Raw genomic sequence first — 60,948 nt, 5'->3', positions numbered from 1 at the left:
GCCCGGTGGCTTCAGTGCTGGAGTTCCATCAAGACCGCTTCCCCATCCCCATCCACACTTAAGGTTTAAGTGGAAACCATTCCTGCCTCCCAAGCACCACTGAGCGAGGGATCTTGGGGAGACAAAATGGCTTGGTGATTGTTTTCACCTTTTTAACCAAACTGAGTTCTCTCCAGTCTAAAATAATGTGGGAACCAGACATTATCCAAACACAGCTCCCACACAGCTAGTGGTGCTCGCCGTGCAGGCTGTGCTTTTGCTGTATAATCATTAACTGATTAAATATCATCCAGCTCTTAAGCCCTGTTCACACCACCAGTGACTTTATTGTGGCAGCAGCTTCCAATCACAAAGTGACCTCATCTCATTCATTTTCAATGACTTCGGGTGGCATGAGTGAAGATGTTTTCCCAGAAAACATTCATTTTAGTGGAAAATAATTTTTTTCACTGTCAAAATGGGTTGATACAGTATATACTGATGCCTACTAGCAACTTCACTGTATTGCTACAAACGGCCTGCAGCAACAAAGTCCACTGAGAATTGTGTTGCTATATAATATTAAAAATTCACTTTATATGAAAAGTACTTTATGTTCAGCAGAAACAGTGTAAATCCACAGTACACTGGAGTGTTTACCAGCTAGCTCTTGTGTTTCATTAAGTATTCATGCCTCATGAATCCAGACATTAACCTTTAAAGCAGGATGGCCACAACAATCCTTTACGCCTGTCAGGGTGATGTGCTTTCGCCCACTACTCACGTATCAATATTCCACTTCAAAGGTCAAAAGGCTCATTTACAAAATTTTTCTGACAACACCCACAACAAAATAACCTTCAATATTATATGACTGTTTAAAGCTAATAACTTAAAAAATTACTTGAGTGTACAAACCACTGTATGAGAAACAAAGCAATAAGTCTGTGAAAACCCTTTAGGATCAATAATTTATAACTAAACATAATACTATTGTAATACTACTTTTACTCAAGAGTCCAGACTGATTTAAACTCAAATTAAATCATCAAGATATAAACAGAACATACACAAACTACTGATTCCTTTGAAAAAAAAAAAAAAAAAAAAAGTTTATTATTTACTTACCTGTGTCACTCTTGGTCTTGATAGATTTTCAGAGTGAAAATGAGGTTGAAAAAATGTTCCCAATCTTTCTCTAAGACAAATGATTGATTTACAATGTCTTGTTTATGAATGAAAAGAATGACACTAATTCTTAGTCACAAAATTACAGTAATGCTAATGTAACATATACTGTACATTTAAGGTGCACAGTAAAGAAGCAGCTCTCCAGCAAAGCTCATGTTCAGTCCCTCTTCTCCTTTTGCATAATGAGCTTTATAATGTGGATAATGATGTGAAACCGCTTAACTCAGCAGAAGCAGCGCAGAGGAACAATAGGAGATCAATTGGCTGAGAAACATGAACACAAAGCGGATATGCTGTACGATCTGGTTTTTAAATGGACAGACAGATTTACTTCCTAACAACAGAATTAGTTCAGTTGTAACAGTTTGACACATAATATCTGAAAAGTTCTTACATCTTTTTATATATATTTTATGATGATATGCTGATATTTTTTGCTGCTTTTTATGTCCATCCATAATCTTTGATCATAGAAACTTACATATATTTTAGCATTTGAATTCATTTAAGATTATTGGTTTTCACATAAGGATTTTCTCAAAATTGCATCATTTATTGTATAAGATAGATGTACAATAACTGATTGTATAATAACTTTTTATGACTTAAAAGCAAGAATAAAGGAAATAATGTTTAAAAAAGAAATAATTTAAACCATAGACAGATACATTTCAAGTATGCATTTAAATGTTTTTATTATAAATAATTTCAATGCCACTGAATTTTTAAAAGCCACAAAGCAAAAACAAAATGTAAGTTGTTCATTGCAGCACACAAGAAAAAAACAACAAAGACATAGATGTCACATGGTAACCAGTACCGTAATATCATAGAGCAATTTTCGGTAGAAAACAAAATAATGAAACAGTTCACATCCATTAAAAAATACTGAAGTAAGGTACAATATTTCTCCTTGTATAAATCAGAGAACTCGATTTGTCTTGCACTTTCCCCAGTGAGGAAATTTAAAGCACATTTGTGGCACTTTCTGTACATTATTATTATTGTCTTGTTTATGAATATTATAACCACTGCAATGTGAACTAGCTTGTTTCTATTTAATGACATACAAAGAACACCAATTTACTTAGTTCTTAGGACCTTATTAAACACATGGCAGAAAATGCTCCTTAAGATTTGAGCGGAACGCAAGATGGAAAACAAATGACCGCATAAGCTCCAAAGTGACCTTCTTTTCAGACTTGGAAGATGCCGCAACATTTTAGATGGCAAGGACAAACTTTTGAAAGTTGCACTAAAGGAGTTGGATTGTACTCATTTGATATGACATACATTCACGCAGAACCACTAAAAATATTCACACATACAGTGAATGTGTTGCTGTTTGCACTTTTGTAGATCTGAGGTAAACTCCAGTGATTGCTGGGGACAGATCGGAACATCAGGAGGAAGTCCTGTTATAACCGACACCTAAATGTTTGGACAACCACAATTGTGCCAACTGCATTGTGGATGCGTAAGCGCTTGCTTTGGACCCCACACACATTTTGTATTGCTTGGGCTCTAAATGTGTGTCACAGAGGACAGGATGAAAAATATGCACAATACCTGCTTCTTGAGAGCGAAACACTTTCAAGCCAGAATTGATGACTTTAGTGAACAAATCAACATCCTCTAAACCCCAGCCTTGTATTGAGGTGTCAAACCCCCCAGCTCTAAGCAAGTCACTTTTGAATATGCAGCTGATACCAAATCCATAATCTCGCCAGAATCCACTCTTCTTGGTAAAGACAAAGTTGCTGTCTTCAGGAGGGTCACCAGCATAGACAATTTTGGGATCATACTGACTGAAGACGACAGGGAAATACACCTGACGTCCTTCAATGGTGTTGTCACGACACCTCTGGAGGGCATCAGTATTGAAGACCAGGTCCACGTCACAGAAAAACAGCAGTGAGTTGTTCCTCAGCTGAGAGGAGCCCATCTCAAGGGCCAGTCCTCGAGAGAAGTCTCCTGTCATAGGTATGATAGACAGGTCTGCTTTAGGATATCTGTTGTGATATTCCTTTATCAGCTCTAGGTGTCTCTCCTTATCCTGGTTTGTATCATTGTCAACCAGGATTATGGTCAGTTTCACGTTCTGGTTGGGGATCAGGCAGATTCTCTCAAAGTTTTCCATGTAACGTACAAAGATTTCATAGCGACCGGTGAGCGGTACGAGGAAGTGGACTTTTGTCTGACTCTGGACTTTTGTGGACTCTGAGATCTGGAAGGAAGAGAAGATCTTGAGCGAGTTGGAGAGGAAAGACAGTGAACGAGAGTCACCATTGATGGTGCCTTCTAGTTCGGCAACATCCAGTTCCTCTGCCTCGCTGAAGAATGGCCGACTGAAAGACTGCTGAAGGTAAGCGTGTCTCCGTACTGGCACTGTCACTTTCCTACCCTTATGCTTCTTGTAGAGCAGCAGAAGGTCCAGGATGTATTCGGCACCGTGAAGTGGATCCACCCTTCTATAGCCGTACTGGATTTCCTTGAAGTCTATGACACGGCCTCGAGTTTTGGAGTTCTCATTGATCATTTCCATCACTTGAAGCACTGTGTCTTCCAGTGCTGAGCGGACCAGGTTTCCAAGGCCCTGACGAGGCATCTGCTTCTTACTGGTAGAAAACAGGTGCCTACCGGTAACAAAATCCCACTCGATGACGTCTTCCCGCTCTGCGGGCCGGTAGCGTGTGTAGGAAGGTGGCGCCCCCAGTAGCTGGTCCTCCCACTGCACCGCAGTGTTGCTGAGACGGCTCATGGTGACACCTTCACGGTGCAGCTGAATAGTGCGGTACCGCAGCTGAGAGATCTTGCGACTGAGCAGGTAGCTGTGCAGCCGGTACTGATAAGCTGGATGCTTGTTGGGGTGCAACGTGATGGCATTGTGGATCTTGCTACTGTGAAGATCCTGGATGAAACCTTTCTTGTTGTGTTCATAGTTCTCATAGAACAACTGCTGCATCTGCAGAGAGATAGAAGAAAACAACAACAACAGGCAATTTGAGTATTTTAGTGACTTGATAATTAACACTCAGTTTCAAATGGAAATTACATTTTTTCAAAAGAATGTGGACACCCAAACACAGTCACCCATATGTGCTTGTTTATCATGACAAAAAGCATAAATCCCTATCTACAACAGCTTTCACTCTTCTGGGAAGGCCTTCCACTAGATCAGGGTTTCTCAAATCCGGCCCTGGAGGGCCACTGCCTTGGAGAGTTTAGCTCCAACCCTAATCAAAGACATCTGTACAAGCCAATCAAGGTCTTCAGAGTTACAGGTAGGTGAGTTTGATCAGGATTTGAGCTAAACTCTACATGGCAGTGGCCCTCCAGGGCCAGATTTGAGGAACCCTGCACTAGATGTTCATCATGAATACAAGGAACTGCTCCTATTCAGAGAAAAAAGTACCAGTGAGGTCAGACAATGATGTTGGGTAATATGGTCTGGCTCACTGTTGGTGTTCCAGTTGATGCTGAAGGTGTTCAGTGGGGTTTATGCAGGTCAGTCAAGTTCTTCCACACCAGAAACTATTTTTATATGAACCTCGTTTTGTGCACAGTGTTAGTGTTTCCCAATCATGTTCTTCTTGTCCTTTATCTGTCATCATTCATTTCAGGTATTGGAGTTTCTAACAATCTAAAAATGAGTTGATGTGTGCTTGATTAGAAAGAGTTTAAAAATGTGTACTGTTGGTGTGATTCCAGGAACAGGGCTGGGAGCCACTGATTTAGCAGACACTTTTATTCAAAACTTATAAATGTGTAATATAACAAGTAATTCACCGCAGAGCCAACAATATTCATAGTATACTATGCTAGGTTAATTAAAAAAGCTAGATTAGGAAACAAGCTAGAGCAGATGTGAAATGCAGACTTTTTTGTAGAAAGTGTTTATAGGTTGTGAAGTGGAAAGTGTTTGCAGTAGAGCTGCTTTTTGAATGTTATGATGGTCTCAGTTCATTCCACCAGCGAGGAGCTGAGAGGGTGAAGGTTTTGGAAAGCAAATTTGTAGCTCACTGTGAAGGACTCTGGGACTCTGTTCAAGTCACTCGTTTAGTGACTGTCACTGGTGGGAGGGAGCATACACTTGTAAGAGTGGACTGAGGTAAAAGAGTGCCGTTCCAGTAAATTTGATTCTGGGGCTGCTGGGATCAGTTACTGTCATGCTGGAACAGAAAACTGCAAAAAAGACTGACTTATCTAAAATGCCACTGTAGGAAGTAGCATTAAAAACGACTGGAAAAGCCAATTATGTTCAGAAGAAGTCTAGGGTGTCCACTTACTTATGACCATACATTGTGTCTCGAACATAATGCTCACTGTCAGCTTTGTGTTTTTTTAATAAGACAGTGGTAGATCCTTGCATAGGTGATGTACAGAGTCTAGGGCAGCAGCTCTTGGACACTTGGGCTTCACTTCTCTAATGCTCTGAGAAGCTCCCTGTGCTTTTTTTCTCCCCTGCCTTTTCTCACTTCTGCTGCTCATGTCTGATCTCACCTAGGGCATGTGAGTCAGAGCCGCCACTGGTATGAGATATGTACTGGAAAGCAAGACATGACTGTGTTCTAGCCAAATTCATTGAATGGAAATTTTGACCAGCCCTGTCTAGTCCAATGTGAAATATTAGTGGCTAGACAAAGACCATGTTAACTCCGGATATTATTTGATAGAGAGTGGATAGGCCTGAGAGAGAGGCCATCAAATCTGAGCACAGCTGTGCAAATTGAACATCTGTACAGCATCAGTTTTTAGCAGCTTTTATCAGCTCTACAGCTTTAATGCAAGTGCTCTCACCCTCACACAGGCAAACCTGCAAGAGGTCCCTCCAAGTGTGCCATATTTTGTATTTGAGAATTCTGTTAACCCACATATATATATGCAGCAAGGCCAGTAAGCAGCTTTCTCCATACCTTTTTGTTACTTCAGTTCCTTAAAAAACCTGTAAGAATACCACCTATGCATTTACATGACCACATAAGCCTTGTTCTCTGGTAGAAGTCCAGGTGTGTTAAACACTACTAAAATCCTTCAAATGGAGTAAGGATGGCATTAGTGTTTACGTGATGTTTCGAACGTTGCTTTCTGCAAAAATCCTGCAAAAAATTATTTTCATAAATGCACGTAAAAAGGATAAATTTAAATAATCCTACAAGGCATATTTTTGAAAGTAGCATGTCTTTCGGCATAGTAGATGATCCTATAGACATATACATGACGTAAATATTTATTGCTTACCGAAAACAGATTTTGAAAACAGATTTTTTAATGGCTCAATAATATATTTCTAACAACAACAAAAAAAGAAAGATAGTACATCCTATATATTGTACTTAAACTCAGCTTAAGTACACTTTTTTTCAAGGGCCTAGCCTCTTTATCACTTTTTTATTGCAATGTAATCCCCAACAGAGTGATCAAGCAGGTCCTGACTGTACATTTTTCCAATTAATACACAGCTACCTGCCAAAGAAATAAATATATGGACATGAGTTGAGTTGGGTTTGTTTTACTATGTTATTATTAGTAGTAGTAGTATTATTACAGCTACAGTATGTAGGCAACAGCCATTTATACGGTTTATTGTCATTATGGACAAATGTACAGAGAAGCCACTACTGACCAATAAAATCAAGTATTGCAGAGAGATTTAATCTGTAAAATTACAACTGAACAATATTGTGTGAAAGCTTTGAGGTAGTTTGTGATGTTGTTTAAGACCTGTCTGTCTTTGAGTCATTTTCTTTCTCTCATCCAGCAATCCTGTTTACAACAGAACAGTTGAGTCACCCTTAGATGTGAACAGCTGATGAAGTCATAACTCCTCAAGATGCCTTTCATTTTGTGCTTACAATTTATGGAGAAATTATTCTTCTTCCCCTCTAGCATGCATTATGATTATTAGTTTTATCCCATGCGTTAGACTCAATGACTCACCATGTGACGTCTCAAACAGCAAGTATTCTATTGCAAGTGTTCTTTGCGTGTGATGTGCTTGTTGACACTCTGGGTCAAATATTAAAATGTTTATTCTGACCTGTCCTGTACTCATACATTTTGTTCTGAAAGCTTCTTCCAGCACGTCACTAATGATGTTGTGTTGCTGTTTGAGTGACTGACTAACACTGGACCGTGGTGTAATTCCCCTGTTTTTACACCAGAACTCCAGACGTGAGCAATCACAATCTTCCTCATTCCTCCAACGAGATGAAGCGAGTTCCCTGCAGTGTTTAGGCACTTCTACATCACTTACAGAGCTAATCGGGGATCCCCTAACGACCCTTAGCCCCCTAAGAGCCTATGATGTTTTGATTATCAAGAGTGAATTACACTAAATTGCTTGCAAAAAGCTCAGAGAGTGATCTTGTTAATGAAGGAAAGCTGAAAGCATTCTCAAGCTAAAGCTCTAATTTCTAGCAGTTAATAGCAGTTTCATAATGTGATAAATGCTGATGTCTGCAACTTAATTCACAAGACTTTCTGGTCATTTGTCTGCTGACAGGACGTAAATGGAAAGTTGGCTCTGGGCTTTAGTGGTCCTTTTATAAATGCTACAGTCATGCAGTCGTCAGCGGTCGGCCGATGTTTTGCATCCAGTATAAAGCAGCTAGTGTCTCCAGAGCAAAACTCTAATTCTGATTCATCTCTGAAAAGCACAAATTTATATTTAGTATGTATTTAAATAAAGCAAAACAAGCATAAGTGACCCTGGATCAGTGGTGGGACACAGTAAACCCTCTCTGCTGCATTAAACCTGCCATGAAACATGTACAATTTTTTTCAGGATTTCAGGAATCAGTAACTTGCGAAGAAAGTGTAAAACTCTAGCAGTTCAAAAAGCTTACGCTACGTCCTACGCCTTCCCTTTTCAACTTTTGGAACTGACGTGATGCCAGTTCCGTTTTTTTTTTCGTAATTTGAATACGGAAGGCGAGGGAAGCTAGATATTTTACTTCATAACTTGTTAAATATGGATTTTGTTTTTTTACACAAACACATCGCTTTGCTTCAGAAGGCCTTTATTAACCCACCGGAGCCGTGTGGAATATGTTTATGATGGATGGAGACACTTTCTTCAGCTCATACTCGTTTGGTAACTGCCATTATAAAGCTCCGATGTGTCAGGATATTTATTAATATTTCTCAGATTGTGTTCATCAGAAAGAAGAAAGTCATATACACCTAGGATGGCTTGAGGGTGTGTAAAGCTTGGGGTAATTTTTATTTGAAAGTGAGCTAATCCTTTAAAGCATGTTAGACCTGCACTTAAGTAAAGCAGAGCAGTTCCTGTATTTCACAGCTCAATTTCAATCTCAAGCCCATTTCCAATAAAACTATAAAATAAATGAGAGGAAAGTGATTCCATGACTCTATAATGAAGCTTTGTTTTTAATGTTCTACTTCAAGGCACATTAAAGGGGACCTATTATGCAAAATTCACTTTTACATGGTATTTGAACATAAACGTGTGTTGGCAGTGTGTGTACACAACCACCCTATAATGGTAAAAATCCACCCACTCCTCTTTTTTTAATCCCCATAAATCAAAGGCAGTGTCTCAGAACAAGTCGTTTGCAGATTGTAGCTTTTGTGATGTCACAAATGATTAGGCCCCACCCATGACTGCTGTTGGACTCTGCCCTATTAACATAGACCCCGCCCTGAGTGAGCTGTACACAGTCCACCATGTTTATCTCCTCGCCAGAGCATTTAACAGCAGCATTCAAGTAAGAAATTTATTCTTATTAAAGGTATTAAATTATTCAATCAAGAGCAGTGAGCGATTTTCTGTTTTTCTTTTGTTGTTCGATTCATATTAACAGCATACTTAGCAGCATTTTAATACACAGATCTAATAAATACATGCTGTTCACAGACAGTTATGAACTTTGTGTGTTTTTGTTTTCAAACTGATGTTTTGTTAGTTTTTGGCAGCGTATCAGAGGCACAAGCTATACAGGCTCCACTCTCTTCTGGAAAATGGGGTGGGAACAGCAGCTCATTTGCATTTAAAGATACATGCACGAAAACAGCATGTTTTTCCTTCCACTCAAAAATGGGCATTTACAACATGTTATAATAAATTATCTGTGGGGTATTTTGAGCTGATACTTCACAGACACATTCTGGGGACACCTGAGACTTAAATTACATCTTGTAAAAAGGGGCATAATAGGTCCCCTTTAAAGCACTGAGAATAGCAACGGCTCCAGCAGCATCTTTACACACACACACGCAAATCAATAATCTACATTCAAGTCCATGATTCTTGTGGGTTATCTGAGATTGTGATTTGGCTTAAACCCCTGTGCACCATTAATATGTCTGTGCATTGATGTCTTGATGCAACTTCTGTGAAGAGTATTCTTTATATCACTCAAGTCATTGTTTAACGGTGTCATAAGCTTTGTTCTACATATTTACATTCAATGCAAGGGGCCTCCCACCATACGGTGCATGCCCTTCCCTTACGCCAGTGCATGTCAGGGTAAGAGGTGAGATGATGTCCACAAGTACAGTTTTCAGATCACATTTTGACCACTTAGTCTGGCACAACTGGCACAAAGCAAAACTAGATTGCAACATTAGACTGCTTCCACTAAAATCAATGAAGCAGCCAGTGAGGTGATGCTATATCTTTACATATACCACATGTGAATTTACTGCTATGAATTTTACCAGTCAAAAGTTTGGAATAATTAAGATTTTAAGATTTTATGTTTTTGAAAGGTATCTCTTTTGCTCACTAAGGCTGCATTTATTTGATCAAACATACAATAAAAAAAGTAATATTGTGAAAAATTACTACAATTTTAAATAACTGTTTACAATTTTAATATATTGTAAAATGTAATTTATTCCTGTGATCAAAGCTGAATTTTCAGCATCATTACTCCATTCTTCAGTGTCATGTGATCCTTCAAAAATCATTCTAATATGATGATTTAGTGCATAGTTATTACCAATTATTATTGATGCACAATTATTAATAATGGTTCTTATTGTTGCTGCTTCATATTTTTGTGGAAACTGTGATACGTTTTTTTCAGAATTCTTTGATGAATAGAAAGCTCAATAGAACAGCATTTTTTTTAAAAATATAAATCTTTGTAACATTATAAATGTTTTTATTGTCACTTTTAACTTAACTCAAAGGAAAAATTTATTTCTCAGTGGGTGCTTTTCCTAAGCTCATGAGACTTAGTTGTGTTTCTCATATAGGTATCATCTTTGTCTTCTGGAGCTAGTTGCATAAACTTAGCACAGTTGCATATTAACTTAAGAACTAGTTTGACTAAGTAGCAGTTAACCAAAGGGCAATCAGTCTTACTTTTCCAATTCAAATTAAACAGATATACCTTTATATGTAACTGACTTACCAGGCTTGTTATTACCAGGCTTGAAGAAGAAAAAAACATGTTAAATTTTACATTTTACTAATAAATACTGAAACTATCATTTAAATAGCATTATTCATTTCAGAATATAAAGGGTTACTTTAAATTTATCTTCATTGTATATGCAGTGCATATTCCATACAATGGATCAGAAGTGTAAGATGTTTAGTCTAAGATAAATACTTTCTTTTTAAAAAATGTAATACTAGTGCTTCATAGTTGTTGCATAACTTTTTCTTTTTTTCATTTAACATTGCAAAGTTTGTCTTGTACAACCCATTTTCACATCCTGCACCACGTTGTTTAAATAGCAAATGCATTTGCGCCCATTTGTGCACCCATGGGCGTGCTGTCTGAAAAGGAGGTGTGTTCAGGCGCATTGCTGGCGCCATTGACCAACTGAAACCTGGTCTAAAGTCAATGGCACAATATTTATTTTGTTATTTAAAGAGCGCGTTAGTAATATGCGCCTATATGCGGGTGCATTATTGTGACAAAAATGCTTTGGTGGAATCCGGCTTTTCCTGTAGATGCTCTGCTCACGCACGAGCAGATCCGTTTCCTCGCTAGAGAAGTGTTCAGGTTTTCCGCTTGCAAATTCCGCCATGTAAATAGCGAATCCGCCATGGCGCGAGCACAATTGGCTTTTAAAGGGAATGGGAGATGAGACTCTGGTTTATTGCACGTTACGCCCAAAACACACCCATTACTCATTAAGAGAATAGGGCCAACCCTTTTAGAGCATGCGCCGGGCATGGCGACCATTTTTCCCGTCGTTAAACTAGCAAAAGTGGATTCTAAGTGCACTTGCTGTGCAAATTCTGATGTAGTGAACATTAAATCCACGTGACCATCGTAATCGGCTGTTTCTGCTGATGGTGCTGTAACAGAAATCTTTATGTTTGACTCTGTTATGATGTATTAATTCTGGATGTACTGGCCCTCTTCGTATATGTGTGTGTGCAATGCATTTTCCCCTCGGGGCTTGCCGTGGATAGGGTCATGCGCATAGGTTTTTCGGGCATGTCCTTTCACATGTGTGTGAAAAAGTTATTGAGATCTCTTCTGAAACTTTAGAGGAGACAAATGTGAGACCAAAAGAGTCTCTAGCTAACGAGAAAAATCTGAGCACAGTGTGTGATGTTGTTGAGATCTCTTCTAAAACTTTAAAGAAGACCAATGTGAGAGTGTTAGAGTTTTTGTCTCAGGAAACAAGTGTGAGAAGCAGGAGACAAGCAGAAGTCTCCATTTGATGTTAAAGTAACCTCATTTGTGTCTATGAGAAACATTTGAGATGTTAAAGAGATCTCACTTTTGATTTTTCTTTCCTATGGGAATGTGTCCTTGATGAATAAAAGTATTAATTTATTTTCTATTTAAAAAAATATTACTTGACCTCTTTCAAAAACAATACAAAATCTTAATTATTCCAAACGGTAGTGTATCTATAACTTTTTATTGTTCCATCATAAGTAGCTTGTGACACCAAATTATAAAATATTAAATAATTATAAGAAAATATGTTCTCAAAACTCAGACTTATAATGAAAAGCTATGGCATGTGACACGTCATGTTTATCTGGAAGCTGGTGTAGAAACAGTCAGTTATATCATCTTTCAGCTCTCAGGACAGGTGTACTGTGGGCTGGTTTACAGATCACAGACTCCAGAAGCTTTTCAGTCAGATCAACTGCTCTTCCTCAGGGTTTCCTACATCCTTCGCCCATACCTGCTATACTGGAGACTGTAGTGGGAACATTGATTTATTTAAGGTAATGGGTAAGGGGTGAGTAGTCAAATGTGGCTTGTCTGTTGTTGAGTCTCTGAAGTGTTTTGTAGCTGTTGGTGCAACAAAGCACAGGCTTATTTTCACCACATTAACTCCAATCTGGGGAATCTCATTTGATCCTCCCTTGAGCTATGAGGCAATAACAGCATAAAGACTTCTGCAATTTCACTCACAGTCGGGGTGTTCTGTGTTTAGACGCTGTTATTCATTTGCATGAGGAGATGAGAATGTGAGTTAGGGCTGCACAATTATGACAAAAATCATAACTATTATTAATTATGATTATCACAATTTACATTGAATGATGTATTGAATAGCTTTATACCATTGTTTGAAGCAACTTCATTAGTTTACGTTCTAATTATCGGGTCCTGTCTAATATGTTATTAGATAGAACTGTTAAACAAAGAAAGTAGACAGTATATGAAAAAGTATTAGCATTTGCTGTGTGGTTGATGTCCAATGTCGCTAGCTTAGCAGAAATAAATAATCATGTTTTGTTTGGTCTGCTCAAAGTCGAGCTGGATTTTCGCCTTAGCATAAGGATGAGAGGTCCTATCATTGTTTTTCATGTTTGTAGAGTTAGTTAGTTTGTGGAGTAAATATATAGGCTGTGTACACGCTTTTTAAAAATGGCGGGTACTGGTGTTTTGCATGCGTTTTATCAGCGTACACCTACGTCACTGGTAGCTCCTTTTGTGCTAGGTTAGACCTTTTACATTCTGAAGTAATTGTGATTCGCCTCTTGTGATGTAACACGCTCTAAACACGCCTCTTAAACATGCAGAATAATGTAAGTGGATATTTTTCCTTGTAATCGTGCCTTGGAACGATTACGAAATCGTGGCATCCGTAATCGTAATCGCGATTAGAAATTTGATTTATTGTGAAGCCCTAATATGAGTGGAGAATGAACAGTGATTTTTAGTGTTCAGAGGAGCAACTACTCATTCAGTTTGACAATATTGTGTTTGCTGCACAGCCGGTTTAGAACAAAATAACAAGGGACAAATGAAAATGATTCTCTCTGACTGTGTCCTCCATGTGAGTTCACAGCCTTTGAAGGAAAGTGATGCTGTTTCAAATTCAGAAAGTGAAACGTATATTAAAATATGAAATGTAGGAGTTCACACATTAATGTAATTCAGATCTGGTTTGTTGTCTATAATGGAGAGTTTGATCCAAGTTCTAAGCTGGACTTACTTAGGTTTGGGGTGTAGGATTGTTGCAAGCCTGAGGTAGGCAGCATTTTATGAGTGAAATCCAAAAGGCATTTTTGCACCCCTGAAGTGCACTTTGGGAAGTCATTAAATAAAAAAGTGAGCAACTTAAAGCAACCACAAGACTGTTAGCTAAGGGTACATGCAATCATTTCAAGGTAATTTTACCATTTATTCTACCATTTCTGTGTGTGTGTGTGTTTGTGTGTGTGTGTGTGTGTGTGTGTGTACTTTTCATCATGCATGAAATACTATTTAAATAATATAAAAAAGATTCATAGGTAAGAAAGTGTTTAATAGTAGCCATGAGTTTCCACTTCAGAGTGAGTAGGGCATAGGGATGTTCCAGATGGAATTCACCCTATATATATATACAGTGCACTCCATATACAGTGCACTCCATATATATATATACAGTGAAGACAAAATTGCTCTGTTAGCTGTGGTGTCAAGACATCTATAAATATGATTAAAACATCAATATGATGCAGAAGCACAGAATGTCACATTTTATTATTGACTGTTTCAACACAAAATGTTTTACCAACTAAGAAGTACAGCACATATAGAGTTTCATCCCTTTGCCTAATGTGAACATAAGTATTGGGACGGTTTAACTTAAAGTAAATGTAAATGTGTAAAAGCTAATATTTAATTGTAAAAGATATACATTGTACTTAAGATAAGGATTTATTAAGTCCACATGTCATAAAAACAAGAAACTATGCTTCTAAACACAGCTCCAGAGCTGTCGTTCCAACCACACAAATTTGCGATGCAGTTTGCGAATGTTTGTTCGAACTATGGTTTCAGGAAGCACTAAATCGTTGAACTATGTTACTAACGACGGAACTTGTGATGTTAGTTGGCTAACAATGCTTTAGGGAAACGCACCCAAGGTCAGCTGAGAAAATCAACAGCAGTTGATGATAGACAAATGACAAGGGCTGTGAAAAAAAAAACTCTAAAATAACTGTCAGTAAAATCACCAGCAACCTCCAGAAAGCTGGGGTGATGGTCTCACAATCTGCTGTTCGCAGGAGACTTCACCAACAGAATTACAGAGGCTACACAGCAAGATCAAACATCTGATCAGTACCAAAAATAGGAAAGCCAATTAGAATTTGCAAAAACACACAGAGATGAGCCAGTGGAGTTTTAGAACAGAGTTTTATGGACAGATGAGACGAAGATTAACCTTTATCAAAGTGGGAAAGCAAAAGTGTGGAGAAAAAAAAAGAAACTGCAAATGATCCAAGGCATACAACCTCATCTGGAAAGCATGGTGGATAGTGTCATGTCATGGGCATGCATGTCTGCCTCTGGAACAGGCTCACTCATCTTTATTGATGACTTATTCAATGATGGCAGCAGAAGAATGAATTCAGAAGTGTACAAAAGAATCTAATCAGTGTTCAAGAAAATGCCACCAGACTCACTGGGAAGTGCTTCATATGGCAACAGGACAATGACCCAAAACACTAGTACTGCCAACTCAATCAAGGAGATTATCATGGTAAAGATAAAAAATTTTGGGTCTTAGATTGGCCACGTCTACAGATTTAAATCCTATTGAACAAGCATTTCACCAGCTGAAGAGGAGACTAAAGGCAGAAACTCTCCAAAACAAGCAACCGTTGAAAATGGCTGCATTAAAGGCCTGGAAAAACATTTCAAAATGTGAAACCAAGAGTCTGGTGATGTCTATGAGTCACAGACTCACTCCTGTGATTGCTTGCAAGGGATTTACAACTAAATATTAGCTTTTACACATTTACATTTACTTTAAGTTAAACCGTCCCAGTACTTACGCTCACGTTAGGCAGAGGGATGAAACTCTAAAAGTGCTGTACTTCTTAGTTGGTAAAACATTTTGAAACAGTCAATAATAAAATGTGACATTCTGTACTTCTGCCTCTTATTAATCTTTTAATCATATTTATAGATGTCTTGACACCACAGCTAACAGAGCAATTTTGTCTTTACTGTCCTAATAATTATGGAGTGCACTGTATATGATTACTCTAGCATTATGATTGGTTGGATTACATGAACATTCTTCTACCTAACCTTTAAGAATTCAAAAGTCATAGCTCTCAAATCTTTCAGCATATTTAAACTTGCCACATCACTATTGATCATGAGACATTCAAATAATAGATCTGAGAGCTCTAGTGTAGAGAAGCATCATTACTACTTATCTCTAGCGCTCATTTCATGGAGAGTATCATGCTTCATTTTCATGTTAGACTGACTTTGATCTGCAATTCACTGATGTTCAAATATGCTCTGAGCAATAATGGAATTCAACAGCAAGAAAAAAATCAACTACATAATCAAGGGTCATTAATCAAGGGTTTTGTGAAGATCTTGCCACTATGCAGACATTGATTTGCCTTTGAACTTTAGTGTGAGGATCAGTTGGGAGACTGTAGGCCATGATATTCAGCACTCAGGAGAGATGGATGAATGTGGACATCCCCTCCTCTGAGACATCTCTCTCTTGTGATGTAGAGAGCTGGTTTCAAGCCGAGTGATTATAAGCCAAATCATGAAACATTCACAAACTGTAAAAAAGCTGGTTAACTGTGTGAATTCACCATATATGGTAAGAAAACACATGCAACTAACTAAACATGATACATCAAGTGTGAATCTGTTCAATGTTCTCTGGAGAGGATATTGTTTAACCAATTGCAAGAACCAGTGAGGTTTTCTCTTGCGCATCAAGCAAGTATGTTTTGCTTCCATTTATCATATTTGATGTGCTCAGTTCTCAGCCCATATTACAGCACCTATAAAGCTAAATATTCTTCCAGCCAGTGTGTGTCTGTAGAGCATATGAGTAGCTGAAGCAGAGCTGTACTCGATCCTCAAGTGCAGTGAAAATGAAAAGAGCAGAAATAATGTTTATTGATTATGTCCACAAAATGAGAATGAGATGTTTCCTAGTACAAGATTTGATGAAAGCAAGTGGTTCTTGTGCTACTGATTTCCAACTTGTTTCTTCAAGTACATACAGAGCAAAGACAGCAGTACATATATACAACTAGACTCTGGGAATATGAATATTCGGTGTATTCACACTGCGTCTATATGTGTGTTTGTAAAATAACATGAAATTTGTGTTTCAGGAAAAGCTCCTTTCATCCTAACACTGGTCTTATGATAGTTTTACTGACTGATAATCTATCCCTCTCTGTAGCTCTCAAATCTCATTCACACTGGCATCACTGTTGATGCACCATATCTGTACAAAATTGTGAATGAGCTTTGAAATCTATAGGCAAGGCAAAGACTTAAATTTGGCTCTGTTCATCAAACAAACGTTAATATTATTTATTTATTTTGGCCAGTTTTGAAGCTTCACAGGTTTAGTCATTCCGTGTATGGAAAAGAGCAGCGTGAACATTTTGTTAAACTTCTCCTGTTGTGTTTCACAGAAGACTAAAAGTCATACAGGTTTAGAATGACATAAGGGTGAGTAAAATTTTTGACATGCAGTAAGAAGTTCTTGATCAAAGGTGTCATTGTAGCACTGGTAACTTGTAAACACAGCGTTCTATCGAGGTGGACTGATATAAACCTGTGGAAGCGAACAAAAGGATCTTAAGTAAAGTCAGCCATTCAGCTTTTTGTTTCCCGAAAGCTCTTAACATTTTGGCAACATGCATCAGACTGTCTGTGAGTCTAATGGTCTTTGGACTGACGCCTGCAGTCTGAGCTCAGGATCAGCAGATAAATCAAATGATCAGATGTAAGTTTCATCAGCGTTTCTGCAGCTCATGTGACTGCTCTTGCTGTTTATTTCAGAGATTAAATGAGTGGGTTGGGAGCCATTTAGGTGGGAATAAAGGTAGATTTTCAGGTTGGTCACAATATAAACTCATCGAGCATATAGGTGGAGGGTGAACCAACTCCAGGGTAAGGCTAAGGAGATGTGCTTCCTCTTTAAAAACACATTTACATAGAATGTCATGAAATAGTTTCAAGTTATGTGTCGCCTAGCAACAACCTACACATATCCCAGCATAAACACTCATGATAAATTATTTGTTATTAAAGCGGCTACGTTCACAAACTACTATAATTTGAACAGAAAAGCAAGCATACTGTATGCATGATTTGGCATGGCAGCTAATTCAAATAATAAATAACCATTGCCTTACCTAATGCAGAAAAACAATTCTCAATTTAAAAATCTCAATTCATTGCGATCTCACAAAAAAAACAAAAAAAAAAAACATTTATGCAATCAAGCTCCAAAAATGGCTCATTCTGATATTGTGACATCACACAGACAAACACATTTGCATATGACTTCCTCTAAAGAAAGATATCGGCGAACAGTTTTACACCATCGCATCATAGGACCCGCCCACTGGCATTAAGTCACTTAACGGCTGACACTTGACTACAGCGGATGAGAGCGTCGCGCCAAAAGCAAATAGAAACCATTATAATCACTGAGGCTGTCTACACTGGATACAGTATACAGTGTTTATTTTTAAATGACATCCTGAATTGTGTTGGAGGATTGTATGTTTGTTCAGAGCATTTGACAACCGATTGTTTTATTATCGAGGCACAGTGTAATGGAGAGTTTGCAAATATAAAGCAGCCAACTGTATTGGATCTGACAGCAACATCGATTACCATCAGTAAACAATTTCATAATGCTCTGTCTGTAAATGATGGTTATAAATGGATGTACTCCCTATTGCACTTACTCATGTGCAATAGGGAGGGGCCGTTGATACGTTTTCCTATGCAATGATATTGGCTGTTTACTGACAAGCCTTACAGGAGCTGCCCATTAAAAACTGATCATTTCAAACAGTGGGCCAGAATGAGGGTTGAAAATAATAATTTTTCTGTACTGTATATGTATATGTATATGTATTATTATTATTATTGGAAAAAAACTGTGTTAAAATAATTAAAAAATCCATGTCATGACCCCTATAAAACACTGAATAAAGGCTTGAAAACATTAACATTGAACAACATCCTGCATCATTTGACATGGTAAACAGGAACTTACATGAGCATGCTTCTCACGCATCAAGAAAGCAGGTTTGAGCTTCCACGAGAACCAATGAGGTTTGTTCTCGCGCACCAAGCACACACGGCTGCACTTCTGTTTACCGTATTTGTTGTGCTCTATGTATGTGTGTTGATCAATGTTTAAATGTAAGCCTAAATTAAATGAGCATTCATTTGTATCTTTATGATCTATTCAGAATGACGTATCTAGTAATATTGAGTGCATTTATCATTGTTATTTGAACATGTATATTAAGACCATCAAATGTGGTTCATAGGTCCACAATAAATGACAGTAAAAAAGCTGAGTGTTTGACAACAGATAATAGCAGAGACAGAAAACATCTATGCGGCTGAGAGATGAAGAGGACTGCAGTGTGTAGTCAACACTCCATCTGTGAGTGGGTGTCGCTCCTCAGAGAATGCTGGGTAAGGATCTCCAGCAGAGATGCTGCCATGTGTGCTGTCAAAATCGTTTATAAACTATAAACACGATCTCATCGATCTTTAAATTTCTGTTTTAGATATATTCAACAAGATGTTAGCCTGTTTCATTTATTCATAATGACAGAAGATGTGCTGATGCCTTACGATTCAACAACAAATCATTCTGTTACTTCATTTGTACTTCACAAAAACAACCAGCACAGACGGATCTACTGTACCTATCCAAACAACACATGGGCTGAAATTTACAGCTCATTTGTCAACAGTAGACTGGTTGCACATTTACTTCTTAAAAAAGTCAGTCCCCTAAAACTAAAACGCATTATGCATCAAGAAGTTGTTCACTCATTTTTAACTTCAGAGGTGGCACTCTAGTCTAAACACATTAGCTGGCAGAAAATAACAGGTAGAAAGACAAAGTTTACAAAATGATAATTCAACAAGACACATGCGGAGCAGTGGCAGATGGAGGGAGTGTTCAGGAAGCTTGTTTGAAAGTCATTATTTTTGCCGTTTCCTCTGGTGATGCTAGTGGAGCTGGAATGACACACTTTAGCTTCCATGTTTTGATCAACAAACACTTTTATTTTCATTTTAGTAATGTTCCTCTTCTAACCTTCCTATCTTCAGTCAACAAGACTAAACTGAAGTTGCTTGTCAGTTGCAATTCTGCAGTTTACATAACTGTGGATCACTGTAGACTGAAAGAAACTTCTGAGTAAACAGAGGCCTGTCTGGACCGGAGACAACTGCATGAGTAGGATAAGAATCATAAGAAACTGAACAATTCTGGTAATGTCTCTGTAAGTACTTGAAGAAGTGCTTCCTTCATTAGTGCACGTCACAGTAACAGCTCTGGGTTCATAGCGAGCTGGAAATCAGTAGCTCAAGAACCGCTTGCCCAGTTCAGTCACTGAAAGAGTCATTTGACTCATTCAAACCTCAATGATATATTAACACCATGTCTTAATCAGATGCAATGCGATAGAAATTTGTCTGTCCACACCAGAAGCAACACGACTACAAGACGCGACAAAATCAATAAAAGATTACAGCCAATCAGAAGAGAGTGTGGGCGGAGTCTCTGTAAATGCACGGCACTCACAATGAAATGGATAAGTACATAATAATTTAAAAAATATTACTCAATTTTAACATTATTAAAAATACATAGTGAGTGACTGAAACAATCTTTGTCACTTGTTTGTTCATCACATTGAGTTCATAGTTTGAACATTCTTGCTTTGAACATGTTGTTCCAGCCACAACATCACAGAAATATAAATTATTCAGATACTCCAACAATACAAATACAGCCAAAGTGACATGTTTGAGCACATGACCTCAATAATTAATACTCAGTGATCATTAATGCAGAACAGGTGTAAGTACAATCAAACCCTGTAGGTTTGTAAATCATTAGTTCTTCTCAAGACTGTAGATGTTTTACATGGCTTGCTTTACACAGAACAGTGTTTGAGCAGGAATATAAATGAGGACTTTCTCTAGCAGCTCAAGGTTACAGCAATGACATCCGCTTCTGCTCTACATCTGCATTTAATGAAATATTCAGGGTGATGTCTTGATGATGCACAAGAACCAATAAAGATTGTGCAGCTTCTTCTTCTTGTCCTGATACAGGTCTTCATTGGAATGACATGTAGGTAAATAAATGATGGCAGAATGTTCATTTTTAGATGAACTATCCTGAAATGACACACTTACATAAGCATTCAGATCATCTGCTATGACATATTCCCATTTCTCTAGATGATCTCTGAGATGTTTCCAAATTTTGACTGGACTTGGCCAACCTGTGGCAAATTCAAAATGGTCCAAAATTAATTTGGAAAGGCACACACCTGCCTAACATCTGAAAATGCATTTCAGAGCAAAAACCATGGCTATCCCTGCTGAATAATTAATCAGCGCTGGTCACGAGCATAAGGTATGTTTTGTATGCTGTGACCTGCATGGGATGGTCGCACTCAATTGCCGTTCCAATGTTTGGTCTAAAACGCAATTGCCCATCTTTTGCCACAGGACAGAAATTGTGAGTACATTTTCTTTCATCCTTGCAGGAATGTAATATGAAGATTTTACAAAGTAACATTTATCTTCAGCAACACTGTGAAAGTAAATAGCACATTTTCACAGCTCAGTGGCCTTTGTAATTCCTAAATGGGAAAAGTTTGGGACAACCAGGTCTCTTTCTAGAGCTGGGTGCCTGGCCAAACTGAGGAGAAGGGCCTTTGTAAGAGGACTGTGACGTGTAAAGCTAGTGGCTGTAATCACTGACAAATGTGCTTTTTCCTTTTAATAAATTTGCAAAGTTTGTCATTATGATGTATGGAGTACACACAGTGTGACAAAATTATCCCTTGTGGATAACGATTAATAAAGACTGTTGCATCCACCTGTCTGCCCATGCATTATTGTTGCATTAGACAGATCAAACTGTATGACCAATTCATACATAAATATAGGTAAATCCATATTCATGCAACATTAATATGGGACTTCAAGGTATTACCACAGCACATATAAAAAAGAAACCCTTTGGATAATAAAAGTATAAAATGAATAATGTTGAATTGCAAAGAACAAGCATTCAGTGTATGCGATAATACTAATGGCTGCAACGCCACAACATCAATTATTCTGTTTCACAAGCACTAATAATATGTCCCACAGCTCATAATATTAGGCTGTCTATAGAAATAATCATCATATGAATCATAATGTGCTGTTGAGAAATCATTCACATGAGAGGAACACATTAGTCAAATACAGACAGCATAAGAGCGCTGAATGTTCTCAGTGTTTAACCAGGAAAAAGGCTCTTCACTACGATACCCAAGACTACAACAAACGGTAAAAGTGTTGAATTTTCCCAATTAATGGCAAGTAAAAGCGTGGAAGTGTCTCAAGTGCAGTATTTGAATGGCTCATATCCTGCTGCTGTAGTGTCTGATGAAATGAAGGAGAAGAACGATGGAACTGATAAAATAATCACACAGGTTTAAACTGAACAGTGCTCTAAGACAAACTTGTGCCTAAACGCAGTCACAGCTTCATCTGGCAGTCCAAAAAGCAACCTCATAATTTAGAATAATATGACACTGAATAAATCTCAAAAGTATGATTGATGATGGCCTGATATCCTTTCCTCTCAGTGCTTTCTTGCCAGTAAGCCATTTAAAGCTGAATAATTCTTATCTTTTTAGGTTAGAATACTAATTAAAATCATCCCAAAATGATGAGAACCACTGAATATCTGCATTAACATTAAACATTTAATGACAGAGCATCTCAGCTCAATACAGCTCTCATTAATCATGTCAGCAGGAAAACATACAGTACACATTCTTTACATTGGGGCTGTAAAAAAAATAAAGTAGTAAGAATAACAGTATAACAGTAATAAAAATGTCATTCATCACAGACAGCATCATGAAGGTGCTTTTCTACAAACATCTTTTTGTTTGTGTTTAGTCAAAGCTGTTGAATTATGAATGGGTCACGCTTATTCTCATCACACCATTATTCTTTACATACTAAGTGATCATAGCAAGAATGGATAGTGTATCTTAGTATTCATCAGCATATTACTGAGCTAATGCACGTATTGAGCATGATCAGCTTTGCTGCTCTGTGATGGCCTAGTATGTGGTGTTTTGGGTAATGGCTGCGTTTTTGAGAGTAATGTGGGTGTATCATACTGAAGTGCTCCAGGAATATCAAATATTACATCTGCATAACTGACCTGAGGACTAAACAGCCTGAAGTGTTAACGCATTAACCCTCATGAGGCTTCACACTGATACTGCTCTGCGCTGAGCTGATCTGAAAAGATCTGTGTTTGAAAAGAAAAGCAAAGCTTTTATTTGGACTGAAAATAAAGAGCACACTACCACTACAAATACTGCCTCTATTCAGAAATAGATTGATTATTATGAGCAACTAAAGGGTAAAACAAAATGTGCCCCCCCCCAAGCGATAGACAAAATGTTGTGCTACTAGTTGCAGTCTTGGCAGGTTATACAAAAGGTTTATTTGTCTGTTGTCTTCTACTGTGTTGCATGCAGCCCATTTACACTACCAACATCGCATAACTCAGCTGTCTTCATTTCTATCACTGTAGTTTGACAGGAAATGGAATACATAATAGTGTGGTGCAAGGATGACATCAAAACCCGGAAGACTAATTCAAGTAAAGTAAGGTCTGTGGGAAACATAACTTGATGATACTTCGACAGCGTACACTGAACACACTCACACCCCAAACGTTCTTACTGTTACACATATTCAGTTACTGGGTAGTTCCTGTGTTCCTTTGTTTCCCACTTCTCATGTTGTTTCATTGTTGACATTCATTATCATCACAGGTGTTAATCATTAGTTCCCTCATTTGCCCTGTATTTAAGTTGCTCTGTTTTACTCTTCAGTGGTCGGTTGTTGTTTGTGTTTAGAGCACACCTGATTGCATTCTTGTTTATTAAACCTCATTTGTATTTTAAATCCTGCCTTCAGTCTTCATCTTCTTCAGCATTGTATATCAAATGTAAATGTATGTCCCAATTATGTTACACTTAATTTTCCTGGTTAAATAAACATTACTTAAAAAAGAGAGACCAAATACAATTCTATTTTGTATTTTTACACTATAAAATGTTCTTAAAAACAAGTATATATTTCATCAAGTTAGTGTTTTTACACATTTTTACATTTATTCCAAAATAATTACCAAAGGCAGTAGCAATTTGAACAATATATTTTATTTGTGAACTAATGTTCAGCCTTTCTTTTTAACAGTCAACTTATTTTCAGCAGTCATGAACTTGTAGACACTCGTCACAGACACAAAGATATACCTTTAATTTCACTTTGCTGATTGCTCACTAAAAACCCTCACAGTCATCATGTTTTCAGGCCATTTCAATTTTGATTTTGACGTGACATAAAGCGGTGATATGTAAGTGGCTAAGTTGTTTACTTACTTTTTAATTAGTCTTGCTATTAACAGCACCATTGTGTTCATTCAGGCCGTTTTGAGAACGCGCACGAAAACAAGAGCCAGGATTTACAGTCATATTCAATCATAACCGATCATATCCAATCATAGCATAATGGAGGCATTGCCTCCTCTCATGTGACTTTACCCCATTCATTCTCAATTACCCCCATTAAACCTACCGCATACTTTAGGGGGTCTGTTAAAACTGAATGGGCTCAGGGGAGGTACGAGAGACGCGGCCTCCAGCCGTAACTTTACCTGCGGGTGTCGCTGTTGTACAGTGTTACTTTATTTAACTAGTGATTTTTACACTTTTTAATGTCACATTTTGTAATATTTGTTTTATTTTGTTTTGTATTATTGATTATTTTCATTATTGACAGTTTTTTGAGGAGACACTGCCTCCCTTTCCTCGGAGGAGGAAACGGCCCTGCCACAGACCTTATTTTACTCATAAACTGAAAAACCCCATTATAAAAACCTATACGAAAATTTGAGGGAACCAGCTGTGAATTAGTCTTCCGGGTTTTGACATCATACCTGCACCACTCTATAGGACACAACTAATTCATGCTTTGCATGCAATTTCACAAACCCACACCTAGATGGAATGTATGCTTGCACGAAGCTCTTAACCTCTGACCATTTCAGACTGAAAGTAGATTAACAGTAGCGATAGCTAATAAGAATTTTACTATTTTTTTAGATTTCATGCTTACGGTGTATATTGTTTATATTGCTTTTATAATGTATAGAATATGTTAGTTTTACTGTTTGATAATTTAAATATTTTACTTTTTAGGAGAATTCAAATGCTTCTCACTGAATATCGCAGCTCTGTTTAATAAACAGTGTCATGTGATTGAGATTGGTCAAAGACTATAGATATAGAAAGACAGTTCACTCCTATTACTTGTGAATGGGAAAAACTGCAACACGCAATATGGCGGAATACATCCCGCTTTCTAAATAAAAGAGCCAATTGCTGATTGGTAAAGTCACTGCAGCTGCTGTAGGACTGCACATGCGCATTGGCTGGTCTAGCCTGAAAAAATTCTGGAAAAATTTTTAACGCTATTTGAGCATAAGAAACAACATTTATGGGACAGTTCATGTCAGATTTTGTTGCTGATTTGAAATATGTTATTTAATTGTGATTTCAGCAAGCAGTTTTTGAGATTTCAGGATTCCCCCATTCAAACAGATAGGACTTGGTCTTGGATGCCCGAAATAGCTGCCTGGAGGCTTTGCAAATATGGCGCCAACTGAACAGACTTTCCTTGAAAGGGACTTTGGATTGGTCCATGAGCTCACCTGCTTTGAGCTCTCGCTACACATATCCATTGAGCCAAGCTGATAAATGGTCTGTGCCACATGGTTCTAACAGGAGCACCGCTTTGGAGCAGAAACACAACAGAAATGGCAGCACATAATCAAAAAGATTTAGGTAACTTTGTAGTAGGTGACCTCTAGCAAAAAATCAGTAGCACCGCCAGGAAAACGGGTTGCAAAATGTAAGAGTCTGTCAGAGTCTGTCACTCATGCTCAGCACATCTTTCAGCTGCTACCTTTTAAGAAATGCTGCAGAACCATCAAATCTAAAACTTTCCAGGCAGTGGCCCTCATAAATACTGTCTCATGGATTAAGCATTAGACAAACACTTCCCACACTCCATACAACCGTTAAGTGCAACATTTCATTTGGCACCAACTTTTCTTTTTTTTTAACAGTCCCTAAGTTATATTTATTATTATTTCAGCTGTACCAGGAATAAATAATACTTCAGTTAATTATTTTTTAATAGTTATTTCTGATGAATAAACATTCACTGTTTTGAACAGTGGCAGCATCCAGATAATTATTTATACACATGGAATTGTTGCAAGGAAACTTTAAATAAATTATACGTTATTGGCAAATTCATTGTTGAAAGCAGATGAAGATAAATGATTAATAACTGATGATAATATTACATTAGATAATTATTTATAACTGTAACAAGTAAAATGGTTAAAATAAAACTTTATGGCAATCAAAGAAATAAACATTAATAAATAAATTAAAATAAATAAATAAATACTGCAAAAATGGATGGACTCAAACATGCACACTTACAGAAGGAACAGTCGCCTAGAGCCCCTAGACCTACATACAATTCTGAATACAAATTATACATTTGATAACTTTTGTCAGACACTGGTGTTAATCTGAGTCAATTTTGCTGAAGACTGTGTAGGGCAAAATTTGTAGTAATATTATTACAGAAATCACATTAAGCAGTGTTGCATTAGTATACTATCTATACTGTCTTGTGTTTAAAGCCCGGAACACACCAAGCCGATGGTCGGCCGTCGGGCAGTTTTTGTTCATCGGCCGACAAAGTTTTCTCAGTGTGTTCCACACCGTCGGCAGAAGTTGGTCCTTGTCAGCTTTTTTTTGGCCGATTCGACATGTTGAATCAGAGTCGGAGCTCGTCAGTCAGTCGGGCCATCTGATCATTCTGATTGGCTGTTCAGCTACTGCCACCTGCTGGTACAGAAAGGTTTGGTGTGTTTGGTTTGGCAACTTTGGACCCAGACGCTGCCGACGTGAGCCAACCCCGCAGTCTGCTTTCGTCGCCACTAGTTAGTCGGTGTCAGCTTGGTGTGTTCTGGGCTTAAGAGCTTTTAAGTTTTTCTGTTCCTATTGTTTCTGAAGTAATTCCTGTGTTTAGTTCTGTGCTATGTTTGAAATCGCCCCCTATACCCTCATTCATTATTCCCTACATTGCTCCGCTAATATAGTCCACTTGAAGGAGTGAATGAAAACAAGTGAGTGAATTTGGACACTGAGTGCGCTGCAAGGGCTGCTGCTTGGGATAGTTTGTGCTTGCTGTTTAATAATCATCTGAAACTTGGCAAACTGGCAGCTCCAGTAGTAATGAAAAGCTTTATCTTAAACTCTGCCATGGAAACTAGCATGTATAAACCGTAATTAAAAAATTTAATAATCAATTAAAAAGGAATTTATACCTGTATGATATTACGCTGTATCCACATTGGATCAGGGGTTTGGAAAAGCTGCGGGTGCCCTCTTCAGGTCAGACGCGGGAATTCATTCGACGCGTGACTCTCACAGTGTATTATGTGTATTCTCTAGCCGTTAATTGTACATCAGTTGTACACTCGTTATTCTGGTGCATTGTGGGATTGAATGAGTGTACTCCACTATGGTTTTGGACACCACTACAAATGGCTGTCACCTCAAATAGTGCCCTATTTAAGAGTATAGGGGGCGATTTTGGACATAGCCCCTGTTTCCCTTGTTGCATTTGCCTACCTTATTTGTTTCCATAGTTTCCTTGTTTGTCGCCATAGTGACTAGTAATCACCCACACCTGTCCCTCGTCAGCCTCTTGTTAACCTGTGTATTTATGTATTTATACCCCATGTTTCTTGTGTTCCTTGTCTTTTCCTGTGGCTGTATGTTTTGGTGTACTCTTTCTGTTCCCTGGTTCTTCATATTGGATTTATTGGTATATATTATGTTAATAAATTTCACTGCATTTGGATCCAGCTCTCCCTTGTTTTTGAGTTCACCCAGCATTACAACTGTAACCTCATCTGCTTACTCTGAGACTCGCTCATAAAAGTATAATATAAATATAATATTGACTTACTAATGATTCAGCTTCACTTTGAAACATTCAACCTCATTTTTATGCATTTTTATGATAGATATAATAGTCAGAATTATGATATCATTTTCTGTCTTGTTGAATTTCTTTTTGAAAAAATGATGAAGGTCTGAATAGGTTAATTGGGTTATTTAAAAATAAAATGTATTTGACTCTATGTGACATAAACAATGATATGATGTTTTTTTCCATGTTCATCTTTCTTTAATATGTAATGTTGCTGTTTAAGCATGAAAAAGATCCAAAGCACAAAGTCCTTCCAAAGGGAGTTATTCTCTATATCAGTGTGCACTGTTTCTGAACTCCCTGAAACGCCTCCATTGTAGTCTTGAGTTTTCTTCTGGGATCAGAGGATATCAAACATGTTTGATATTTTTAGCCGATTTTAGAACACATTGTTTTCATTTGTCACGTGTCTCCTAGCAACAAGGCACGTGAGTTTGTTGTGTTTGTAATAATGTAATGTCTGGTAGCGTGTGATTCTCAGTCGTTTTGTGTATGATGCCCAGTTTTTCCTCTGTAACTATTTACAAAGTCGGCAAGATTATGATACATAGCCTAGTGTTTTAAAATCTGTTGAGATCTGTTCAGATTTTAAAAGTCATGTAGTGTATTCCAGCCTTAAGTTAGTAGTGTCTTGAAACCCGTGGTTATGGTAAGGGGTGGGGACAATTCCCAAACATGCTTGAAGCGCTTCACAACACACTGATCCAGCCGACCAATCAGAGCACACTGTGCTTCTCAGAAGGAGGGGCTTCATAGAGACAGGAACTAAACAGGTGTGCATTTCCCATACAACGATGTTCTCACTGCTTAACTACCATAGTACAATGCATCGATGATGAAATCAACTAGCTAGTCATGACTGTTCTCCAAAATCTAAAAAAAAAAAAAAAAACCTTACTGTCGCAAATTTGTCATTCATCCACGTTGGTTAATGATGTCACGCAGGTGGTGGAGTAATAACTTCTTTTAATTAATCCGAGATCGAATTAATGACAGATTTTTTGCTATAAATTATGGACATGGCATCTGAGGACATTTTTCCAGATTCAATCATAGACTCGTTCTTCTGTACTAGAGCACATGCGCATATGTGCACTCTTCAAAAACGGCGCTTTAAATCTCTTGACAAACTAAAAGACGTAAATGAAATTTGTATATATTTGAAATAAAAGTTCTGTCATGACAACTCTCTGAGTGTTTGGCATGGTAATGGGTATGACAATGTTGACATGTTTGATCTTGGCGGAATAGATCTGCTACGCTGCTGCTGCTTTTATTGCTGCTGCTGCTGTTGATTATTGCTGCTGCTGCAGAGCAAGTATGGGACTTGCTACTGCCAATACATAAACGACACGCTGCTGTGAGCAAGTAAGACATGCTGCTGCTGTACAATATAGCGTACATGAATTACCCGTAGCAGATCTATACAGGTGGAGCTGGGGAAGGTGGAGGGTTTCTGGAAGCGCACTGCACTGCAAGGCAAATGCTACTCATGTATTTGAAGATTGAGCATGCGAGCTCATTGGCTACTGATACAGCAGGAACCAATCATCTGTGTCCTATAGATAATGATGTGATTACAAGCAGGTTGAGTTAAGGACCTATTAGCCTGCGTATCAAGTATCAACTTTGTGTATATAGATTGTACTGAATGTCAGCTTGCTTATTTTATTATAATTAACCTAATTAACATGAGAGGAGTGCATTCAGTTAATCAACTCAATTAACAATAAAAGTATATGTACAGCAGACTTACCTCTGTTGTCAGTTTATCAGCATCCCTCCACCACCCCATCTCCTCACTTCTAGTCCTAACTATTCTTATCATGCCAAATATGCATAACCTTTACTCTACTTAATTATATGTAAGTTTGAACTACACAGTTCGCAAGCTGTCGTTCCAACCACACAGCGTTTCTATGCTATTTGCGAAGGTTCGTTGGAACTGTGATTTCAGGAAGCACAGACTCATGAAAACCTCTTCTAGTAGAGCCCAAAAACAAAGCAAGACTTTGTAAAATGGCATAATATGGCCTTTTTTTTTAAATGGCTTTTCAATGCACAGTAAACATCATTTAACCCTGTAAACACAAAAATATGATGCTACACGCATATTATTTTATGCCAGGCTTAAGATTCAGCCTTACTGGAACAGTTCATGTCCACACACAACCACATGTGCTTCAGTTCAATATAAACAGACACTGACACATAGCCTACATGATATCATGTTTGCACTTGAGAAATTCAAAGCATGTGAATAAAGAAAGAAATTAAGAGCAAAATATTTGTTCATGCTACAAAAGCATTGTGCTCTAGATACAGTATGTCATGTTTTTAGACTAAAGACTGAATTACACTTTGAAGTTTGATTCTTTCGGTGTTGATCCTCCTGCAGGCATAATATCAAATTTACTGTAAATAATGTGATTATGCTTGACTGACTGCAAAACTGCACAATTCATATTCAAATTAAATGCATCATTAATAGCTCTGATTAATTTTATCAAGAGGTCAATCTACTCATTTTCATCAACAGCTTGCGTTCAAACAGGTTTCATTCACACAAACTTATTAAAATGATGTCCAAATCTGACAGCAATAAACATCAGTGCTTGAAGCTTATTAGTATCCAAAAAACCTTCACATACTAAAAATAACAGGTTACAGTGACAAAAATTAGACAATATTTTAAACTAATTATGACAGTTACAGAGGTTTAATAGTAAATGTGCTCGGATGATAATGATAACATGTCTTCTGGATAATTTTATTATGCACAATAAAGAGGTAATAAATTCTCTCATCATTTACTCACCATCATTGTTCCGAAACTGTATGAGTTTCTTAGCCATAGATGTACAGGGTTTGAAATCAAGGATGTAAAGTTGCTTTCTCTTGTGCACCTTTATACACCAGTGCCAAAAGCAATATAATAAGAGACAATAATGTTTAAAATAATACTTACAACAAATAAATCTTGTACAATTAGCCAACTGACATTTTCACACTGACTCTTTGAGTCATATCTGCACACAAAACCAAGCAAAAGAAGTCGACTGTCTAGCATCACAACACTGTCCAAACTATTTGCATGTGGGCTGTTTTTGCAAGTATTCTTAATAAATCACCCGCATTATGACAAGAATCATGCACGCAAATTGTTAGATTGCGCAAACAAATGGGAGCTTAGTAAATGTTAGTGGTGTGTGTCACATAAGACTGTACCTGGAGCTTCAACAGCACATCCATTACAAAGAAAGCCCTCCTCCCCATCTAGGGCATCTAGGGCAGGACCATCAAACTCATCAGTTTATGTGTACCCTCAAAAGGGCCGACTGAAAATCTAAGGCCAATTTCATCACTCATTATCTGCCCCCAAAATCCCCAATAATTTCACAAAGATGCTTTTATTTTCTGCAAGGCCTTGCTAAAAACTATTTACAGTTTAGTTGATGACATTAACATATAACATATAACGGCATGTTTGAGTAAATCACAGAGTCAGAGCCTGTTGGATAAATTTGTCCACTTCTCTCTGAAGACATGAAGGTGAATGGCCTGTCAAATGGGAGAAGAATGGAGTAAACTTTATAGTGTGTGTTTAACGTAAAAACACATTTTCAAATGATGTTATTTTTTCTATTATTATTGCCACTTTCAAAGACATCAGTGTGTATTTTACAAGCTATGAAAGTTTTACTAAATGAAGTTTTATTTAACAAAATTCGGGAGGCGCACATTCAGGTAATCAACCAATCGGTGCAGGAGGAAGCTGGTATATAAAGCCGTCTCTCACCTCTATCCCGCGACAAGTTTCACAGCATCCCTCCACCACCCCATCACCTCACTCTTGGCTGGTTTCTATCCCAGTTAAGGAAGGGGAGTACTCTGGGTTCAGGCCAAATTCTGAGCTCAGAGCCCTCCCCCGGACAGCACGCCAAATACGCATAAATTACTATGCAAATTACTTTATTTTGATTTTTATGTATGTGTAAACTCGTGAATACTTATGTGTATTTAAATATCTGAAACCTAAAATAAACATTATGTTGTTGAAAATGCTGAACAGTTGTGATATATGACGAGTGCTGAGTGAGTTTGAATTCAGCAGTTCATCTTGTCACAAACTGAATGCTCTGAATCTGTGATATGCGTAATGGGTTAATTTTCACATGGAAAGGGCTAGTTGATTGGTTGGGAAGTGCTAACTGAGACGTTTCATTCATAATTTTCAGAAATTCTCGCAGGCTACATGAAATGAGGTGGAAATGACAGGATTACAGTATGATGAAATTATCTTGTGAGCCACATGAAATGAGGTGGCGGGCCGGTTTTGTCATTTTTTTGCCTTGAATTTGACACGTGATCTGGGGCACCAGAAAGAGTGTGCTGAGCAACTGCATTACTGTCTGGTACAGGAACTGCAAAGCCTCCTACCAGCAGAGAACATTTCACAACTATATGATGAAGACCCAGTAATGCTTTTTGAATTAGCTTCAGTCATCACAAATGCTAGTTTTTTCATTCTAAATGATGCTGCTTATAATTCAGTTCGTTTTGCTAGTCTATCACACACTAGGCGGGTACCCAACGGGTGAAGTGCTAATGTTTGATGTAAAGGGTGGAATAATATTTATGTGGTCATTTGTGGGTCGGGAATCAATAGGCACAGGTGGACTGCCTATGTGATTTGAACAAATGTCCATAATTATGCACATTTGTTCAAAATAATATGGGCAGATTCACATGATGTAGGCGAAAGTTTTGTGTTGTTTTTTTTTTTTTTTAATTTGCTATTACCCTGTTGGGCTGCATGTCTATTTTTCTATTTCTATTTTAGAAATATTTTTCTATTTATATTTCTATTTTATCAACTCAGAATGCCTAATGTTGGTTTAATTGCTTGTGTTACATGAGAAAATAAATAATTTTTGTCTACCTGATGTAGTAGATTTAGTGCAGGTACGGTTTGGGTCACGGTCAAACGGGTCTGGTTGAGTATGGAATTAGTGCTGCTGTCGGATAACGGGTCGGGTGTTCTGTGAGGGTGCGGGTTTACCAAAAAGGACCCGTGCAGGACTCTGTCACACACCATGTGAAAACTTTTCTCAATGTGCTGGGTATATCACTGGCTGTCAGCTGCTTCTCACACAAAACTGCTCCGCTGCTTCACTGACATGAAGCACCCTGGACGTATATACTTCCGTTCATATCGATATATTTTAGGAGTATCTTGTGTATTAAAATGTGACGAGATTTCTCATTGAGGTGAAAAGCTGTCTCACGATATCTTGATTATGGTTGCACTTAATAAGTCTAAGAAAAAACTGTTATTTATTTTTGTTATTTATAATATTTTTATTTCTATGTTCAATTTGTGGAAATGAGTTCAATTAGGAGGTCACACAGCCTTCAGAAGTTCTAGAAGCTCATAATTAATGTACAGAAAGATCTGAAGAGACTCATGTGAAATCATACAGGAGAGAAGCCAAAAAAAAATTAAGGAAATTAGTCCAACACCGTGGTACAATGAGCACACTCTAGATGAGCAGCCAGAAAAATGAAGCGCAGCTGGAAGAAAATAAAACTAGAGGTTTTTCGCATTTCGTGGAGAGAGAATGATAGAGTACAGAAAACCCTTAAAAACTGCTAGATCTGCTTAAAATCAACATAATATATTGCGTTGATCACAAGATATTACTCACGGAATGATGTAACATACTTGGCTAAAAACATGTCTCTCATCTTTCCGGTATGAAGTGTGTATCCAATGTTCCCTGAACCATCCATGTTCATTTTCCAGCGTGGAATAACACAAAATAGATAACATTTAAAAGCTTAGATACTCAGCTTTTTAATGCATCTAATCATTTTGAAAAACTCCTAACAAGTGCTGAGAAGTGCCTCGGAGTTTACCGCCCGTGGGCGCCATCTGGCTGCGAAAAAATGAATAACACTTTATTCAACTATACTTTATGCTATCACCACAAAATTTGAACCAGATGCAGCTCACATATAGGAGAGCATCACCAAAAAATTATTTTTCTCTGATCTTATTGCCTTCCTGAGTTATTCCATGTCAAATAAAAAAAAGAAAAATTATAAAAAAAAATTATAGATATTTTTTGTCTTTTATCAGGGGTTTCTCAGCATGAAAATGTCCAAATGTAATGTAATTTATATTTTCTAAAAATTTAAAAAGTGTTCTATCAAATGATACCTACCTTTTGACTCTCCTTGCTACAGTTTTGGAGTTATGAGTCTCTACTTTTGTGTATGAAAAAAAAACTCCTTCAGGTCTTAAAGGGTTAAACATCGTATAGATTTTAAAAATCTTGCTAATTACTTACAAAGCACTAAATGGTTTAGCTCCCCAGTACCTGAGCGAGCTCTTAACGCATTATAGTCCTTCACGTCTATTGCGATCTCAGAATTCAGGCCAGCTGATAATACCTAGAATATCAAAATCAACCACAGGTGGTAGATCCTTCTCCTATTGGGCACCTAAACTCTGGAACAATCTTCCTAGCATTGTTTGGGAAGCAGACACATTCTGTCAGTTTAAATCTAGACTAAAAACGCATCTCTTTATTCAACAATGTTTTGATCTGTCTGCATCGACACCATTGTATGCGAACTGAACTGAGCTGGATGATGACATCACTGTTTACTCCAGTGCTGATATAGATAAATTAACTAAAATAAATAACTACTGATTCTTACAACGGAATGAATCAATACTGAATTTACTTAAGCTGGACAATGACACCATTTTCTTTAAGAGCTACTGTGCAGCCAAAAATTATTACAGTTATCACTGTAAAGCTGCTTTGACACAATCTGCATTGTAAAAAGCGCTATATAAATAAAGATGACTTGACTTGACATGTATGAATGTTGTCATCTACAAACCCCACTTCCAGAAAAGTTGGAACATTTTGTAAAATGCAATAAAAACCACAATCTGTGATTTGTTAATTCTCTTGAACTTTTTTTTTAACTGACAAAAGTACAAAGAAAAGATTTCCAATGTTTTCACTGACCAACTGTCACACCACATGGACTTTCAGTTTGTTTGTTTTCATTAGTCACATGTGCTCCTTTGTTCTGTTTTCCCGTCACAATCAGTCACCATGGACACTAACCTAATTATCACAGCTGTCTGTCATTTGAGTTAATCGTCTGTGTATTTAAGTTCCGGGTTTCCTCAGTTCAGTGTTGGGTCTTGTATGTTACTTGTGTTGTGTTCCTGCCTTCATCTGTGTTTGCCTGTTGGATTATCTAGTAAAGACTTTTTGAGATTTATCTTCTTTGTTGTGTGAGTTTCTACACAGCCACCATGTTACTCCAACCAATTTGGAACCAACTCCCACAATTCAAAAATCACATTTCTCAATGCAAGATTGTAAAGAATTTGTTTATTTCACCATCTACCATACATAATATTGCAAAAAGAGTCTCTGTGTAAGGCAAAGCAGGAAACCTTTGTTGAATGTGTGTGCCCTTTGAGCCTTCAGATGGCACTGCATGAGAAACCATCATGCTGCTGTGTTAAATATAGCCACATGTGCTCAGGAGTACTTTGGAAAACCATTGTCACTGAACACAGTCTGCTGCTGCATCAAGAAATGCAACTCAAATCTCTGTTACGCAAAGAGAAAGCTATACATCAGTTCTTTGCAGAGATACTGCCGAGTTCTCTGGGCCTGAGCTTGTCTCAGATGTTTTAAAAGACACTGGAAATGTGTGCTGTGGTCAGATGAGTCCACGTTTCAGCATGTTTTTGAAAAAATGGACACAGAGTTCTCAGTCCCAAAGATGAAAGGGACCATCCAGACTTTCATCAGCGACAGGTGCAAAAGCAAACATCTGTCATGGTATGGGGGTGCATCAGTGCAAACAGCATGGGTGACTTGCATATGTGTGAAGGTATCATTGACATGTAGGCATATATTTGGATTGTACAGAGACATAAACTGCCATCAAGATGAAATTTTTCATGGGAAGCAAGACAATGCCAGGCCTAATACTGCAGGAGCTACAACAAAGTGGTTTCTAGACACTCTACACCGTAAAGTGGATGTGCTTGACTGTCTGCCTGCAGTCCAGATCTGTCTCCTGTTGAAAATGTATGGAACACCATGAAAAGGAGATTCAGACAACGACAACCATGGACTGAGCAGGTATCTTGTATCAGGTGAGATTGGGTAAAAATTCCACTTGCAAAACTGCAACAATTAGTATCCTCAGTTACAAACATTTTAAAAGTGTAATTAAATGGAAAGGTGATGTGACACTGTGATAAACATGCCTCTGTCCCAACTTTTTTGGAGTGTGTTACAGCCATCAAAATCAAAATTTGTTTATATTTACAAAATACAGTAAAGATGTTCAGTGAAAAACGTAAAATATTTTCTTTGTACTTTTAAATAAAGGTTCAAGAGAATTAACAGATCACAGATTCTTGATTTTATTGCATTTTACAAAATGTCCCAACTTTTCTGGAAATGGGATTTGTATAATGTGTGTGCAAGTCAGTGATGTCATGAGCAGTTAAACTCACTCCATATTCCAGCAGCTACCTGTCTGGTGGTGTTGGTGGTGCTGTTTGCAGAAATGCTCTTTTTACATTGTGTAACATTGTGTAACTTTTACATTGTGTATACATTCGGTGAGGACACACAAACATGCTCTGAATGTAAATTCCAGAAGGCCTAATAGAATTACATACTGGCACAATGTGTGAATATTTTCAGTCATGTCTTGTGAAACAAACAAGCTCTATATTTCAAATGTTGCAATTTGTTTATCCAGCAATAAATATCTTAAACAGATCGTACACGTTAGTAAGTTTTTAGCAATAAACTTTTACAAGAATTTAAATCAGCTCTTCTCAGAGATTGTACAAAATATTCAAAAGGTCAAGAGCGCAATTTCTGCTGAATTGGCAAAATAATAGGTTTCCAAAAAGTTTCAAACACTTTTTTATGGCATTAATTGGATTCTCATTATCTTTCTGTTCAGGTCAGCACAGTATAAGTCAATTATATGGCTGCGCGATTTATCGCAATTTTATCACACGCGATTTGGCAAAGGCTGCGATTATTTTATGCGCAGCTTGTCAGAGCTGTACGTCTCTGTCATCAGTAGTAAATGCTTCTCCATCTGAAAGCCAGAGGGCGCTCTCCTGCAGAAACTGCAAATATGCCCTGCTGCCGAAGTAGAATTTCTCATTCCAGGAAGTCCCATACTATCGCTGTAGTAGGGGTGTGCGATATGACGATATACAGTGGGTACGGAAAGTATTCAGACCCCCTTAAATTTTTTACTCTTTGTTATATTGCAGCCATTTGCTAAAATCATTTAAGTTCATTTTTTTTTCCTCATTAATGTACACACAGCACCCCATATTGACAGAAAAACACAGAATTGTTGACATTTTTGCAGATTTATTAAAAAAGAAAAACTGAAATATCACATGGTCCTAAGTATTCAGACCCTTTGCTCAGTATTTAGTAGAAGCACCCTTTTGATCTAATACAGCCATGAGTCTTTTTGGGAAAGATGCAACAAGTTTTTCACACCTGGATTTGGGGATCCTCTGCCATTCCTCCTTGCAGATCCTCTTCAGTTCTGTCAGGTTGGATGGTAAACGTTGGTGGACAGCCATTTTTAGGTCTCTCCAGAGATTCTCAATTGGGTTTAAGTCAGGGCTCTGGCTGGGCCATTCAAGAACAGTCACGGAGTTGTTGTGAAGCCACTCCTTCGTTATTTTAGCTGTGTGCTTAGGGTCATTGTCTTGTTGGAAGGTAAACCTTCGGCCCAGTCTGAGGTCCTGAGCACTCTGGAGAAGGTTTTCATCCAGGATATCCCTGTACTTGGCCGCATTCATCTTTCCCTCAATTGCAACCAGTCGTCCTGTCCCTGCAGCTGAAAAACACCCCCACAGCATGATGCTGCCACCACCATGCTTCACTGTTGGGACTGTATTGGACAGGTGATGAGCAGTGCCTGGTTTTCTCCACACATACCGCTTAGAATTATGGCCAAAAAGTTCTATCTTGGTCTCATCAAACCAGAGAATCTTATTTCTCACCATCTTGGAGTCCTCCATGCGGGCTTTCATGTGTCTTGCACTGAGGAGAGGCTTCCGTCAGGCTACTCTGCCATAAAGCCCCGACTGGTGGAGGGCTGCAGTGATGGTTGACTTTCTACAACTTTCTCCCATCTCCCGACTGCATCTCTGGAGCTCAGCCACAGTGATCTTTGGGTTCTTCTTTACCTCTCTCACCAAGGCTCTTCTCCCCCGATAGCTCAGTTTGGCCGGACGGCCAGCTCTAGGAAGGGTTCTGGTCGTCCCAAACGTCTTCCATTTAAGCATTATGGAGGCCACTGTGCTCTTAGGTACCTTAAATGCAGCAGAAATTTTTTTGTAACCTTGGCCAGATCTGTGCCTTGCCACAATTCTGTCTCTGAGCTCTTCAGGCAGTTCCTTTGACCTCATGATTCTCATCTGCTCTGACATGCACTGTGAGCTGTAAGGTCTTATATAGACAGGTGTGTGGCTTTCCTAATCAAGTCCAGTCAGTATAATCAAACACAGCTGGACTCAAATGAAGGTGTAGAACCATCTCATAGATGATCAGAAGAAATGGACAGCACCTGAGTTAAATATATGAGTGTCACAGCAAAGGGTCTGAATACTTAGGACCATGTGATATTTCAGTTTTTCTTTTTTAATAAATCTGCAAAAATGTCAACAATTCTGTGTTTTCTGTCAATATGGGGTGCTGTGTGTACATTAATGAGGAAAAAAAATGAACTTAAATGATTTTAGCAAATGGTTGCAATATAACAAAGAGTGAAAAATTTAAGGGGGTCCGAATACTTTTCCGTACCCACTGTATATCGTTACCACGAAATAAAATGTCTATCGTTAGAGATTTTGCTATATTGTATATATCGTAGTATGTAAATATATTGCACTATTGACACTTCAGAGTGATGAAATGCATGACTGAGAATATAAAGAGCGGGACGTGCTTGATGTTAAAAGAGTTATAAGCGGAATATATCCTGAAAAGGAACTCTGTGCAGCACTCATTGCTGACTGGCACACTGCCAAAGTGCGCGCATGAAACCTGCCTCTCTCAGAAGGCGATCGCGAATTAGAGACGTTCTCGATGTTAAAGTGTATTAAGCACAATAAGCAGGGGTGGGCGATATACTGGTTGACACGATTAGCCGGTAGAAATTTGTATGATCGTCTCTGAGGTTGCTATGCTGCACGGTTGCTATGCTGCACGGTCACGAAAGTTTATAATTTGCATGAGTTTTTAAGCATTGCGGTTTAAAAACAAGTGGTTTTAAACCGTTCAAGTGCAATTAGCAGCGAAAGACAACTCATTTCAGCATATGCACGCGCGCTCTGAGAGACCGTTTCTCAGCGCCGTCTGAGAGACTCGCGACATGAAGCCGCTGCTCATAGAGCGCGTGAGGACTGAACTGAGTGCTTTTTGATGCCTAATTGGGCTTGAACGGTTAAATACACATACCTATGTGCCAAAGTGACCACGTATTTGCAAGTAAACAGAGCCATTTATGTCTTAAGTGAAGGTACAGTTGAGAAAGACAAGGCTCGAGTTAATGGATCGGTGCAGTCAGTCTATTAAAAATAACGTTATAAGCGATTCAAACTCGCAGTACTTTCAGATGGATTAGCATTTGGAGACATAGTTCATTGACAAGCCGGGCATAAAAAAAAATTCATAATCGCACTAAGCCAAATCGTTTAAGTGCGATTTCAATGTTTTTTTTCTAATCGTCCGATTAAATCGTGCAGCCCTAGAAAACTGACAGAAACATGCAGCACTTATTGTTTCCCTGGATAAGAATTTTGGTGAACAGCTTGCAGACAACAGCTGAAAGAGCCCATGAAGCAGACAGCACAGAAAATATATGCTTTAAAGACATCCAGGAGCTTTGTTTAAATTACTGCTCATTACATGTATTCAAAATCCACAGTAGGCCTATGTATAGATTTGATTATATATCACATATGGCAAATGCATGACTTTCATCAGGCCTTTTGTTGTTTTTATGGAGGGAGAAACTGCAGAATTACTGTTACAAGTATTTTTAGCCGCTGATGTGATGAGGAGGAACACTTCAAAGGAGCGACCCACAGAAATGCATGAATGTTAATTGCAGCCGTGGGACATCTTTAGTAAGATTCACAGTAATGCACAAGCAATACAGAAAGACGAATTTTAATATTATGTTCCATTGAACTACACACTTGATAGTACAATGAAAAGCATTCAAAACTGCCATTAAAGTATACCGCAAAAACAATGGGTAAGCGAAACATCAGCACATCTTAAAACTTGCCTCATGGACCACCACTGATAATGTTCATTTTTTGCAGTTTTTTGGGTCTTACCAAAAAACATTGGTATCCCATTTTTACTGCTAATGCATTCCTACTGCCTTTTACTGTTATGCATTCCCCCAATAATGTTCTCTCAGCAGCAGAAACTCCTACTAGCGACCAACAGTGCAGTGATGAAACTGCTGTCAGTGTGAATGGGGCTGATAAATGAATAACATCCCGACAATCAATATCTATTTATGGTGTTCTGGCTCAGTATCACTGTTACAAATCACTCATACTATTTGATTTAAACATTCAGGAACAGCCTGAAATTACTCTTCCACATCTATCTTTGTCCTTCACTATCAGGATGTCGAACTGTCAACATGTGAAACAGAAGTTCTACAAACAAACAGGAGTATATCTGACTTTAAACATCTGTTTAATTCTAGCTTGAACGAATGTCAGTTAAACTGATTATAAGTACTTCAGCAGATGATGTAATCTGTAACATTTAGTTCTACAGTATAGCACAGTACACACTGTAACACACAGGACATGTATGAGTAGATTACAGAGAAAGAAATGTCAAGACAGAGAGACAGATTGCAGACAAGATCAGAGCAAGACACAGATGCCTGTGTGTCCTGTACTGCAGTGATGAGGAGCTTCACATTTACTGTTGTGTTTTGTGATTTGGACAGAAAACTTGTACTTATTGTTTATTACAACTGTCTACATGTCGTGCCTATGTGGAACTCAGCAGATGTTCCACAGAAACCAACACCATGAAGCCCATTATAGAAAATTGTTTTCAGCTGCAGTGTATTTTGAAGTTGTTTGACATTTGAAGGTAGTTGTTTATAGACTGACCAACTTTAGAGATGGTTATAATTCAAATATCCTGCTTTAGATATGAGGAGATTTCTGTTCTTAAAGAGGAATTAACATATTTCACACTACTTTCAATTAAGTTAAATTTGGGAGCACACTGTAAGTAAGCAAACTGCAAGGAAGAATAAAAAGTCTGACTTTTGCCCTGGAAATGTCATTGTGTTTTCCTCGAATAAACCTGAAGAACAGTGATTACAATTTACAGCCTTGGGCTTAACAAGAGCCATAAACGTGTTAGTTACTGACACATGTTCACAAGTCATTGACATTACCTGTGTGCTGATGAATGTCCTCTCACTTATAAATTAGGGCTGGGTATTGATTCAGATGCTCCGATTTGATTTCGATTCACAAGATCTCAATTCGATTCGGTTCTCGATTTTCAATTCGATTCAATGAATAATATTCACTGCCCCCACCACAAAGCAGTAACTAAAGAATAAAGTAGTTATTGTTTTTGACCCATGTCATTGTACTGTAATAAATATGGTTATGACACCAAAATTTGGTTAGATGACAGTGACATTTCACAATTCTTATTCCAATTTCGATACCACAGTTAAAACTAAATTTCAAACATTATTAAAGACAAGTAAACAGTCATTAAGAAAAAAATAAATAATCAAACTACAAGCAATAGCACAAATAAAAATAGGCTACAATAGAATACTTTTAAATGCACTGCATTTCTAACAGTAGGTAGGTCTAACAGTAGTTTTAGGTACAGTTTAAGTCTAGACTAAAAACACATCTCTTTATCCTGCCATTCACATAACACATTATCAATTTGTATTTTCACAACCGTTGAAGTTGTTAGGCAAAAGAATGGCATCTACACTAATTTTAGCCTCTCTGTTTATCCTGAGGTTTACCGTAGTCAGCCGGATCCGGGCCGTATCCAGATCAGAAAAAGGGCCTTCGCCTAAACACGACCACAACACATCCCTGAAGTGTCAGCAGGACCATCCTTTGTGAAGGCCTCATCGTCATGACAGCCAGTGGCACAGATCCCCAACAAGAGGGAGTTTTATTTTTTCTGTTTTTTTGTTTTATTTTTTCTCCATTTTGTCACCTGATGGAGTTTGGGTTCCTTGCCGCTGCTGCCTCTGGCTTGCTTAGTTGGGGACACTTGATATTCAACAATGTTTTTGATCTGCCTGCATTGACACCATTTGTATGCTCTTTGAGACGTGTAGCTTTACCGAATGAATGACAGGCGCTTCATTACAACATCGCACAAGGTAAATGGATGACATCTAGTGGAAAAGACTAGTAATAAGGTTAACGTCAATCAAATATTATGTTCAATGTTTGCAGAATTAAATACAGAAAAAAATAGATTTGTGGCTTTCGAGAATCGATATTGAATCAATCACATTTTAAAAAACGATTAATCTAAAAAAATTTTTTTGACCAATCCTATTTAAATGAGCAATTACTTTATTTTTAAAAAAGATTTTAAACAGGTGCCACATGTGCAGAAAATACTGTTATTTTTAATCCCATGTTGGTCCAGGCTGTTTTATGAAGCTTAGAGCTGGTATAGCGCTGATCTCAAGCAAAACTGAGCTGTTTATAGCAGGTCCACCAGCAGTCCCACTTCCCATGCTGGGACCAGCAAACCAATGACCACAGCATACACAGCATACTCTGTCAAGCTCCTGAAGTTTGCAGACGACACCACACTCATTGGCCTCATCCAGGACAGTGTCTGCTCACAGACAGGAGCTTACCACGCTCAAAACAGTGGAGATTATTGTGGACTTCAGGAGAAAAAACCCAGCATTATTCTCACTTAACATCATGGACAGCACTGTGGTAACAGTGGAGTCATTCAGGTTCCTGGGCACCACCATTTCTCAGGACCTGAAGTGGGAGTCCACATAGATTCCATTGTCAAAAAGGCCCAGCAGAGACTGTACTTCCTTCACCAACTAAGGAAGTTAAACCTGCCACAAGAGCTGCTAATACAGTTATACTCTGCAGTCATTGAATCCGTCTTCTGCACTTCTATATCTGTCTGGATCAACTCAGCTACTAAATCAGACCTTAGAAGATTACAACGGATAATCACTGGTACAACTCTCCCCTCTCTCCAAGAACTGTACTCATCCAAAGTGAGTAGAAGGGCTGCCAAAATCATTCTGGACCCCTCACACCCAGGCCACTTCCTCTTTGAACTTTTGCCATCTGGTTGGCGCTACAGAACACTGAACACCAGAATGGCCAGGCATAGGGGCAGTTTCTTCCCTCAGGCAATCCATCTCATGAAACCATACTTCTTATTTACATTTCCTTGCATTTGTAAATAACATACCTGTACTTAAATATACCGTCCAGGGCTTAAAAACGAAAAAAAAAAAAAAAAAAATTTAATCGGTTCACTCCGAGCAGAATCAGTATTTTAACATTTCTATTCATGTGTTCCTTCTGTATTATTATCGTTAAGGAACCAGTTTGATTAAAATTAATAATTGTCAGGCGTTGCTTGCGTAGGAAACACATGAAGAAGAAGATGAACATTCAAACAAGTATTTACTTAATAATCCAACAGGAGAATATTCAGGAGCAGATAACACGCAACACAACACAATACACAAACGAGACCGGACACAGTGGTGAGGATAGTGACAGCTTATAAAGGGAGTGCTGATGAGTGGTGATGATGATGATCGTCTTCAGGTGCGGGTGATGATGATCGAGTGCAGGTGAGGAACAGGAGGGACGCTGGGAAATGCAGTGCCAGCGCTGGTGACAGATCTGGTGACTGTGACAATAATAAGTACAGTGTTTTCTTTACTCAAAAAATACAAAGAGAGTCTTACTCTGATATTTGCCATCTACTCATAGCCAATACAACATCATCTTTTATAACAAGATTTTACGTATTTTATGCATTAAATGAAAAGAAAAAAAAAACTGTCAAGGGTTTAAATAAATTAAAGTATTTTTTCAAGATATTTTAAAATGTTTTTGAGAGGAAAAAGATAAGTCATGTTGTAAGGATGAAACTGTTATTAAAAAATCGAACCGTACTGTTCTCCACCCACAGTTCAGCACGCACTTGCACAGCGGTTCATCTTAAATCTGACAATGCATCTACAGTATAATATGGTTTGCTGAAAAGTAGCACTGTGTAAAACAGACAGGCAGAGTTCAGATAATGTATGTTTCAGTCGATGGATACGCATTCTGGCTTCTAGTGGTGCAACGGATCACAAAACTCACGGTTTGGATCATATTATGGTTATGGTATTATGGAGTCACGGATCAGATCATTTTTCGAATCAGCAAAAAAAGAATAAATAAACAAATACATAAAATACAAATTAAAAAGGGTTTTTTTTAGACAAATGTAACTTTGCTTTCCATTTATTACTTAAAGAACACTAATACAACAGCAAAAAATCCTAACTAAGAAAGTTCAAACATTATTAAAGGCAAATGAACAGACAGTAAAAATAAGAATACACAAATTAAAACAGAATAGAACAGTTACAAATAAAGTTAGGTCTAACAGTAGTATTTAGGTAATGTAATCATTAATATACATTAATGATTACATTAATATAGTTACATTGTAATTACTCATATAAGTACTGAGTACTATTAATTAACTACATGTACTTACTATACAGTTACAGTTAGGGTTTGGTTTAGGGTTAGTTACTTGTAATTATGCATAATTTACTGTTATTACTATAGTAAGTACATGTAGTAACGTGTAACTACGGCACTGTAAAATAAAGTGTTACCAAATCTGTTTAAATTATGGAGATGAAGCAGGTGATACAATGAAGAAATGAATATCTGTCCATAGGATTTCCTCACATAAGTGATAAAGGAATCAATTCTTGGAGCAAGTTCAGCCACTGCAAACAATGGACATGGAAATAAATTATCACATTAACCCAAGCAATTAATGCTTGATAGCTTTGTATGCAGAGAGCACCAACAATGAATCTGATTCAGAGCACAGTGTTTAGAATGGACTACTATATGGACAAAAGAAGCAGAAGACAATGGATGGGTCAATAGATAAATGTTGTTCACTGTAGTGGCAAACAGTTAAAACAAACCTGGAGCATTCATTGGAAAAATTGTCTGTCATTGCATTATCATATTAAATTGATCTGTACAGACAGTGGAAAACAAATGCTTGCAAAGCATCAAATGTCACTACAAATTGGCTTTGATTAATGTGGATGGTAACTTTTTAGGAAATGCAGCAAAAAGCACTTTCTTAATCACACCAAAACAGTAGCCTGACCCTGGCATTTTTTCTTTTATGTTTTCCATGTTGATGTAGGCTAACAAACTTGATCTAATAATCTGAAGAGATACAGATGGTCTACTAAACAAAAAAGATAACTGACTGTTGTTTTCTTTAAGCAAGCTGAACAGTTTTTTTTTTTTTTTTCTGTTATTGTCGTAACTCCAGAACCTCATGTGGCGACATATTCCTGCTGTTAAACCACTGAAACTAATATAAGGAACAAAATCAAGATGGGTCAAACTGATTTCATTATGATGCTGTGAGTGACAAAATAACCTGCAATGATATACAGTACTGTGTGACAGTTTTAGTGACTTTAGGGACTAAGCATGTTTTGAAAAGATAATGCCAGGAAGACTTTTTAATTTCTCAATTAATTTCTATTAACTACATCAAAATCATTAAAGAATCATGTGACCGTTTAATGTTTAATACACAAAACACTCCCCTATGGACCTCATCCGTAGCACAATGTCATTCATCACAGACAATAATTTAAACTCATACCTCAGTGTGTATAAGCAGAGCTAACAAAGCTAACAAAGATATAGTGAAGAGCAAACATTTCAAACTTATAATAGAGATCCTGCTCTTATGGCTGATAATACACAGCAGTAATAATTCTTCAGTGAACAAAGAAGCCTTGAACAAACCAAACAGCTCTGAAATAAATAACTACATTACAGCATTTGATTTAAAACAAAATTGTGTTTGAAATTGGCAAACAGACAAAGGTACAAGATACCTAAGAGTGAAGAAATGATAATTCAAGTTAAAATAACATTGAGTTATTAATTAGAATGCTACTGTAAGTCTGTCTTGACAGGTTTATACATTATTGATTTAAATCAGTTTGAAAAAAAAGGGGAGGGGGTTGAATGGCATTGTAATTTTCTGAAATTCAACAACAGGTATATGCAGTATGTACTGCATTATGAAATCGCTCAGTGCTCTCTCTCTCTCTTTTTTTGTGTATATGCACAAAAAAAAAAAAAAAAAAAAAAAAAACATTAAAAAGGTACCCTGCTCCTGAGCTAAGTTACCTGAGCTACTTGTCCATTCTATTAGTTCAACCTTGCCTGCAGATGCAACTTCATTAGCATTCACAGCACAGCTTGCTCTGGCCAGTAGGAAAGCTTTGATGTTCCCATCATTTAGTCCAGAATGCCTTTGGTAGAACATACATTTCCTGTAACAGAAGCTCAGGAATTTTTCTCAGGCATTTTTCCCAGTTCTCATGGGAACGTTTCAGGACACTGGAATGGATATCAGTGAAGGTAGTGAGTACTGCCCGTCTATGCTACTCAACTTCATAAGTAGATCCTCTGAGAATACTTCACAGGTGACACTTCAAAGATAAAACACATAAGGAGCTGTTCCACATGTTTCACTGATGTCGTTTGAGTCTTCCCTCACATGCACTGAGATACACTAATTTAAAATTTCTTTATTTTGCATCATCAAGACAGGACTATTCACAACAAAGGAATATTTATTGTGAATGTTTACTGCAAATACCTATCTTTTCACTATCTTTAGATAGGGCTGACCAATACAATTAGAGTTTTGGCTCATGTGTCCTAAGCTGTTTCTAGCACAATGGTGGTGCTAACACACCAAAAAAAAAAAAAAAAAAAAAAAAACAGCATTCAAAGGTACGTGGAGCTGCCCACTCTCTGAAGCCAAAAGAAATGGTCAATCTCAAGAGTGTTCACACTTCTATAGAAGGACCCAACTCAGATCTCTTTCAGTGCCCTCAAAACTAAATGGTAAACTGAGTGAAAAGAACACAGATGTGTCTGTATTCACGTCTCTATTTCAAGGATTTTAACATTACGGGACAATGCTGTGAAGCAGTACAATTTTCCGTTACCATATCTTTGACTCCCCTTCCTGCTCTTCTGTCTGCCTCTTGGGCTGATGAAAGCATTGACTTTCTGTTGACCATTTTTATATCAAATCACATGTGAAGGAGAGAGGTTCTGCCTGGAACTAGTATTCCTGGTGATTGAGGCTGGGTCTAACATTACACATAAAGGAGAAAAAAGAAAGTAATTAAATTTGACAGAGCCATTTCACTGGAGGCAGAAAGCCAAATGTTCTAGGTAGGATGATACATTTACCGGTCATCTTCACACTGCATCCTGAAGCTGTTTCGAAAAACAGAGTACTATGAGTACAGTATTAGCCTACCCCTTGCACAACATTAGGACATTGTAGAGATAGAAGCATAAATATAAGTGGCTTGTCGACTTCTGCTTGTTTGGTCACTTTCATCACATATTATACATACTGAATATATAATATATCGGTAACACTTTAACGATATATTACAATAAGGTTCATTAGTTAACATTAGTTAACTACATTAGTTAACATGAACTAATAATGAACTGCACTTATACAGCATTTATTAATCTTTGTTAATGTTAATTTCAACATTTACTAATACATTATTAAAATCTTGCTAACATTAGTTAATGAACTGTGAACTAACATGAACAAACAATGAACAACTGTATTTTCATTAACTAACGTTAACAAAGATTAGTAAATACAGTAAAAAAAAATGTATTGCTCATGGTTAGTTCATGTTAGTTAATACATTAACTAATGAACCTTATTGTAAAGTGTTACCAATATATCTCTATGATCAACTAGGCTCACAATGCTTTTGGGAAAAGCAGCCCAGAATAGTTACTAAATCAACATCAGATTCATTGCCTTACTAACCGACAAATTATCATTACTCGCTGTCCCGCTGTCACATTTCCTACCTGCGCCTGTATTGCCTGTGAAATATGAAGTGAGAAGCAGCCAGACTCAGGGTGTGTTCACACTTGTATTTCAGATCGCTTGATTCGTTTGGTCCGTACATTTAGTCCTGGTCCGCTTAGTGTTTACATTGTCATTTTTAACACCAAACCTAAAGGCATAGGGATACATTCACAAACTGATTGGTCAGCCTTTATGACGTATATTTCGAGACGTAACTTACCAAACATCCAAAACAATGCTGTGTGCTGGGCTAAATGCGCTCCCTGTATGTGCGTAGCCTACATATTATGGTATTTTGACCAGTTGAGAACTCATGAATAACTTGTAAAATGTGTAAAAGGATCAAAACAGTGGCAGGAATCCCTCTGTCACACACACAAACGAAGATCTGCGGCGGTGAGATGCAGTTCTGACACATGTACCGAACTGTGATGGGCAAAATCGTGACTATGATGAGAAAACTACTCTACCCTATTTGTTCTCCCTGTGTTTGCAGTCCTGTGCTGGATCGTCGTCGTATATTCCCTCATGTGTGTGTTTCCCTCAAGTCAGGTCAAGAAGTCAAGTCAGGAAGTCAAGTCAAGAAGTCAAGTCTAGTCTTGTTTCCCCCTTGGGATAGTTTTGGTTTGTTTTTTTGTTTCATTTTTATTAATTAAAGCCCATTCCATTCTGCGATTGAATCCTCACTTCTTCCCCTCACCCACCATCCCTGACAATAACATGTACTGATGAATCATGCACAATAAGACCAGGAACATGTTTTAAGCAAATAGGGTCCAATTCCATTTCATGTTGACTTTAGGTGTGCATACTATATTGTGAGCCTGTTCTGTTCAACACACATTTAATTTCTATTCCTTAAAGGGTTAGTTCAACCAAAATGAAAATTCTGTCATTAATTACTCACCCTCATGTCGTTCCAAACCCGTAAGCCCTTCGTTCATCTTCGGAACACAAATTAAGATATTTTTGATGAAATCCGTGAGGTATATGACTCTTCCTCATTTTGTTTTTGCGCACAACAACTATTCTCGTCACATCATAAAATTAAGGTTGAACCACTGTAGTCACGTCAACTGTTTTAACGATGTCTTTAGTACGTTTCTGGACCTTGAAAGTGTTGATTATATCTGACTATGGACGAGTCATATACCTCTCGAATTTTATCAAAAATATCTTGTTTGTGTTACAAAGATGAACGAAGGTCTTACGGGTGTGGAACAACTTTGAGGGTGAGTAATTAATGACAGAATTTTCATTTTTGGCTGAACTAACCCTTTAATGTCACTGCCTAAGATATCTGGACAGATTTCTCAAAAATGTGGCCAAAACATTCCTATATTTATGTGTGTGTTTAACATAAATATTTGCTTGCTTTTGCTTTGCTCAGTGAAAACATTTTGAAGATACAGTTCAACCCACACAACATCAAGCGTTAGAGTGAGGGAGGAACATCAAGCCTTTAAGTCTGCAGGGAGAAAATCTGCGCTGAGGAATTATCGGACAGAAACACAGCTCACTCTCTCATAGTCTATAATCACATGAAATCAAGTCAAGACTCACAATCAAATGTGTCATTTTTCAGTAATCTCTTCAAGCAGTAACACTGATCAATATTCCTGTCCTTCATTGCAAAATTAAAGACTTTTCTTCTTGCTAGCTATGACCCAAAAAAAAGCCAATACAAAAAAAAAAAGCCAATAACACAGCCAGCTGACTTTAGCATCACTTTCATTTTTATTCTTCAGATGATACAAAAATCTATCTGCTCTTAGTGCAAAGCATGCTTGCAGAAATAACATGCCACAAGAATATGGTCATTATTTTATACCATGGTATTAACATCTGGTACAGCACAGTACTCTTTGTAAGCATGTCATTGAGGTATTAAAGTAAATGATGTGTGTTAGTCAGTAAACGCTGTGTGTCTCTGAGGTGCTGAATACATTTAACTACGACTGAATGAATCAGTGACATAATGCTGTGTCAGTTCCTGTCCTGAGCTGCATGATAAACCATCTCTCAGATGGACCCGTCGGGCTCTAGCGACCCCTGACGCACCAATGCTGCTGTGATCATCAAGCCTTATATCAGTACCGGCCTACAGAAAAAGGCAGCAGTGGCTTCGGGCATGTGGCCAAAAGCAAGAATCTTATTGGTTGGCCAGTCTTTTTTGCAGTGCGATGGAAAAGACGTTAGAACCCCTCTCCATTTCTATAAGCAGCCAAAGCACAAACCTATCTGGGTCTACGGGACCGTTCATAGTGGGCACCGCGGGCTGCTGCAGGAGCATGCAGTTACATAAGTTCCGTTTCCAGCAGTACTTTAGACTGGAGAGGAATCCATTTTACAAAGGAGAAAACCAAATCAAGTCAAATTTATTTGTATAGTGGCTAGTAACAAAGGCTTGAGCCACTGATGAAGTCTAATGCAGTTATTACAGAGAGAGAGACTGACTGACTGATTTAAGCATCTGTGAAATACCTGAGTCTGTGCGGCTCAACAGAGTTCGGCAACAGTGTCTCTACTAATAGTGAAGATGAGTGTTTATCTCCTTCAAAACAGTGTTATGTAGCTTTTTTTTATTTAAATGATAAAGTCACAGGGCAGTGCTGACAACAATTTCATGATGTTAAGGGGTGCTGATATTTAAAGTCGTCTTCTCATTGGCTAAATGTTCTGTCAGTCAAAAATTTACCACAAAACCAATGTCTAGCAGTATCAGGGCTTGACATTAACACCTGCCAACCCGCCAAATGCGGGTAGATTTCAGCTGTGGCGGGTAAGACAGCCACTCCCACTAGCCACTTTGGCGGGTTGAATATAATTTCAGCCTACAGCCAAATGAAAGGTAGCCAAGCTCATCGTATCATAAAATTACAATTCAATCACAATTCTTTATCGATTAACTTGCTGTTAGTAGAAGGCGGATAGGCAGAATCGCGCTGAATGACACACAACAGAAGCGCTCTCTCGCGCACGTGATCAGTTCTCCTTGCGCCTGAATAGTCAAATACACGCACACGCAGATGTCAAAATGCCCATCGTGTGGAGTAGGCTATCGCGTGAATACAGTCGGTTATGGCTTAAGTGGACGTAAACAGGTGGGTAAAAACTGGATATGTGTCAGTATATCACGTCCATGCATTCAGCAGCCCAATTAAATACCTGTCTGTCATTAACGTTAATCAAAAAACAAAAGATGTTAAATAAATGTATACATGTTAAATAAACCTACTGTATTTGAAAAAAGATTTTTTTAAATTTACTATTTGTAATTTGCTTCTTTGTTCTTTTTATATAGCCTAACAAAAATAACATTTAAAATTTCTCATATTATGCTTATATTGCCCACCCTTGCCCACCCCTTGCCCACCTGTACATACCAGTTGATATACACTGTCTTGATTTTCAAAATTGACTGGCAAAGTTGTGGCCAGTGAAAATGCTGAATGGCTAGTAACTTTGGAAAACCACTAGCCACAGTGGCTGGTGAGCAAAAAAGTTAATGTCAAGCCCTGGGCAGTATACAGAAAAAAGTATAGGATGTGCCTCTCAAAACGTCACAAAATCTGACTGCAAAATCTAACCTTGGACATTGTGAGTCATGCGAATGCAGATTAGAAATCTGTCACAATGCTTTGCTCTTAGCTAGTCATGTGACAGCTTCAAAGCCATAGGTGTGCAGCCAGAGTGAAAGCACATGCTCAAACACCTGATACATGCACATGCCTGTTAAGAGTCCTGATGCAGAGATTAACATGGGGAACTGAGGTGCCCTTCTTCTCCCAATAATTTACTTTCACCCTCCATATCATTCAATAACAGGCAGAAATAAAACAAGACAAGTGTACACTTGCCAAGAAGGGAACCACGTATATATAGCTAGTAACTGCAATACACACACGACGGATGCCAGATCTTTTCACTCAGTTTTTTTGAGATACTGTATGATAACTATATTTTATGCAGGCAAATCCCGCATCATGAAACCTCTGAAGATGTTCAGCAATGCAGATTTGTTGCATATGATTACATTGCCATGAATACTGGTGGCTGAAATGAAAGCATGAATAAAACATTAAAAGTCTCTGTCCCATGGCAAACCAGAAAAACACAACTGCTCCATCAACACAGAGCTATGTGTTTACATGCAGTATAACTGGTTTCACAGCAACCTCTCAAGCTGGGCGTGATACTTGTCTGTCAGTATGTCTGACATATTAATAGTACAAAACTCATCACTTGTCCTCGTAGTATCAATGACAGACAGAAACCTGCAGATTATCAGTAATTGTCATACTCAAATGAAACCTGCTTTTAAACCTCCGTTTCTAGCAACTACGGATGAATCAATACCAACATTTTAGATACAAGTCTCTGGTACCTTGGTATAAAATATCAGTAACACTTTACAATAAGATTTCATTAGTTAACATTAGTTAACTACTTTAGTTAACATGAACTAAGAATTAACAATACTTCTACAGCATTTATTAATCTTAGTTAATATTAATTTCAACATTTACTAATGCATTATTAAAATCAAATGTTGTATTTGTTAACATTAGTTAATGCACTGTGAACTAACATGAACAATCAATGAACAGCTAGATTTTTATTAACTAACATTAATAAAGATTAATAAATACTGTAACAATTGTATTGCTCATTGTTACTACATGTTAGTTAATACATTAACTAATGTTAACAAATGAGAACTTATTGTAAAGTGTTTCCAAAATATCAATACAAATAAGCAGCAAATAAACAGCCTGATGACATGAAACCAGAGCTACTTCAATGCCAATAATTTGCAATTGATGCTGTAATAATATAAAAGTGCTGGCATCAGCAATTCATTTGGATGACACATAGAAGAACATAAAGAGGTAATGAGAGTAATGAGAGGTTAAGATAAACTTGAACTCTAGAGACTCTAAGACTGAGCAGTCAGCACAATTCACCCCATTCAAACCAAATTCCACAGAAGGATGTTAACTGGTGTTACCTCGTATGACCAGACGCACTGGGTCCCTCCAAAACGCCTGACGCAGCGTCCTATCTCCACATCTTCATGAGTAGTGTACATCTCCCTGAGACAGGACCCGATGTGAGGTGCCATCCTGCGGAGAACCTCCCGGCTGAAGATCATCCCTGGACCACCCATGCAGAAGTTCTCTCCAGGCTCCAGGGCCAGTTTACCCAGCTCCTCTGTGGTACCAAGACCCGTCTGACCCAGATACAGCGGTTTACTACTGTTAAGAGAGCGAAGAAACAACTCCAACTTCTCACCTATAGGAGGTAGAATCATAGGAGAAACAATGAGGTTAAAAGAAAAATCTAACATAGCCATTTATATCAATTCTGTATGGTAAGTTATGAATGACTAATATTCTTAAAAATACTAATATTAACATTAATGTACTTAACATTTCTCATCAAGTGTAGAAGAAATTATAGACAGTATTAAGTCACATTAGACGACCTGTGAAATAAAAAGTTGAAATAAAATGGCTGTTATTCGGCTACTGATAGTGATTTGACATGATTTTTGCATAAAGCAAGTCCTATTCATATCTTTATGCGTAAAACCTTTTTAATGAGAAAAAAAACTATTGTCTTCACCACATATATGTTGATTGACCAATGGAAACAGCCACCTAAATTGATTTGTACAAACTAATGACAGTGATCAAACATCACTGACTAAAAATCAGTGGCCTATGTATTTGAAATAATCATCTGAATTAATTTTACAAAAAAAAAAAAACTGCCTAGAGCATATCCGGGTCATATTTCACCCCAGATATCAAAGGAGGGACATTATATTTTGCATAAAGAAAATGAAGCCTGATTTTAGGACGATTATTATTATTATTATTATTATTATTATTATTATTAACATTGTGACATTATTTTCATGGCATTATTTAAATTTTACCCTTAAATTCTGATTACTCTAATATATAAAAATAATGTTATATTATATATTTTTTTTTATTTAGAGACATTTATTTTACTGTAAAAATTAAATCAAATGAGAATCAAATGCAAAACATCTCAGTGGTCCTACAATAAGCTTCCAAAACTTATATAATTTTCCAGAAAAAGGCACTTTAACTCATTGTCATTATTTCAAAGTTGTTGGTTGTAGAAATATTTCCAAAGCTCTATGTATGCATCAAAATGCTTCAACACAGCAATGCCTGGTAAAACTTTAGTGTCATTGTTACACGTTACATGTAGTTACTGTAGTAATAACTATAAATTATGCATAATTACATGCAATTACTTAAATGTATAATTACACTGTAATACTGACACCTTAAAATCAAGTGTAACCCAATGTCTCTTTTCACTCTTCCTCTTCATATTCATATCATACCCTTATTCATACTATACTTTTGCCATTGTTTATTGTTTTTTGTTCTTCCTGGTTTGTCTTTTATTGTATATTATTTTATGTTTTATTGCCTTGTCCTTTAATATATATTATTGTATATTCTTTTATATTGTATTGTCTTTGTTTTTTGTCTGTTCCCCTTCTACCCCATCTTTCTCATGAAGACATAACAAAGTAAGAATTTCATTGTACTAAGTACATTTGACAATAAAGATCTTGAATCTTGAATCATATTCAGCTATTCACCTCTGATGTAGACATCGTCATCAGCCCTCATAAACCACTCATATTTATCCAAAAAATGGTCGTGCATGTACTTCAACATCATGAAAGACTTCTTCTGAGGAGGGTATGAATCGTCCACCCCTGTCAGCGAGATGACAGGCACTGGAATTGGCAGAGGCACCTTCTCAGAGCCCTCACTGGAGAAGAACTCCACCCGCCCGGGGATGCTGGGGGTCCACGTCCTGTAGGCAGCCACGGCCCTGGAGGCCAGATACTTCTGAGCTGTCATGACCCCCACATACAAGAAACTATTAGCTGGAGGTACAGGTCCCGCTCCACTGCTGTTCCCTGTCCTATCAAGCTCCTCTTCACCTTCATCACTGCCTTCCTGGCTGGAGAAGACTGGCTGCAGCTGCTTGTGTCTGCCACTGGTTGATGAGGTACTGTGGGCGGTGTCTGAAACTTTAGCCTGAGCCCTGGCGTTACTGTAGTATGTACACACTGAAGACCTTCTGTTCTTCGCACTGATTTCTACAACTCTGGGCACAACCAGCCACGACGCGGCTGTGAAGCCCAGAAAAACCCCCACGATGACGCTCACCAACGGTCTTCTAGACCTGAGGGCCATCGCACAGTTAATACAGCAGATTACTCATATACAACAGTCTCCTCAAACTGATATGTGCATTTTGGAGTCAAATGACTGACGACTGTGATTATCTAACATCTGCAAAGTGCGTTCGCGTGCACGTCGCGCGACCCGAAGGTGAGTGTTGTCCCGTTACACGTGAGGTAAACATCCTTCAAATGTGTCGATCACAATATTTATCGGTTAAAATCCATCCAAGTGTTGATATCGCAGCTCTCTTGTCAATTCTCTCTTGCTCGGCGAGGAGAGTTTAATATAATTCTTTCGGTAGTTGCCAACGGCGCGTACAATACACATTACTTAAGTAAAAACGCGTCACACTGTAACGTTTATAAAGTTGACGCTTCCTTTTCCAAGCAATGAAGGCTTGCGTTGTGCCGTTCTCCACTGAAGACACTGTTTCCTCACCTCACTATAAAGACATACTGCATTCACGTAACCCTTCTCCTCATTCAGCCGCTTCAGTTTCCACAGACTCGCCATTTTCCTCACAGTTTGACGCGAAGAAACGGAACTTTTTCTCCTCGTCTCTCAAGCATTTCTCCGGGTTTAAGTCTCTGGGAGCACTGATGTAACGGGACAAACGCTCTTTGCTTCGCCTCAGTCACGGGGCGGAGCGAAACAGCTGCGCTTTCTCTTCCCTGGCTGACGTTTGCAGGGAAATCCAAAGAAGGCAGGAATTTCGCTGCGCTGGGCTTCGTCGGTGTATTGACTCTGAATTTGAATTTGATTGAAACATATACTACATACACGATGTCTAAAAGTCACAAGACTAAGTGTACCCAATAGATAAAATAAATAAATAAATAAAAATAAAGTTGTAAGTGATGTTTTAATATTATGAATAACATTTAGCCTCTATCTGACAGATACCAACACATGTAATGACAAATTACACCTGACTGAGTGGCCTGCCAAAAAAAAAAAAAATCTTGTAAACTGCCTGAGCCAGTGGTGTGATTTGGGGAGGGACTATCTAAAACATTTGGGGAACCTGTTTGGAAACTGTCAATACCTGCGTCTGAACTGCCATATTTTCATCATGTAGCCTACAGAAACTGATAAGGAACTTCTTGACTGTTAATGAAGTGCTCTGTAGCACGTATGTTGTATAAATACATTGTTTAAAGACATTAAACATTCATCCAACATGAAAATTCTTTACTTTGGTATTGTTAAACAATTTAAGCACAAGGAACAACTTTCTTTGTAAGTAAGTACGAAAAGAGTTCATAGTTAGTTTGTATTAGTTAGTATTTATGACTCCTTAGCTTCCATAGTATTATGGGATAGCAAAGTGTCCACTGTTTGCACACTTTAGAATCCCATGCAGTACGTCATCCGGGTATTGTTCACCGAAAATCTGTTCAGATTTTAAAAGTTGTGTAGTGTATTGTATTCCAGCCTTTACCCAGCACTCAATGTTCCTGTCAATATTTCAGTGATCATGTCGCATGATACAAATTTTCTGTCTGCTAAAGTGGAATATTTACCTACCTTACTTTGAAAACTAGCCTGAAATCCATCTTGTCATTTGCCAGCGATTAAGATCTTCATTACCCAGATGTACAGCGAATGTAAAAGCATTTTCCAAACAAATACCTCAATATACAAAGGTATTCTTTGAACCACCATGTAAATAACCTACATGGATGTCACATTAGTCTTTTTTGTTTGTTTGTTTGTTTGTTTGTTTTGAAAAATTATTTTAAGAAAATTTTTGTTTTGTCTTGACAGTAGGCTATGCATCTTATCTGGTTTACTTTTTTAAGCTCTCACTTTCTCTGGTCATTACTCATTACTTTTTTCTTTTTTTCTTTTCTTTTTTTTTTAGTTCAGGCTTTGGTGTCCTTGTTAACCAGATTTGTTCCCCACAATGCATGGCAAATGAGTTACTTACATAAAGGCCTTGTGACAACTTGACCCAATTTTCCCTATTTATACAATTCCTGACAAATTAAAAATGTAGTGAATAAAAATAAAAGTAACATTTGGAATGTTAGTTTTGCATTAAAATGTGTTTTCTAGACATTACCAATCATCGGCACACACTTAGTTTTGACCCCCCTACTTATCAGACTAGAAATGCACCCCTCTCAAATACAGAGTTGTCAAATATTCTACTTGTATGATATAATTCTTTTTTGCATACTGCATAGCCAAGAAGTGCACATTACAGGGATTATTTTTATGATTCGGTTTGTTGCCACATGTGGCCCAAAAATTACACAGCTGCAGTTAGGGATGCACAATAAACCATCAGTTTTTGTCCGAAGTTATGGCATTAATGGCGCATTGATCTAATTTTGTAATTATGGGGTTCTTACAAAAAATGCTGGGTTAAAAACAACCCAAGTTGGGTTGAAAATGGACAAACCCAGTGATTAGGTTCTTTTAACCCAGCAGTTGGGTTAAATGTTTGCCCAACCTGCTGGGTAGTTTTATTTAACTCAACTATTGTTTAAAAAGTACTGTATTGCTTGCTTAAAATGAACCCTAAAGTATGTTGGAAATCAACATTTATTAATATATTTAATAAATTATCATGTATTAATAAGTTTAATGAATAATAATTAAACAATAAACAATTATTAAATTGCTTATTAATAGGCTAAATGTGCACCTTTTGATGATTATTGTTGCCTCTACTAGTAATTATGTGTCTGATTTTTAATTTCCAACCTATTTTGGGTTCATTTTAAGCCAGCCATATAGTAATTTTTTAACAATATTTGGGTTAAATAAAACTGCCCACCACATTGGGCAAACATTTAACCCAGTCGCTGGGTTTGTCCATTTTCAACCCAACTTGGGTTGTTTTTAACCCAGCATTTTTTTAGAGTGTACTTATAAAAACCATTCATGTCCTCATAGAACTTCAGAATGAAGAATTAATTCTGAAATGTATTGACTGTGGACTCTGGTTCCCACATTTTATTATTATTATTATTATATTTAGATTACTCTTGTCATCATCTGGTGCTAACTTCAGTTTAGACATGTATTTTAGACTTGCATGTGGCATGTTAAAATTGTTTATTACTTTATAGGATTATCTCAGTGCTAGTCATAACAATACATGAATTATAATTATTTATACCTAATATTGCATGCCCACTTGGCTCTGTTTCAGACTACACTTTCTCTGTCTTTTAAAGACAAAAATCCACAACTTTGGCATTGACAGCAACAGCCGATGAAATTTTTTCAGCTATATTTCATCAGCCATTTCTTTCTGATCTGTGTGCATATGGATGGTGGATGTGGAAGGTGGATGTGCATATTCCACCTAGGGTTGATCTAATTAACTGAGGAAGATACAAAGTATGCTTCACCATGTTTCAAAATAAAAAGACCCTGAAACATGGTTTCATCAGCACTCCAGCACTTAAAAAAAGCATGCTTTTTTAAGCTGTAAAATTACATCCACAAAGGCAACTAGAGGTCAATCTGGTAGTTATTATAGCTGTCAGAAATAGCAGAGTAGTGGTTTGCTCAAGAGAATCATTCACAGTACTCTACAGTTAACCTGACAGCTCGGCCATTCATAGCATTGCTGCTTTACAGGGTGGAGTCAAGACTTGAAGTTTGACAAGAAACAATTCACAGAACTCAGACATAAGTTTCACACACCAAAAGGAATTCTGCCAGCAGGCCATTCGGTGCACATTTACAGAAAGAAAAAAAAGCTGTTAAGTGAATGTTTAAACCATTGTTTCAAATGTTTTTTTGTTGTTGGTTTTTTTTTTTTTTTTTTTTTTGCAATTGGCTTATAATGACTAAATAAATAAATAAATACTTCATCGTGAACAGAAGTTTTGATATGAAACTGTGTCTTTTGAATTATGACACCTCCTAGTGGTGATTTTTAGCCATTTTTGATCCCCTGATAAAATTCATAGGAATCAAACTACCCAATCTAAAGCAACTTGCAAATAGATTAAACATAAATATTTATAAGACAAAATACTGACATGGTGACAAATCAAACCCAGTTAAATGTGTATCAACAAGTCAGATTACATAAATATAAAGTTATAGATTAGTCAATATCTAACATGAAATAACACTGAACATTACGGTAACACTTTACAATGAGATCTCATTTGTTAACATTAATTAATGTATTAACTAACATGAAGTGACAATGAGCAATACATTTATTACATTATTTATTAATCTTTAATGTTAGTTAATAAAAATTTCAGCTGTTTATTGTTTGTTCATGTTAGTTCACAGTGTATTAACTAATGTTAACAAATATATTTGATTTACATAATGTATTAGTAAATGTTGAAATTAACATTAACTAAAATTAATAAATGCTGTAGAAGTATTGTTCATTCTTAGTTCATGTTAAAGCTGCTGTCCGTAACGTCTTTTTGGCTAAAAATGATCCAAAATCCATTTTTGAGCAGGTACATAACCAGCCAGTGTTCAAAACTATCTCTTTACCTTAGCCCGATTCACAACGGCAAGCTTGTAATAATGTTTTATAATTCTGGTGGTACTGGTGGGTTTTCGCTGGAAATTCGAGCATGTCTTTGCGTCATTGTGTCACGTCTGTAAACAGAAAGAACGAGTCCCAACTAGAAGGCTATATTCGCATGTGAGGCGGATCATTTATAGCCTTTTCTCACCGCAGCTGCAATAATTAAACTTATCATTTGGATGGCGGATTGTATATGACAAATTATTGTTAGAGATTAGACTATACTGAAATGGAAATCTACAGATAACGCTAATACACACTAAATACACATAGTCACGCAATGCTGATGTTGTTAACATTAACAATTTGAGAACAAAGTATAACAATAATAATAATTTGCATAGTTTGACGTGATCTGAGCTAAGCGATCGTTAGATTTAATCACCATAGGCAGCGCAATTTATTGTAATGCTTTTTTTTTCTCAGTTGGTCAGAACAAAAGTGGCAGACATGTTACTTACTTGTTCAGATTACATTTTCCGGTGAAAATTCTTACTTTGGTCATACTTCAAGACTACAAGTACAGTACAGTCCGAAGTACAGTATCCACACTGACAGCAAACATTAGATTCATCCGCGCTAAGGAGCTGTGCCGAGGCACAACTCACGTAAAAATGATAATTCCGCAAACAACTACAATTGCAGGTTTTAAACAGAGATGGTGACAAAGAGGCAAAACTTACGGAATACAGCTTTAACTAAAGTTAATTAATGTCAACTAATGAAAACTTATTGTAAAGTGTCCCATTATTAGGGAAGGTTATCGTGACACCCTTACTATGTGCTTCCTCTCCACTGAGAGTCGTTTGTGAGGTCTTAATATAGTGGGTAGCATTAAAAGCGAAACCCTGTAGTGAGTGGGCTGGCCTCCTCTCAATGGGAAAGTCAGTTTTCCAAGGCTGCCGCTCATCTGAGCTCCAGATAGTTGATATTTCAAGTTTTCGGCCCTCTGGGGGCCGCCTTGATAATCTTTCTGTACTAAGTGAGCTGGCTTCCTCTCGCTCCACTGAGCTCCAGGAAGGTCATGAATGTGTGTGTGCCCGGCCCTCCATTTTTTGAGCCGCCCCGACATCTGGCCT

General features: G+C 37.6%; 1 protein-coding gene across 1 annotated transcript; it reads right to left on the bottom strand.

Annotated features, from left to right (window-relative positions):
• Window positions 1-1,839: 1,839 nt before the first annotated feature.
• On the bottom strand, window positions 1,840-56,404 carry chsy3 (chondroitin sulfate synthase 3). Its single transcript, XM_051910514.1, has 3 exons — window positions 54,750-56,404; window positions 53,109-53,392; window positions 1,840-4,135 (listed from the first exon to the last, which is right to left on the bottom strand). The coding sequence occupies exons 1-3, from the start codon at window positions 55,354-55,356 to the stop codon at window positions 2,573-2,575; spliced, it is 2,454 nt and encodes an 817-aa protein (XP_051766474.1). The 5' UTR covers window positions 55,357-56,404; the 3' UTR covers window positions 1,840-2,572.
• Window positions 56,405-60,948: the final 4,544 nt, after the last annotated feature.

The sequence above is a fragment of the Ctenopharyngodon idella genome, chromosome 10 (genome assembly GCF_019924925.1).
Source record: "Ctenopharyngodon idella isolate HZGC_01 chromosome 10, HZGC01, whole genome shotgun sequence".
In the NCBI taxonomy this organism is placed as follows: domain Eukaryota; kingdom Metazoa; phylum Chordata; class Actinopteri; order Cypriniformes; family Xenocyprididae; genus Ctenopharyngodon; species Ctenopharyngodon idella.
Note: the sequence above shows the minus strand (reverse complement) of the source record. Positions and strands in the feature narration are given on the sequence as shown.

Bases quoted from the DNA above. Each gene is read 5' to 3' on its own strand.
- chsy3 (XM_051910514.1), bottom strand. From the start codon at position 55,356: ATGGCCCTCAGGTCTAGAAGACCGTTGGTGAGCGTCATCGTGGGGGTT. The intron at 53,393-54,749 runs GTGAATAGCTGA...TACCTCCTATAG, and splicing joins TGACGATGTCTACATCAGAG to GTGAGAAGTTGGAGTTGTTT. The intron at 4,136-53,108 runs GTAACACCAGTT...ATCTCTCTGCAG, and splicing joins AGTGCGTCTGGTCATACGAG to ATGCAGCAGTTGTTCTATGA.